This window comes from Chelonia mydas, chromosome 1, assembly GCF_015237465.2.
Source record: "Chelonia mydas isolate rCheMyd1 chromosome 1, rCheMyd1.pri.v2, whole genome shotgun sequence".
Classification (NCBI taxonomy): Eukaryota; Metazoa; Chordata; order Testudines; family Cheloniidae; genus Chelonia; species Chelonia mydas.
This window is the reverse complement of record NC_057849.1, coordinates 258,822,086-258,893,636: the sequence shown is the minus strand read 5'-3', so window position 1 is coordinate 258,893,636 and position 71,551 is coordinate 258,822,086. Positions and strand designations below refer to the sequence as shown.

The 71,551-nt window shown below is 46.8% G+C and overlaps 1 protein-coding gene, 1 non-coding gene and 1 pseudogene across 2 annotated transcripts; all 3 read left to right on the top strand.

Moving 5' to 3' along the window:
• Nucleotides 1-14,848: 14,848 nt before the first annotated feature.
• LOC119564142 lies at nt 14,849-17,663 on the top strand. The gene is made up of 3 exons (XR_006284700.1): nt 14,849-14,900; nt 16,028-16,119; nt 17,397-17,663. It is a non-coding gene; the product is annotated as an uncharacterized LOC119564142 (transcript).
• Nucleotides 17,664-27,307: 9,644 nt separating this feature from the next.
• LOC102934237 (cytochrome P450 2D14) lies at nt 27,308-46,308 on the top strand. The gene is made up of 9 exons (XM_037883003.2): nt 27,308-27,739; nt 31,900-32,071; nt 33,320-33,472; nt 34,933-35,093; nt 35,225-35,398; nt 38,235-38,376; nt 39,376-39,563; nt 40,596-40,737; nt 44,249-46,308. Exons 1-9 carry the CDS (start codon nt 27,527-27,529, stop codon nt 44,425-44,427), a joined length of 1,524 nt encoding a protein of 507 aa, XP_037738931.1. The 5' UTR covers nt 27,308-27,526; the 3' UTR covers nt 44,428-46,308.
• A 1,762-nt stretch (nt 46,309-48,070) lies between these two features.
• On the top strand, nt 48,071-66,744 carry LOC102934460 (annotated as a pseudogene).
• Nucleotides 66,745-71,551: the final 4,807 nt, after the last annotated feature.

The following is a 71,551-nucleotide window of genomic DNA, read 5'->3' as shown; positions in this document are numbered from 1 at the left end:
AGCTGAGCAGAGCTGTTCGTGAGACGGCGAGCTGTGCAGAGCAGAGCCGGTCGTGGTGGAGCAGAGCCGTTCGTGAGACAGCGTAGCAGAGCAGAGCCCTGTGGGGCAGTCAGCTTCAGGACACGTAAGGTGCCCCTTACCCCTTTCCCCCCACACAGGCACATTTTAGCCAGACTGGGGAGTAACACTATGCAGATGAACTTTTGAACTCTGGGCTGGACTTTTTGGACTTTGGGTGATTTGTGGATTGCTGGACTCAAGAGACGTTTGGGGTGCTGGGACTCAAGAACCCGAGGGAAAGGGGCATGCCCCAATTTGCTTGGGGTGGTTTTTTTTGCTCATGGGTTGTGTTATGAATCCTGTTGGTGGTGTTTCCCCAACATAATGCCACATTGTTTCTCTCTGTTATTAAAAGGCTTTTTGCTACACTCAGACTATGTGCTTGCGAGAGGGGAAGTATTGCCTCTTGGAGGCGCCCAGGGGGGTGGTATATATTTGTCCCAGGTCACTGGGTGGGGGCTCGAGCCGGTTTGCATTTTGTTATTGGAATGGATCCCCTAGATATTGAACCCGGCCCTTGTTGCTGCCAACTCTGATGGGCAGAAGGGTTACATTTTTGGGGGCTCGTCCGGGATCCTGGGTCAGTACCCCTCGCAAGCACCTGTTGAGTGATCCACTACATTGGAAAACAATTTATATTTTTTTTGTGTGCTTATATTTTGAGGAAATTACTGTTTGTATAATGGCTAATTTGTCAGGTTTGTTGGGCCCTGGCTCAGCAGCTTCTAGCTCAGAGGCTGCAGCCTCGGCTGATGATTGGAGAAAAGCTCTGGGGCAAACATTGGAAAAGGTTGTGCTGTCCCATGCTGCGTCAAACTCTTGTCGTAAGTTAAGATTATTTGCTGGGGAGGAGGAGTTTGAACCCTGGTTAGAGCATACCACTGAAATGCTGCAAGAGTGGGCCGTACCAGATGCAGAAAAGCGAAGATGCCTCATAGAGAGCCTTGGCGGCCCAGCATTAGATGTGATTCGCACCCTGAAGCTCACTGACCCTGGGGTCAGTGTGAAGGACTGCCTAGAGGCCCTTGAACACAACTTTGGGAGCGTAGAGGACCCTGAAGACAGCTACTGTAAGTTCCTTAATTCCCGACAACAAAAGGGCGAGAAGGCTTCAGCCTACATACAGAGACTGGAGAGACTGCTTCAGAGAGCTGTCTGAGGGGAGCAGTGACTGCTGAGCAGATGGATCAGACCAGACTGGCTCAAATTGTAAGAGGAACTCAGTATCAGAACCCGATTCTACTTCATCTCCAGCTAAGAGAACGACGGAACATCCCCCAAGTTACTCCCAGCTGATGAAAGAGGTCAGAGAGGAGGAAGAAAGGCAGGCTGCCAGTGAGTTTTGGGAAGCCCAAACATCGGATCCAGCCAGCACAACACCACTGCAAGCGGCCAGTGTACTGATGGTGAGCACCAGAGAGGAACTTGCCCAACAAATGCAGGTCCTGACGGAACGGATAGCTGAGCTGCAAAGTACCATTGACCAAGTTAAGACTTCCAGGAATAAGAAGCCTCAAACGGTGGCAATTGAGAAGCCCGCACTTAGAGCCACCATCCCACCCAGGCGAAGGGGGAAAGGTCAATTCTTCTGCTACCATGTGGTCAGGATGGACACAGTGCTGCCAAGTGCCGTAATGAAGAAAACCCCTCCTTGTGTATGGAAAGCTGAGGATCAGTTGGGAGAGATCCGGTAGCTGCCAGAGGGTCTGGGGACGGGGACCCCCCAGGTCTGCAGGATTTGAAGATTCCCCCAGAAAAGACTGTCCAGCTGGGATCCCCGCAGGACTGATAGGGCCTCGAGCAGAGGTCACGGTGAGGATTGAAGGGGTGGAGTGTAAAGCAGTGCTTGACACTGGATCTCAAGTGACTATTATATTTCAGTCATTCTACCAGCAGATGCTTAGGCACCTGCCTATACAGCCACTGACTGGCCTTGGCCTGTGTGGCCTCAGCATGGATGAATACCCCTACCAAGGGTATGTCATAGTGCACCTGGAATTCCCAGAGGAGGTTGCTGGGGTAAGAGAAGAGGTAGACACAGCTGCCTTAATATGCCCTGACCCTAAAGGGACCTCTGATATGTCTGTGCTGATAGGGACCAACTCCAGTCTCTTCAAGGTACTCGCGGATTACTGCAGAAGGCGGGCTGGGGACCAGTACCTGAATACCCTGATGATCCATACGCTTTGTGCTGAAGCCTATAGGAAAATTGAGAGCTCTAAAAGGGAGACATCTGAGCTACCGCTTGGGGCACTGAAGTACGCGGGCACGACCCCCTTAGTAGTGCCTGCAAGGACGGAGCAAGAAGTGCTTGTCATGAGTACCTGTCTGAAAGGCAGTAAAGGACGTTAGCAATGATAGAGCAGCCGATGGGAGGAGAGCTCCCTGAAGGAGTGCTGGTCCCCAGTGGAGTCATAACCCTACCTGCTGAAGCCCAGGAAAGGGTGACTATACTGATTGCTAATGAAACGAGTCGTGATGTTGTTGTGAAGCAAGGACAAAAGATAGCAGACCTCTTTGAGCCTGAGTCGATTGTAAAACCCCAGTGTGAAACTCAAGTTCCCACAATAGACCCAGCAAAGTTTGACTTTGGAGATTCACCAGTGTCCGAGGACTGGAAAGATCGCCTGAGGAAGAAACTTTGTGAAAGATCCAAGGTGTTCTCACTGCATGAGTGGGATGTGGGATGTGCAAAAGGAGTAGAGCACAATATCAGACTCCATGACTCTCGACCTTTCAGGGAGAGATCTAGGAAGATTGCTCTCTCTGAGATGGAAGATGTGCGACATCATCTTCAGGAGCTGGCTGCGAATGGCATCATTACAGAGTCCCGCAGCCCATACGCCTCACCCATTGTGGTAGTCCGTAAAAAGAATGGGAAAATTCGGATGTGTATTGACTACCGCACCCTAAACAGCCGTACTGTGGTCGACCAGTACACTATGCCTCGAGTGCAAGATGCCTTAGACTGTTTGCTGGGAAGCCAGTGGTTCTCTGTGTTGGATCTTCGAAGTGGATACTACCAGATCCCTCTGGGAGAAGAAGATAAGGAGAAGACAGCCTTCATCTGCCCATTAGGGTTTTATCAGTTCGAACGCATGCCCCAAGGGATTTCTGGAGCACCTGTCACCTTTCAACGTCTCATGGAGAAAGTTGTGGGAGACATGAATTTACTGCAAGTGTTAGTTTATTTGGATGACCTGATTGTGTTTGGAAGAACCTTAGAGGAGCATGAAGAAAGACTTCTTAAAGTGCTTGATAGGTTGGAGGATTATGGTCTGAAGCTTTCAATTGACAAATGCCAGTTCTGCAGAACCTCAGTGAAGTATGTGGGTCACATCGTGTCCCAAGAGGGTGTGAGTACTGATCCTGATAAAATAGAAGCACTCACTACATGGCCACGTCCAAGTAACTACAGAGAACTCAAGACCTTTCTCGGATTTAGTGGCTACTACCGCAGATTTGTGAAAAACTATGCTACGATTGTAAAGCCTCTGAACGATCTCACCAGGGGACATCAGTCCAGCAAGAACAAATCTAAGTCCAAGAATAAGGGGAGGTCTCCAAAGCCCCCTGTGCAGAGACACTATGGCCCATTTGAACCATTTGGGCCACGGTGGGATGAGAGATGTGAAAGGGCTTTTCGAGAAATCATTACTTGCCTAACTCATGCTCCAGTCCTAGTTTTTGCTGACCCAAGCAAACCCTTTATCCTGCATACTGATGCCAGTTTGGAGGGTCTGGGAGCAGTCCTGTACCAGGAAGTGGAAGGCAAACGTAAACCTGTAGCCTTTGCCAGCCGAGGATTGTCTGATAGTGAAACTCGCTATCCCACCCACAAGCTGGAATTTTTGGCCCTGAAATGGGCCATCACTGAGAAATTTCGAGACTACTTGTATGGTGCTCAGTTCCAGGTGTGGACAGACAACAATCCACTGACTTATGTGTTAACAAGTGCTAAGCTGGATGCTACAGGGCAGAGATGGGTAGCCGCCTTGGCTAGCTATGAGTTCAGCATTCAGTACCGATCAGGGAGAAGCAATGTAGATGCAGATGCATTGTCCAGGCGTCCACAGGCTCCAGAAGTTGCTGTGATACCCACAGATGGAGTGAGAGCTATTTGCAGTGTGAGTCGCCGAGAGCCAGAGGCCCGTGAGAGCCTTCAGGGATGTGTTGCAGAAGCTTTGGGCCTGCCCCCTGAATGCATGCCTTCTGCTTCAGTGAACTATATTGCATTGGACCAATCTCCTTTGCCCATGCTCAATGCGGCGGACTGGCAAGAAGCCCAGCGGCAAGATATTGACATTCGTGATACACTACTTGCCAAAAGGGAGGGGCGAAGCCCAGCTGCGGTTGTCCCACCTAACCCAGAGGGTAAACTACTATTGAGAGAATGGACCAAACTAAAACTGATTCAGGGAGTGCTACACCGAATGACCACTGACCCTTTACAAAAACAACGAGCACAACTAGTGCTGCCAAAAAAGTACAGAGCCCTGGCCATGAGGGCTCTGCATGATGACTTTGGGCATTTAGGGATGGAGAGGACCCTGGAACTTATTCGTAGTAGGTTCTATTGGCCCCGAATGGCTGAAGATGTTCGCAGGAAATGTGAGACTTGCGCTCGATGTGTTCAAAGGAAAACTCTGCCCACGAGGGCTGCATATCTCAAGAACATCACCAGCAACAAACCTTTGGAATTGGTATGCATTGATTTCTTGTCTGTAGAGGTAGACAAGAGGAATGTTGGGAACATTCTAGTAGTGACTGACCATTTTACGCGGTATGCACAGGCATATCCCACACGTGATCAGAGGGCCACCACCGTCGCTCGAGTATTGTGGGACAAATATTTCTCAGTCTATGGATTCCCGGCTCGGATACACTCTGATCAGGGGCGGGATTTTGAGAGTCACCTTCTGAAGGAGGTGCTGAAGATAGCAGGAATTAAAAAGTCTAGGACAACGCCTTATCACCCCCAAGGTGATCCTCAGCCAGAGAGGTTCAACCGAACCCTATTAGATATGTTGGGAACTTTGCGACCAGAGTAGAAGGCAACCTGGAGCCAGCATGTCGCATTTCTGGTGCATGCCTACAATGCCACAAAGAACGATGCTACGGGAGTCACCCCATATCTCTTGATGTTTGGGCGAGAACCAAGATTACCCATAGACTTGTGCTTTGGTGTATCAGAGGATGGAGATAGCTATGAAACTCACCAGCAATATGTATCCCGACTAAGAAAAAGCTGCGGGATGCTTATCGCTTAGCTACCGCTGCGGCTCGGAAGAACGCAGACCGCAACAAACATCGATATGATGCTAGAGTGCGTTCGCAGGAGCTCCAGCCGGGGGACAGAGTCCTGCTGCGAAATTTGGGTATTGCTGGCAAACACAAGATAGCTGACAGATGGAAGGCAATACCTTACCTGGTGATGGAAAAGCTGGGAGATCTGCCGGTCTACAAGATCAAACCTGAAGACGGCCCAGGGCAAATAAAGACGGTGCATAGAAACCTTTTGCTCCCTGTGGGGGAATTGGTAAGCATCCCTTATGAGACGGGCCACGACAGGGCAGCCGGGCAGAACAGAGGTGCTAGACCCAAGCCGCCATCCAACACAGACAGCGGGCCCCCTGCAGCTAACTTACCCCTATTCTGCACATCTGAGAGTGAGTCTGAGGAGGAAGACACAACCCTGGTGTATCCTGGGATGGAGACAAGATTTCAGTCTCGATCAGCTGAACCAAACGAGAGTTTTCCCTCTTCCGCCCTAAACCCCATGGCGGAATTATTTAGGCCCCTTTCTGACACCCCGGTGCCGCTGATGAGACCCCCCTGTGATGACACACACAGGTTATTGGACAGTGGAGACACACAGGTAGAGGATGCCCTGGGCACCTTGAACCCTCCAGCGTTAGAACTAGGAGTGCAGGGGCCTACGCCAGTAGCCGAGGGACCCTCCAGGGAAGCCTCTCCATCCGTCACTCAAGAGGATGTTCCCCCTACCTCGGCAACAGAGAGTCTCAATAGACGAGACAGGGTGATAAGACCAGTGAAATGGTTAACTTATGATGCACCTGGGGTGACTAGTGAGGAGCCAATACATTTAGCACACAGGCTTGTGGAAGCTAAAGTGGGCTTCCTGAGGCCCTTTGGAGGAAACCAATGAGTTGGTATAAAGGGCGTGTGATTTGTCGGGACGACAAATTCTCGGCTGGGGGGAGGATGTAAGCAGTGTCAGGATGAGCTCCACCCTGACATCTGGTGGTGAGGTGTGGCAAGTGTGGAAAAAAAACTTCAGGGGCCGATCTCATTTGCATAGGCACACCCACCCCGCCTAGACTGAGGCCATAGCTGCCCAAATGGTCACTTCGGCTGCTGTGGGATCCCCAGTGTCTCTGTTATTGGGGCGGAAGAATAAATTGTTATTACCCTGATTATGGGAACTGTGCTTGGAACTGTACTTGGCCTTTTGCTATGATGGAGGGACTCACCATCAACTAAGTAGCACTCGCTAGGCAAGGGTCATGGGTTCCAAAACTGTGTGAATGAGAGAGACTTGAGACAGGTATTAGTACCTGGTGGTGTGGGCCCCTTTGTGAGGGCCTGAAGCACCAATTGCACCTCTGTCTCTCTCTCCACTGTGGAATGTCAGAGCTAATTTTGGGTCTATTAAGAGTCTTGCTACAGGTACTGTGCTGCATTCACGTTGGCCTTATGGTGCACCAGCACTAAGGCCCCCACTACTATGAGCTGAAATCACTAAGAGCTGAAATCACTGAGCACTGTGTCAAGTAGTGGGGAGCCGGAATCTAGAGTGCAGTGGTGCTGTTCGTGAGACGGCGAGCTGTGCAGAGCGGAGCCGTTCGTGAGACAGCGAGCTGAGCAGAGCTGTTTGTGAGACAGCGAGCTGTGCCGAGCAGAGCCGGTCGTGGTGGAGCGGAGCCGTCCGTGAGACAGCGGTGTGTTCGTGAGACGGCGAGCTGAGCAGAGCTGTTCGTGAGACGGCAAGCTGTGCAGAGCGGAGCTGTTCGTGAGACAGCGAGCTGTGCAGAGCAGAGCCGGTCGTGGTGGAGCGGAGCCGTTCGTGAGACAGCGGCGTGTTCGTGAGATGGCGAGCTGAGCAGAGCTGTTCGTGAGACGGCGAGCTGTGCGGAGTGGAGCCGGTCGTGGTGGAGCGGAGCCGTCCGTGAGACAGCGGTGTGTCGTGAGACGGCAAGCTGAGCAGAGCTGTTCGTGAGACGGCGAGCTGTGCAGAGCGGAGCTGTTCGTGAGACGCGAGCTGTGCAGAGCTGTTCGTGAGACAGCGAGCTGTGCAGAGCAGAGCTGTTCGTGAGACAGCGAGCTGTGCAGAGCAGAGCCGGTCGTGGTGGAGCAGAGCCGTTCGTGAGACAGCGTAGCAGAGCAGAGCCCTGTGGGGCAGTCAGCTTCAGGACACGTAAGGTGCCCCTTACCCCTTTCCCCCCACACAGGCACATTTTAGCCAGACTGGGGAGTAACACTATGCAGATGAACTTTTGAACTCTGGGGCTGGACTTTTTGGACTTTGGGTGATTTGTGGATTGCTGGACTCAAGAGACGTTTGGGTGCTGGGACTCAAGAACCCGAGGGAAAGGGGCATGCCCCAATTTGCTTGGGGTGGTTTTTTTTGCTCATGGGTTGTGTTATGAATCCTGTTGGTGGTGTTTCCCCAACATAATGCCACATTGTTTCTCTCTGGTATTAAAAGGCTTTTTGCTACACTCAGACTATGTGCTTGCGAGAGGGGAAGTATTGCCTCTTGGAGGCACCCAGCGGGGGTGGTATATATTTGTCCCAGGTCACTGGGTGGGGCTCGAGCCGGTTTGCATTTTGTTATTGGAATGGATCCCCTAGATATTGAACCCGGCCCTTGTTGCTGCCAACTCTGATGGGCAGAAGGGTTACACAGAGTAAAACTATTTCCCTTTGTTTATTTGCCCTCCTACTGTTCTTGAAAACTGCTGGAAATGGCCCACCTTGATTATCACTACAAATGGTTTCCCCCTCCCCACCGCCCGCTCACCTGCTAGTGATAGCTGACCTTTCCTGGTCACTCTGGTTACCGTGTGTATGGTAACACCCATTGTTTCATGTTCTCTGTGTATATAAATCTCCCCACTGTATTTTCCACTGTATGCATCTGACGAAGTGAGCTGTAGCTCACGAAAGCTTATGCTCTAATAAATTTGTTAGTCTCTAAGGCGCCACAAGTCCTCCTTTTCTTTATACCTAGTGTAGAGGCTCCTTATTCCACAATTCCTCCTCCTGGGATCGCAGGCATATCGGCCAGAGAAAAGGGGACACCCTTACACCTAGTTAGAAATGTGACTGTATGCTGGTAAACGTTACTGCATTGGAGGCAATGTGTTCCATTCGTTGGGCAGGAAGTCCTCCGCATTAGTCAGCAGCACCCTAAGGAAGGACTAGTCTTAATGGAGTTCAAAGGGAATCCTGTCTCATCCATGACAGGCAAATGTCAGCTGCAACGGGGGAATACCCAAAAGAGTAGGGATGGACAGAGGGATCCTTAAGACTCCCAGATGGAAAGGGCGGAGGGGGGGTGGACGGACCTTTTGTAGTGATAATCAAGGTGGGCCATTTCCAGCAGTTTACAAGAACAGTAGGAGGGGAAATAAACAAGGGGAAATAGTTTTACTTTGTGTAATGACACATCCACTCCCAGTCTTTATTCAAGCCTAAGTTATTCACCTTGATTTTCACTTCAAAAGGTTCCCCCCCCCCCCCCTCCACTCTCCTGCTGGTAATAGCTCACCTTTCCTGATCACTCTTGTTACAGTCTATATGGTAACACCCATTGTTTCATGTTCTCTGTGTACATAAAATCTCCCCATCATATTTTCCACTAAATGCATCCGATGAAGTGAGCTGTAGCTCACAAAAACTTATGCTGTAATAAATTTGTGAGTCTCTAAGGTGCCACAAGTACTCCTGTTCCTTTTACGGATACAGACTAACACGGCTGCTACTCTGAAACCTGTCATTACACTAGGTATATAACTCTTTATTTAATATTGTAGGCAGGGCCAGCCCTAGACCAAATGGCGTCCCAGGCAAGGAGAGTCTTCGGTGCCCCCCGCCCCTCTCCCCCATTTGTTAAACTTTTGAATACCTTATCTTTTATTGCATTTCTAGCCCATTTCATGACTTGGATGCACGATTTACATGCATGATTTATCCCTGTCATATAAGATGATAACTTTGCATCTTAGGATCGCCTGGGTTGCCTGCCCTAAATCCGGCCCTGATGCAGGAAAGGCAGCGCTGAATGGACACATGGGTTCATTGTGGATGCCCAGTTGTAGCCTTCTATGATCTCAGCCACACTGGTCACATCCCTATGGGTGCACGCTGTATAGTTACGCCCACCTCCATTACACCAGCACCCACTGTGGACTTCCCAGTCCAGTAACTCTCCAGGTTAGTCAGCTCCCCCGGGCCAATGTCCATGCTTTTGGTGGTGATTAGATATTGGGGATAGCTCACTCTGGAGGTCTCATTCTGAAGTTCTGCAGCAAATTCTGGATATTCTGGGTCTCAAAACTCAGTCCTACCAGTCTTGGCTTGGGGCCATGGTCTGGACCCAAGAGTGGTGACGATCATCCTTAAGCTCCACATGGAGCCGGCGTTCCTGGAGATGGTAGGTGCACATCTAGTGCTGCTTATTGTTGTGTAAAGGCCCAATTAGCATTCCAGGAACACTGAGTAATAAACTAAACAAATAAATCTTTCCACCTTGAAGTGCCTTATGCATCTAAAGTCTGACTGCAATGCTTTTGCTGTGTGTCCAGCCCATTACATTCTCCTCAGCCTGTATTCAGTGATATTGCAAGAGAATTCGAGCAATCAAGGTCTCAAAAGGCAAACTCTTCTCCATAACCTTGAGTAGTTGTGTTTTTGGGCTTCTGTGCTAGCTCTGGTTATGGTGTCATGCCTCATAAGAACATAAGAACAGCCATACTGGGTCAGACCAAAGGTCCATCTAGCCCAGCATCCTGTCTGCCGACAGTGGCCAATCCCAGGTGCTCCAGAGGAGTGAACCTAACAGGTAATGATCTAGTGATCTCTCTCCTGCCATCCATCTCCACCCTCTGACAAACAGAGGCTAGGGACACCATTCCTTACCCATCCTGGCAAATAGCCATTAATGGACTTAACCTCCATGGATTTATCTAGTTCTCTTTTAAACCCTGTTATAGTGCTAGCCTTCACAACCTCCTCAAGCCAGGAGTTCCACAGGTTGGCACTGCACTGAGTGAAGAAGAACTTCCTTTTATTTGTTTTAAACCTGCTGCCGATTAATTTCATTTGGTGGCCCCTAGTTCTTATATTATGGGAACAAGTAAATAACTTTTCCTTATTCACTTTCTCCACACCACTCATGATTTTATATACGTCTATCCTATCCCCCCTTAGTCTCCTCTTTTCCAAGCTGAAAAGTCCTAGCCTCTTTAATCTCTCCTCATATGGGACCCGTTCCAAACCCCTAATCATTTTAGTTGCCCTTCTCTGAACCTATTCCAATGCCAGTATATCTTTTTTGAGATAAGGAGACCACATCTGTGTGCAGTATTCAAGATGTGGGTGTACCATGGATTTATATAAGGGCAATAAGATATTCTCCGTCTTAGTCTCTCTCCCTTTTTTAATGATTCCTAACATTCTGTTTGCTCTTTTGACTGCCGCTGCACACTGCGTGGACCTCTTCAGAGAACTATCCACGATGACTCCAAGATCTCTTTCCTGATTAGTTGTAGCTAAATTAGCCCCCATCATATTGTATGTATAGTTGGGGTTATCTTTTCCAATGTTTATACTTTACCTTTATCCACATTAAATTTCATTAAATTTCATTTGCCATTTTGTTGCCCGATCTTTTTGAAGTTCTTCACAGTCTGCTTTGGTCTTAACTATCTTGAGCAGTTTAGTGTCATCTGCAAACTTTGCCACCTCATTGTTTATCCCTTTCTCCAGATCATTTATGAATACGTTGAATAGGATTGGTCCTAAGGCTGACCCTTGGGGAACACCACTAGTTACCCCTCTCCATTCTGAAAATTTACCAATTATTCCTACCCTTTGTTCCCTGTCTTTTAAGCAGTTCTCAAGCCATGAAAGGATCTTCCCTCTTATCCCATGACAACTTAATTTACGTAAGAGCCTTTGGTGAAGGACCTTGTCAAAGGCTTTCTGGAAATCTAAGTACACAATGTCCACTGGATCCTCGATGTCCACATGTTTGTTGACACTTCGAAGAACTTTAATAGATTAGTAAGACATGATTTCCCTTTACAGAAACCATGTTGACTTTTGCCCAAGAATTTATGTTCTTCTATGTGTCTGACAATTTTATTCTTTACTATTATTTCAACTAATTTGCCCGGTACTGACGTTAGACTTACCAGTCCGTAATTGCCAGGATCACCTCTAGAGCCCTTTTTAAATATTGGTGTTACAGTAGTTATCTTCCAGTCATTGGGTACAGAAGCTGATTTAAAGGACCGTTTACAAACCATAGTTAATAGTTCTGCAATTTCACATTTGAGTTCTTTCAGAACTCTTGGGTGAATGCCACCTGGTCCCAGTGACTTGTTACTGTTCAGTTTATCAATTAATTCCAAATCCTCCTCTAATGACACTTCAATGTGTGACAATTCCTCAGATGTATCACCTACAAAGGACGGCTCAGGTTTGGTGCTCCATGAGTTCACAAAATGCAGGCTCACCGGAGCAGTCATGTGGAAGCTCTTATGTTTGTTATGGAGGCTTGCAGTAAAACCCTGACCTACGAAATCAGTTGGGGGTTGACCTTGACTTCAGTCGGTCCAAGATTCCCAGACTGTAACTTCATAGTTAAGAATGAATTGAGTTTTTTGCTTAAAGCAGAACTTTAAAGTTTAAAGCTAAACCTCTTTGCTATGTACGAGGAATACAATGTACCTTCGCCAAATTTAGGGCACTGAGTACTGTAACCTTTCGGCCAATGGCATCGGCAGCAGCAAGGGCCAGCGCCTTCTTTCTAGATGATTTGCTACAATTTGCTTAATTTTGGCTCGGGTCCCCACTCAGTAATCTGGGCCCCTATATCCAATCTAGGCGCCTTTGATAGGCAAATCCATACCTGCTTGCTCTACCACCTCCTGCTATAACAGTTTCAGTAGCTAGGACAGAGAGACCTCACCAAAGTCTTTAGGCCAGTGTAGACGGATGCTGTAGACTCCTCTGCTTCCACCATAGTCCCCACAGCAGCTCTCAGTCTGCCTGCAAGCTGTAGGTGAAACCAGTTGCCACTTTGCTCCACTCACTGCTGGCCAGGTGACCAGAACTGCAGAGGGGTTCTGTCCTCCACTTGCTCTATGACTAGAACCACTGCTGAGCTCTGCCCATATCAGGCAACTGTAGCTTTCCGCTCAGATTTTATTTTTTGTTATGGTACCAGGGGAATCAGTGATCTAAGAGCCCCCTTAGAGTTCTTACCCCTACGAAAGCAGTCCCAGCAATTAACCAAGAACGGACAATCTCTCTTTTTCTGGAACTTGGCCTCCTTCTGTCCAAGGGCTCTTACCTGACCGTGGCAAACATCAATCTTCTTCTGGTGACCCTGTACTCAGTCATTGTTCAGGCTTTGCCCAGATCGTTCCCACCAGAGTAATCTCCCAAATATGGGCCGCAAGTTCAAAACTCAGCCAAGTTATACCCCTATGTCCCCAAACTATCTGAAGTTCATATGTAAATGTGGTGCTGCTTTGCTCAGTCCACTCTCTTGCTCTCCAGCAGAGAGCTGACTCTGTTACCTTCCTTCTTTCCTAAGCTTCAGGCCACAGGGCTGACCGTACTGACTGACTTCTCTGAGGATTTACAAGTCAAATTGTTAATTAGTTAATGTTAAAATCAATCAAAAGTGAGCTTTTAAGGAATGCAGCACTTTGGTTCACCTTTACTTTGACTGAACGATCGTAATAACAGAGTAAGACACACATTTCTATGTAGTTAAACCTCCTAGAAAACATGTGCATAAATGATTTTGAAAAAGTTAGGTTGTAATTAAGTTATGTTATTAATGATTGATGTTCAATTGTTATAATTCCAGTCATGGATAACTCAGATCCTTCTTAAGTAGTGCCACTGTGATGGTTAGATACCACAGGGATGAGCAGTCATATATTAAAAACAACAACCCGAGATAGTGCTGTCAGAGGTAACAAAGCCAATCAAACCTCTTCCTTTTTAGCTAATTCTGTTGCTGAAGTGGAGCGGTGGAGAGAGTGGGAGGGAATCAAGAGTCCTCACCGGTACATTTTTTGACTCCAACTATCACAAGATCGGCCCCCAGCTGTGACTCCTCCTACAGATTTTGTGTAAAATTATGGCTTGCGTAAAGTGGGGACAGGCACACCTTCATCACCACTCCTACGAGGTCTGGGGAGGAGCTGAAGAGAAACAATAACTACACAGCCCAGCACTTTGCTGTTTGTAAAGTCCTGTGTAGGCTTATGGCCCTTCATTCTTAGAAGAGAGGGCGTGACTAGAATAGAATAGCCAGCGAAATAGATAAAAACGGAGGGAAAGGAAGAGAGGGATGGGGAGAGTGAGAGAGAGAAAGCAGGAGAAAGAAACAGAAAGACAGATTGGGAGAAGGTGAAACAGGAATAGGGAAAGTGTTGGAGGGGAAAGGGAAAAACGTATTGGGGGACAGAGTGAGGGAGGAGAGACACAATGGAACTGCTCTCCTGGCTCGGGTCCCAGCTCCCATCCTTCTGGAACAGCTTCACAACACTTAGCCTCTCTTGTGCTGTCTTTATCCTGCTTTTCGATCACATGAAGCGCAGAAAGAGATGGAACAACTACCCCCCGGGTCCTGTCTCCTTCCCTTTCATTGGGAACTTGCTGCAGATCAATTTCCAATGTCCTCGCCTTGCCTTAACAGAGGTAAGTGCCAGAGGGTCAGATGCCTTTCACTGACTGGCAGAGAGGGTTGGTGGATAGCAGCCATGCCAGATCGGTTTCCAGTTCTTGTGTGGCAGCTGAACTGCACTTATTATTTACTGCATTGCAGGAAGATTTCAATCTATAAAAGGAGAAAACCTAAACAGAATAAAAGCAAAGCAAAAACCATCCCTAATTTTCATCATGTGAACTTGTGACATGTCCGTCTCACTGTAGGTGGTTGGTTAATTGTTGATCAGTAATACATTATGGAACCATATGTATATGAAAACTGTAAACCAGTTTGCATCGTTCACTATACTTGTTAAAGTAAATGTTAACATAAAGAAAGCATTGACACTAGTTCACACTACTCTAATGGTTGAGAAAGCAGCAATGTAAGTGCCTTACTCCTCATTTGGGTCCTTAAACTAGGACTTGGACGCACCCTCCCAAGGGGTGTGTGTAAACTGGAGAATTACATCACTTTAACAATGGGTCCCTGTAGGGAGCCAGGGTGGCTCCCTTCCGAACCAGAGGGTAAAGAGCCACCCTCTGAGCCTGAGTGGGCGGGGCCAGGCCAAGCTTCCGCCAATCCCCGGAAGGGGAAGGGTGGGACAGGAAGTACAAAGGGCGGGGCCCTCTGCCCAGTGAGGAGAGCACCAGGGAGGGAGACAGACACGGGCTGCTGGCTGCTCCCTCGCGATCCTGCTGCCGACCCAGGCGAAGCCCTGGGCAAGGAGGAACCTGACCGGGGGAAGGCCTGTGGCAACCAGGGCTACCGGCCGCTGAATACCCGGAGGAACCGGAGCTGCCCGCAGTGGAATACCCGGAGGAGATGGAGGGACCGGAGCGACCCGCCTGAGAGAGACCGGGTAGGAAGTAGCCCAGCGGCCCAACTACACCGTGGGGTGGGTGTGTTTGGTCAGCGGGTGCGGATTGCCCCGCTGACCCAGCGGCGGGACCTTCGCCTCCCGCCACTGTCAGGGCCCTGGGCTCGAACGCAGTGGAGTTGGGTGGTCCTGCGTTCCCCTACCCCGGCGCCCCCCTGCCCGAGGGGCGCGCTACTGACTCGGGCCGGCGCACCTCCCGCTAATTCCCCAAAGCCCGGGAGGTGGGGCCGAGGCCTGCCACGGAGACCATTGCTCTCCATCGCCCCTAGGGGCTCGGAAGACCGACCGCCACCCGTCACAGTCCCATACACAGCTGTACAGTAGAGCTGGTGGGACTGTCTTCTTTGAACCGTTTTTTAGACCAGAAATGCTGGTTTGATGACTATTCCCTGGGGGTGGCCTTTTGAAGGGAAAATGTGTTGACTTTGGAAAATGTTTGTTTCCGAGTTCTTCATTTCTAATTATTTTTATATTATTTCGTAACACATCAGTAGCAGTACTATTCCGAGCGCTATTACCACTGACATGTTACGGATAAAATGTAATCCTATACAAATAAAAAAGCCCCATGTAACAAAACAGCATTAGAATCCAAACGTCCAGATTTCAAAATGACATTTTGAAACAAAAACTTTCCAAAACAGAACTTTGTTGGAAATGTCAATGTCTGGGAAATTCATTTTCATGCTGGAAACAAATTTCAAAACATCAACATTTCCCGCTAACTGGAAATTGAGTTTTGACCAACGCTAATGGACAGCTGAGTATTGGTGCAGCGAGACAGGACTTTGAAAGCCAGCAATGTTCTTTATGGACAAAGAGCAATTGGGAAATTAAGATGGCCAGGGAGAGGGACACTGATTGGCTTCCCACCCAAATCTGCACGGCATGATCTGAAAACGTGGATCCCTCCTAGCAGGTTTGGGCATATTCCCTCTTGGGTCGACAGCCTTACAGGGATTAAGCACTCTGCAGTCAAAGCCCCTGTGCCCTCTGCCTGCCACAGACTACGCTACAGTGTCTCTCATGTTAAGGTACAGCCTGTGTAGCTGGTTTTTCTCTTTAATCCTGTTTTTCTTTTTTTATCTCTTTGCCCTCTTACTTGACAGCCCCGTGAGAAGTCTGGGAAGATCTTCTCTCTTCAGGTTGGATGGAAAAATGTGGCCATGCTGAATGGGTTAGAAGCTGTAAAGGAAGAAAGGTGAGTGGTTTTTTACAAGCACTCTCATTAAATAAAAGGTTCTTCTGAGCCCAAAGGACCAGCCACCCTCCCAGGTCACTATATAACTCAGATTTCACCCCAAAATCATGCCGATGCCGATCCTTTAGTATCTAAAATCGAAGGGTTTATTTATAAAAAGAAAGAAAGAAAGAAAGGTGAGAGATAAACGATGCAGAAGAAATCTGCAGATCTGGGACTTTATGAATTCAAAATGTTACCGCTTGGGTTAATTAATGCAGGAGCCACTTCTCAGAGGCTTGCCAATCAAAGGACTTTGGATGAGCTTATATCAACCCTCTTGCGATATTGAGCAGTTCTTGGTCAGAGCACAAGAATCACTTGGGAAATGTATTGCCCAAACACAGGGCTGTGGTAGTATTGTAAATATGAAATTGGAGCAGCCAAGGTTCCTTATTTGGGACACTGGGTTGAGAGCAGGGAAATCTTTCCTGACCCCTTGAAAGTGCAAGCCGTTTTTAACTGGCTTATATCCCAGACCAAAACGGAGTTCCAGCCTTCCATAGGCTTGGTTATTTGTTACTGCCATTTGTGCAGGGGTTCAGTGACATTGTGTCTGCTATCACAGGCTTGTGCAAGAAGAGAAAACCAAACACAGCCGTGTGGGCAAAGGTTTGCCCACAGGGTTTTGACAAGGTAAACGAAAATTCTGTCGAAAAGCCTGTTCTGGCCAGTCTTGATTTTCATGAAATGTTTGAACTGGTGTGTCCGACATTGGTTTAGGTGCAGTAGCAGTGCAATCAGGGGAAAGTTACAAAAGCATCCCCTTGCTTTCTTGAGCAAAACCCTGACTACCACTGAACAGAATTACTCTGTCATAGGAAAAGGATGCTATGCTGTTGAGTAGGCAATCGGACAATTAAGGTCATCTCTCTTTAACAGAGTTCAGGGCTTTAACTGGCCACTCTCCATTAATTTGGGTATATAGACCCAAAGACACTAATTCCAAACTGCTGCGGTGGAACATGAGTCTTCAAGAATATGACTTGGAAATTGTGCCGATGGCTGACCCTCCTGCAGCCCTGTAAGAGGGGAGATAAGACCCGCTGTGTGCTAACTGGCAAAGGGCACACTCAACTCAGTGATGTCCAAATATTTAGCCAAACAGTGTTTTGTAAGGTATCCTATAAAAACTGGTGACCTGCTGGTCATGGATAGCATTGTGTGAGGTGTGTATGGGTTGTGTATAGAGAGTTATCTATGTATGTGTTGTAATAGAGTCTTAAAATATGTTGCAGAGGCAGCTGATAAACAAGTTTGTCCTAGAGAAAGAAGCCGGGCGGATGAGGGGGCTCTGATGTCAGGGTGTCCGTCCCCTCTGTACCTCATCTCTGCAGGGCTCAGGAGTGGACAGAGCTTGCTGGCGGCGGCTGCTGCTGTGTCCGAACAAGCGGCTTCAGACTTGTCCGTGCCATCTACTTAAAGGGGCAGCGCGTGTGTCTCTTTCACACAGTTACACACACACACACCCTATGTGTTTCTCTCTCTTACACTCACCTCCCAACACATACTTACATTGTTGTTGTTGTTGTTGTTACTTCTTGATATTTCCTGCAATGCACACATGTTCTCTGTAATTTTAGTCTTTCAAAGTGCTGTTGTTTGAGTTTTTTGACTGGTCTGTGCCTTTCATAATTTTTATTTCTCTCTTAGGCTTAAATTTAATTCTTTCAGTCGTGAGTTCTAAAATGCCTAAGATGTCCTGGCTGGAGTAATTAGCCCTATGGTAACTTTTAAAAAATATATATTATGTCTAGGTTTTTTGTTCCTACTGGTGGCGCACATCCACACATTACCTCGATACTGGTGCACAGAACAAAATTCATTCCACACCTGGATGGAAAAAATTAGAGGGAACATTGCACAGGACTATAAAAAGAAGTATGCAGTGTAGTTGTAGCCATGTCAGTCCCAGGATATGAGAGAGACAGGCTGGGTGCTGGCTCTATAAAAAGAAAAGGAGAGGACCCCTTAGCTATCCACCCCTTAAGGGGCAAAAGAGGCCAGTGTTCTTGAAAGCTGTGGAAAGTGGGTCCATCAGCCATGTGGGTTGAAGAGGCTGAGAACTGACTGGAGGTGAGAAATTGCCTCAGACCAGGATTATAATCTGTTAAACTGTAGAAACTAGAAAGTGTGTTTTCTTTTGTTTTATTTGTAACCATCTTCTGCTCCTATTATCTCTGCTTAAGATCACTTAAATCTCTGTTCTTTATTAATAAACTTATTCATGTTTTATTATAAATGCATCTTAGTGCTGTTATATTAAAGTGAGGTGTGGATCCTCAGTTGAGCCAACAAGCTGCTGTGTCTCTCGGGAGGCAGCGGACTTCTGTGATTGTCCAGTGAGAGGGACCGGGCACTACCAAGACATGTCACTGGGGAACTCAGGAATTGGGGTTCCCTGAATGTTCTCTGCAAAGCCAGGTTTAGACTGGCAGATTCTCAAGGAGTTGGCTAGTAAGGCAGACAGACAGGTGAGGCAGGACACAAGTTTAAGCTCCAGCAAAGCTCTCTCTGGCTATGGCAGAGAGGTGACAGAGTGGCTTACAGTTCTGGGTTCGCTAAGGAGAACGTCACACATCACGTCTATTAGAGTTTGCTTTCTGTGTAGACTAACGTTTCTAGAGGTTTGAGAAACACGATCCCTAATTTAAAGGTACTGGTGGGGCCAGGTTGTGCCTATCCCGCTCTCTTGCTCACAGTCAACAAGGTGCTTCTCCTCATGCTGGTGTTCTTGCTTCCATTGTCCCAATCTCTGTTGCTCGGTTGCTTTGCCGTTCCTGGCCAATGGGAGCTGCGGAAAGTGGCGCGGGCTGCAGGGACGTGCTGGCCGCTGCTTCCCGCAGCTCCCATTGGCCGGGAACAGCGAACTGCAGCCACTGGGAGCTGCAGGGGGCTGTACCTGCGGACGGTCAACAAACAAACAAAATGTCTCACGGCCCGCCAGTGGATTACCCTGATGGGCGGTGTGCCGAAGGTCGCCGACCCCTGCTTTACAGGATGTTGTTGTGATGGGTTTGGTCACAGAGATCCCCTTGGGATTGTCACCTGATGTGCTGAAAGTACCTCTGAGCCCCCTCTCCTTTTCTGCACCTTGCAGCCTAAGAAGCTCCAACTTCGCAATCGCTTCTCTGCTTTCACTCATTTTCCTGTTTTTCTGTTCGTACTTCCCATTCCCAAAATAAGCAAACAGAAAATAACAAACCACTATCCACTTTGTCTGCTGTCCAGCCAGCACACTTAAAACTCACTTAAAATCACTACCAGTGTCTCAAAGCAATGAGCTGTGCACAGATCCTACTCGACTATGCCACTGTGATGGGTTCAATCACAGAGACCCCCTTGGAACTGTCACTTGATGTGCTGAAATTACCTCTGAGCCCGTTTTCCCTGCCAGCTTGGGACTTCCAGGACCCTGCCTTGTTGAGCCAGACATGTTAGCCTGCTGCAGCACACAGCCAGGGTCTGGACCACACCCCCAAACTGGCAGGCTTTCAGTGAAAACTGCTCAGCAGGTAACCTATCTCCAGCACCCAGACAGCCAGCTCCGTTTTACTCTGTATAAAGCTTATACAGGGTAAACTCATAAATTGTCCACTCTCTATAACACTGATCGAGAGCTATGCAGAGCTGTTTGCTCCCCCAGGTATTAATCACTTACTCTGGGTTAATTCATAAACAAAAGTGATTTTATTAAGTATACAAAGTAGGATTTAAGTGGTTCCAAGTACTAACAGACAGAACAAAGTAAGTTACCAAGGAAAATAAAGCAAAAACATGCACGTCTAAGTCTAATGCATTAAGAAACTGATTACAGGTAATATGTCAACCTCAGAGATGTTCCAATAAGCTTCTTTCACCGACTAGACTCCTTCCTAGTCTGGGCCCAGTCCTTTCCCCGGTACCGTCCTTGTTAGTTCCAGCAGACATCTTAGGTGGAAAACAGAGGCTTTCTCATGACTGGAACCCGCTTTGTTCTGTTCCACCCCCTTTTTATAACTTTGGCACAAGGCGGGAATCTTTTGTCTCTCTGGGTCCCCACCCCTCCTTCTAAACGGAAAAGCACCAGGTTTAAGATAGATCCCAGTATCAGGAGACATGTTCACATGTCCTGTGGGAGCCCAGCCTCCATTCTTCCAGGGCTGGCCCACAGATACCCAAGAAGGTTTGCAAGTAAACAGAGCCATTTACAGGTCCTTGATTCGGAAGCACCCTTAATGGCTTCCACTTAATACATTTACATCAGTAATACAAGTTTATAACTTATTCTCCTAACTCCAGACATTGAAATAATACATGCAAACAAATAGGATGAAACACACTTAGCAGACTATAAGCTTTGTAATGATACCTTACAAGAGCCCTTTTGCGTTAAAGCATATTCCAGTTACAACATATTCTGGAAACTGAGGGGTCTGCTATTCTCCACAGAGCAGGGCTTCACAAGAGGCATCGATGGAAACTCATCACTGTCCTTTCCCTGTCAATACTGGGTGTCTCAGCCTGGATCTGAACCTGCTGTTTGCGCAAGAGGGTAATTAAGTCTCCATGGGCCTTGCTCAGTCCTTGTCCTCTCTACTGACAATGCCAACAAAGTTCCTGCTGGTTGTGAAGCTGTTTAGGTGATGTGGATAACTAGCCTATTAGCACTTTGACTGAGGCCACTTACTCATCTCCCCATAGCCACTGAGCAATGGTCTGAGAAGCAGGATTGGAAGCACTGACCTAGGATGACAGGCTCTGTATCCCATCCCCATTTCCCTGATTGCTACAGTCCCTAGCCTAGCATGAATTCTGAGAGTTTATTTTCCATACTGATCACTTAGAAATACTGTGGGGTTTGAAATGGTCTCCATGGCCCGGGTCCTCAGCTATGACTGAGGAGAGCACAGCACAGTTCAAAATGGGGGACAGAAAGCTAGTCTTTGTACTCTCCCAAACCTGGGCTGACTGAGGCGTTCTTGTCTCCTCACGTCATTTAGAGCAGACTAATACACCAACTAACCACGGGCCAGTATGACAACTGGAGATCAGTAGGGCCTCAATACACCCCAGCCATGCCCCTTTACAGTGGCAGCAAGGAAGGAGGGATGGTATAGAAGACACGACGTAGGCTGTACCCCTAGGAAGATGGTCCTATGGCACCTTCGCCTGCTGCACTCTTACACATCACCATGGTGAGCCATAAAATGAGGGTGCCATATCCTGAGAGCTGGGCCTTGTATATTTGTTTTAATTAGCATTAAAATCTGAACATTAAGGGCCAATTTAGAGAAAAAATTTCAAAAATGCAGTAATTAAAATCATGGAAAAATGAATGTGTAGAGCACACTGAGGGCTAGATTCAACACTTATACCAGCTTTACCACTATCGAATAGCTCATCCGTGGGCTTATTCTGTTACGAATTACACCTTGTAGGACACGCACACAACTGCTGCGAATTATACCTGGTAGGACACGCACACAAGTGCTACGAATTACACCTGATAGGACACGCACACAAATGCTACGAATTACACCTGGTAGGACACGCACGCAAGTGCTACGAATTACACCTGGTAGGACACGCACGCAAGTGCTACGAATTACACCTTGTAGGACACGCACACAAGTGCAGCGAATTATACCTGATAGGACACGCACACCAATGCTGCAAATTATACCTGATAGGTCACGCACAGTTCGAATCTAGGCTGAGGCACAGAAATAAAGTCCACAACTGCAGAGTTCCCAAAAGACACTAAGTTTATTACGCTCGAGCGTGGTGCCCTCCTGCTAGCCAGGAGGGGACCCTGAATGCAAATTATACAAAGGTTATATACCTTTTAGCAAAGCATGTTGCCCTCGTGCATCGGAAACCTTAGCCAATAAACAAACCCTTGTCTTATCTACCACCTATCCCTGCTTGGTGCATTCCTCGTGCTATACCAGTATGTTAATTACACAGCATGGTCCTAAAGCCATGCATCAGTAACTTTTATTATCAGGATGGGAGGCCTCACATCAAGGCCAAGAGACAGGGAGTTAGAGACTGACAAAAACCAGATACTGGGAATCAAGGCAGGCTGGAGATAAGGAGGAGGATTTTCACAGGGATTCAGTATCTAAGGATTACTCCTCCTGGTGTATGATGTGCTGGCATTTAAACAATGGTGGGCCCCAAACCAAAATGGAGTCACAGGTGCTAACTTTTCCTTAACAATTCCTGATGTACACTGCCGTGCGTAAGAGGAGAATATGGCCCATAATGTGCTAAGTGAGGCCCTGGTCCAGCAAAGGATTTAGCACATGCCTAATGTGAAGACCATGAGTAGTCCCATAGTCACACATGCTTAAATGCTTGACTGGATCAGGTCCTCAGTCTCCAGTGTAAACAGTTCTATGCTGTACATCATGTTGGCACCTAATTGTTTAATTCACGAATGTAATGAACTGATAACAGTTGGACACTCTGGTGTGTGTGTTAGAATATAGCTATACAGGCCTGCCTGTAAAGGCCTATACTTTAAGAACTTTGGTGTATTTTTATCACTTAGTTAGTTATAGAGGTATGAAAACAAAGAATCAAAATCACAGTCCGCCTGTGTATGGGCCTTCTCTCACTAAGAAAGTCTGAGGCCTTGTTCTTAGGCTAAGGCCTTTGACTAAGCAGCAGGGGCAGCCAGCCATAAGCTGGGAAGCATATGGCCACATCCTCACATTCCAAACCAGTCACATTGAAATAAGGTGGTATTGGGCTGTTAGGAAGACGATCCTGTCCTTTTTGTGCCCATCACCACCAGATAAAGAAACAGATCTTAAGATGGTTAAAGAAAACATAGTTTGATAGCATCCTGTCTGGCAAGAAATCTCTTATCAGTTGTTGTGGTTGTGAAACCCTCATTTCTGTATTGTTTTTTCTTTATGGTCCCCACTTTTCTATTGTTAATCTGTCTGGTTCTCTAATTGTTTCTGTCTGCTGTATAATTAATTTTGCTAGGTGTAAATGAATTAGGGTAGTGGGGTACAATTGGTTAGAGAATTATGTTACAATATGTTAGGATTGATTAGTTAAATTTCAGTAAAATGATTGGTTAAGGTATAGCTGAGAATATTACTATATAAACTGGGGTCAAGCAGGAAGTAGAAGGGAAATAGGAATCATGCTCGCTAAAGCAGGGGGAACAGGGACACAGGCAAGGCTCTGCGGCGTCAGAGCTGGAAAAGAGGGAAGCGGGGTAAAGGCTCCGCAGCGTCAGAGTTGGGAAGGGAACACGGGAACAGACTCTTACGGCATATAGAGATAAGCCCAACTGTTATGAAGGGCTTCGGAATATGCTTGCTTGGAAACTAACCCCAATAAACATCACACTGTCTGCATTTCGGACTTATGGTCTTTTTCTGCTTGCTGTCTGCGTGACAAGAACTAGGGAAGTGGGAAGGTGAAGGGAAAGCCTTCTAACAGTGCGTCTATGGCTTGTTTTGTTGCTGTCCATATGGGCATCTCCTTGAACACTCCCCCTCCCCCGCAACAGGCAGGAGGAAATAAGAAAGTTTGCAGAAAGCTATGGAAGAGTCAAAAACATGGCATTCTTTGAGAAGAAGTCCCTGAGCAGAAACAGCAGATGGAGGAGCCCATCAAAATGATCTACCAGAAGGCAGATGGTATTGATGGGACCCATCAGAACTGTACCATTATGAGTCTCATGTCTAAGCGTATTAGTGCTGTTGCGAGTACATTGGGTATCATTGGAATAAATGAGGAATCTACCCCTAATTTATTCCTTACAACTCTACAAATCAGGATCAGATTGCTCCACCTATCCCACTGGAGGATCTGGAGTGGCATCGATTCTGATTGGCATAAGAATGGCCATGGGGGGTCAGACCAATCGTCCGTGTAGCCCAGTATCCTGTCTTCCGACAGTGACCAATGCCAGATGCTTCAGAAGGAGTGAAAAGGACAGGGCAATTATCAGGTGTTCCATCCCCTCCCATCCAGTCCCAGCATGTGGCAGTCAGAGGCTTAGGGACACCCAGAACATGGGGTTGCAGCCCTGACCATCTTGACTAAGAGCCATTGAGGGACCTAACCTCCATGAAACGAGCGTGGAACTCTCCCAGGACATAACCAATCTCACTCTCAGATTTAGGGCTCAACCAAGTTGCCATTGAAATCAGTGAGTATTTTGCCATTGATTTCAGAGGGAACAGGGGCATTGCCTGGATTTTAATAAAGCCGGGGTGGGGGTGGGGGTGGGGAAGCTGTCTGCTCTGTGTTGTAATATCCAGAGATAGATTAAAGTCAAACATGGCCCAGCCTGATGAGAAACGTGATTCCAGAAGCACTCTCTAGGGATCTATGAGGTGCTGCTGGGAAGACAAATTGTGTGACCCCCGTTCTGAGCATCACAGCACATGTCTATATGGCCAAAAAAATGCTGCGGCAGCAAGTCTTGGAGCTGGGGGCTACAGAGTCAGGCTTGTGGGGCTTGGGCTATAGCACTAAAAATAGCTGGGTAGATGTTTGGGCTCAGGCTCTGACACCCAACCCCTTCTCCAGGCCTCAGAGCCTGAGCCTGGCATGAGGGCACCTCCCTACCGCCTGCTCTTAGTGTGAGGGAGCCTTATCTGCAACTCCACCAGCCCCAGGCAACATAAGCACTCCCCTCTAGCTCTGTGCAAGCTCTGCTGTCTCTCTGCAGGCCAGGGATAGGCACACATACACCAAGCCCTGAGCCCCCTGGGCATCTCCCTGCAGTGTCCAGCCCCTGTTCCACTGGACTTTCACAATGTTCACAGCGATCCGATCCAGGGGGTTTCCTGTCAAACTCTGTGCACCCCTGTGCCCTCTGCCAGTTGGCATCAGGAGTTGCCTAGCTCACACCCTACCATTGCATTAACAGAAACGTTGCCTTCTATAGCATAAAAAATAACCTCCCCTGGCTGTAACAAGTGTATTTTTAAAGGCGGTGCAAGGGGCTCTTCTCTCCACACAGAAGATCCTCAGACAGCGGTCTGTGCAGGAAGTGGATTTCAGCTCCTGGCCAGGGGCTGGCAGATAATTTTTCTGTCTCACTGCGTGAATCATTTTCCTTCAAAATTTAGCGAAAGCGGGAGCTGTCTTCATAATGGTCTGGGTAGGGTTTTCAGAAGTGACTAGTGACTTTGCCCCAATTGTTGGGGGGCTCAGCTTGATCGAGACACCTTGAAGAGATTTGATTTGCACAGTGCTGAGCACCCACCTGCTGAAAACTAGCCCACTTTAAGGTGGCACAAGCTGGGCAGCCAAAAAGGTGGTACTCAAAGCCACAGGTTCTTCCGGAAACTCTTGACCTGCCAGTGTTCAGTAGCTGGGTCTCCCTTAAATCCTTTGTAAACATCATCCAATAAGAAAGAGAGCGGCTCAGATCTAGTTAAACCCATTTTAAGCAACCTCTTGACGGCTCAGGAAAAACCGGTTACTAACCAACCAAGTGAGGAGAAACCCTGACGGTAGGGTGACCAGATAGCAAGTGTGAATGAAATATCCGGCTGGGGAGAGGGGACGGTAATAAGCGCCTATATAATAAGAAAACGTCCTGAATAGTGGGACTGTCCCTAGAAAATGGTAGGTTTCAGAGCCGTGCTAGTCTCTATCCACAAAAAGAACAGGAGTACTTGTGGCACCTTAGAGACTAACCAATCTATTTGAGCATAAGCTTTCGTGAACTACAGCCCACTTCATCGGATGCATAGAATGGAACATATAGTAAGACACATATATATACATACACACGTGCTGAAGTGAAAAAACAGATTGACAGAGCCAGAAGAGTACCCAGAAGTCACCTACGACTGGACAGGCCCAACAAAGAAAACAACAGAACGCCACTAGCTGTCACCTTCAGCTCCCAACTAAAACGTCTCCAATGCATCATCAAAGATCTACAACCTATCCTGAAAAATGATCCCGCACTCTCACAGATCTTGGGAGACAGACCAGTCCTCGCTTACAGACAGCCCCCCCAACTGAAGCAAATACTCACCAGTAACCACACAACAAAAACACTAACCCAGGAACCTATCCTTGCAACAAAGCCCGATGCCAACTCTGTCCACATAGGTTTCAGAGTAGCAGCCGTGTTAGTCTGTATCTGCAAAAAGAAAAGGAGGACTTGTGGCACATTAGAGACTAACACATTTATTTGAGCATAAGCTTTTGTGAGCTACAGCTCACTTTATCGGATGCATTCAGTGGAAAATATATATGTCCACATATTTATTCAAGTGACAGCGTCATAGGACCTAATCACATTAGCCATGCCATCAGGGGCTCGTTCACCTGCACATCTACCAATGTGATATACGCCATCATGTGCCAGCAATGCCCCTCTGCCTTGTACATTGGCCAAACCGGACAGTCTCTACGCAAAAGAATAAATGGACACAAATCTGACATCAGGAATCATAACATTCAAAAACCGGTAGGAGCACACTTCAACCTCTGTGGCCATTCAGTAAAAGATTTAAGGTAATTTTGCAACAGAAAAGCTTCAAAAACAGACTCCAATGAGAAACTGCTGAGCTTGAATTAATATGCAAACTAGGTACCATTAACTTGGGTTTGAATAGAGACTGGGAGTGCCTGGCTCATTACACATGTTGAATCTATTTCCCTATGTTAAGAATCCTCACACCTTCTTGTCAACTGTCTAAATGGGCCATCTTGATTATCACTCCACAAGTTCATCTTAACTAATTAGCCTCTCACAGTTTGTAAGGTAACTTCCAACTTATCTGTATGTATATATATCTATATCTCTATCTTACTATATGTTCCATTCTCTGCATCCGATGAAGTGGGCCGTAGCTCATGAAAGCTTATGCTCTAATAAATTTGTTAGTCTCTAACGTGCCACAAGTACTCCTCCTTCTTCTTCCTGTAAAATGGGGTCATCTGGTCACGCTAGGTAAGGATTGCTACTTCTGAATACAAGGGGCAATTCGAGCCCTGGGGGAGACTCATCCTTGCATGTGGACCCAACCTGACAGCTCCCACGGGCTCCAGGGGCTCCTCTCTCCCTCATGTTACATACTGCAGATGCTGGAAATGGAGCTATGCCCTTTCCCTTTTACAGAGGTTGGGCCACCCTTCACGACCACTCCCCTGCAGTTTGTGTTGTCTGGGCAGAGGAGGGGCTACAGAGCAATTCTGCCAGGCAGCTCCAAGCTGTGACGTTAGCAAGGGAGGGGCGGGTGTCTGAGAAATAAACCGAGAGAGCGAGAGAAGGGGAACGGGTGGAGGAAACTGGGGAGGCAGAAACAGCAAAGAGTGAGAGAACAGGGGCAGGAAAAAGAGGCCGGGGGGAGAGGTAAAGGCACGGGGAGGAGAGCAAAGAGAGACCATGGAGCTGCTCCTGTGGCTCTGGTCCCAGCTTCGATCCTGCGGGAACAACCTCCCAGCCCTGGGCATAGCCCTCACAGTCTTCGCTCTGCTATTTGATTTCCTGAAGCGCAGGAAGCGCTGGAGTCGCTACCCACCAGGGCCGAGCTCTCTGCCCTTCCTTGGGACCATGCTGCAGATCGACTTCCACAACCCGCACGTCTCCTTTGCCCAGGTCAGTGCCAGAGGGGCTGGAGAGCCCAGCGTGCTGGGGAGCGGGGCTGGTGGTTCGTTAATGCAGCTGGTGCGGGCTGGACGGGTTATTTGACCGGCCCGGGGCTTTTCCAAGGCAGGAGCCGTCAGTGCCCCTCGGGGCGGGGGGGCCCTAAGGCTCTCTGCTTCTCTGCTTCGGCCTTGCTCTGGCTCCGGACCCCAGAGGGCAACATTCCACTCCGGAGTCCAGTCCAATTCTCTGCAAAGGTTGTGACAGCGCTGGAGGAGTGTGACCCCCACTGCGCAACCCCCCCTCCCCCGCCAGACAACCCCCCCCCCCCGACTCTTTACCTTCCCCCTGTAATGTCAGTTGGAGACATTGTAGCGTGCTGGGCTGTTGCGCAATATTAGCACTGTTAAACAGCTGCTGCATTCCCCCTCAGAGGTGGGTGCACTCAGTGGTGGGTGAAGTGGTCCCTTTATGTACCATCCGTATCCTCTGGGATGAAAAGGGCTAGTGAAAGATTTGTCATATATGAAAATGCTTCTGTCTCTGCTCAGCTCCCTCCATTCATTCCAAAGTTTCTCTGCTTTGGGGACGTGGAGGCAGGGACGACAGCTTCCTCGTAAGTCACCAGAAATGATTGAGCGTCTCAGCAAAAGCCAACAAAACTGTAATCTCCAGCTAGCCAACTTTAGGATGTGCTTGCTGGCTGTGGCTGCGCTAACAAGAGTTCACACAACTTCTGTGGGGTTATTTCTTGCAAGTGAATGCTTTGTCCTGTTTCCAAAGAAACTGTTGATGTAGCTTGTGGCAACTAAATCATATTATGGTTTGTGACTGTAGTTGCCAAACTCCAGAGGCCCCATTTCTAGGCTGGTACCATGGAAACCGGGTCTGGGTCTTGTTTTCACCATGCGGTAGAAAGAGCGTTTGAGTTTCCAGATCAAATGGGATTATGACAATGCTAGCAACAACACTTTTGACCTGCCGCTGTTTTAACTCCACATTTTTAGTACCAACGTATTATTCCCTTTTCTGTCCTTTTACTTACAGAATCTTAGAAATTAAAGGTAGAAATGGCCTATTCTTATCCACCCCTCTCCCTTCTCGTGGTATGCCCCTGAGGGCTTTATCCATTTTTAATAACCAGCAATGAGGCTTTCATCACTTCCCCAGTCTGATACACCTCTCGCTGAGGTTGTGTTTCTTGCTGTCCAGAGTCAATTTTCCATTATTTAGTCTCATTCCATGACTCCTTCAACCAACCTTAAACAATTTCCCTCTGTCCTTTCCATTTGCACCTTTCAGATACTTGCAGGCATCAATCATAGTCCCCTTCTTTAGATATTTGGCCAGTCTATATATTTACCTCATTTTATCTTTCCTCATGAATCAGCCCGTCCAGCTCCCTAATCTCGTTGGCTGATGCCCATGTGGCTTTGAGGAAAAGTTACTGTAGAAAAGTAGGAACACAATATGATGTGCTTTGTGTTTTTCACATACACATAAAACAAGTACTTGTGGTTTTTCTCTCCCTAAATTCTTGGCCCAGAAAGGCATTTTCTCTTGTATGAGTGGACAATCCTCAAGAAATCCCACAAAAAGCTGAAAATAGGTTAAATTTTGAGCCTAAACTATTTGATGATTGTTTTAAACTCTTCAGCTTTGTGCTCTGCAATGCCTGTCTGTCACCAGGGTACAGTGGCCCTGGTCCTCGCTCACATCAGGCACACTCTGTGCTGGCAGAGTGGTGCAAAGTGGCCTCAAAGCTAGTCTAGCCAGCCACAGCGCATTCAGCCAGGACAGGGGGATAATCCAAAAGCAATTCCTACGGGATGCTTTCCTGTAGCCCAGGGGCACAGGCCACAGTTTTCAGTGCCCTGCAGAATCCCAGCTGCTGAAATTGCCTCTCATGGTTCTTGAAAACTGCCACAATTTAGAAAGGCCTTCAGGCTAATCTAAATTAGTGCAGGGGAACGGGACTGGCCTGGCACACATGATCAGGAGAGTCCAGAGGTATCTTAAAGAACTTTGTACTACCCTCTCCTGCGTTGCACCACACAATTGTTGGCTGCGGGAAAGGATCAAGGTTCGTAATTACAAAACTCAGATTTGCAGCCAAGAACTTAGAAGCATGACATTCTCAATGAAGTTTAGCTGGTTTGCTTTGGTCGAAGACCTGAAAGTTGCTGGGCATGAGCTGAACACCTGCAATTCCACAGGTGCCCCCTCCTCAGGTTTCCCTTGAGTGTGGAAAAAGGGCAGGACTTTTATGCGTCCCCTTTCTAGGCATTTCCCTTTATCTGAGTGTCATTGCCATCTGCTGTAATGCTCAGAACACCATTGGCTAGGATACCCTCATGGTTACATTACATTTCATAGCGGCAATAAGCCATCTCCTGGCGAATGTATTTGGGGTTATGCACCACCCACATAGGTTAAGAGATGGGGCAAAGAAACGGTCAGGCTTTCGGGAGTGGCTCATGAGTGGGAGAGCTCCCACTGCCCCGCTGCCAGAGCTCCGGTGGCGCTTAAAAGGGTCCAGGGCTCCCCGCCGTGGCCAGAGGACCGGGCCCTTTAAAGCACTGCCGGGGAAGCCGGTCCGGCACGGCGTACTGGCTCTTGCCGGTATGCCAGACCGGACCGGCTTACTTCCACCTCTGCCTCCTGGACAGGAGTGCTGGAACCTCGGTAGAAGTGTGTGGGAGGGCATGGGGCTCTGCCCCCTCTGTGACCCTATCTCTCCTCTCTTCTTCCCCCCAGGTCCTGCCCTCTCTGTGGTCCCACCCCCTGCTCCTTCTCTTTCCCCCGAGGCCCTACCCTCCAGCCAGCCTGGAAGCCCAAGCCTGGCTGTGGTAAGAGCCACCCAGGGAGCATGGCCACAGTTGGGAGCCCCCTGGCCCCCTCTGTTCCGGCACCCCTGCTCCTGGATCATTGTAACAGTCTTACCATGGAGTCACAGAAGGTCCCCTTAGACTCTCCAGTCTATCTTGCCACCCAGACAAACTGAACTTACTGATAAATGGTCACCAAAAAAAATCACCCCACGTTCAGCTTATTCCCATTCCCAAGAGACCAGTCACTTACCCCAGGTCAGTTGGTTCCCTAGATCTTACACCAAAGACAACACCTGTAGCCAATCCTGTAATAAATAATCTAAAGGTTTGTTAACTCGGAAAAAGAAATTACAAAGTTATTTGCAGGTTCAAGCAAGCAAACATATACTCACAGATGAGTTACCATCTAAATCCTAAGAGTGACCAAGTTGCAGTGATATGTCTATTCAAAGTGTCTTTCGGGGCAGACCCAGGAGGCTGCCCTGGGGACCTCTAGCCCTGTCAGAGTTCAGACAGCCAAACAGATGGAAAATTTTCCTGTGACTTTGTTTTATTTCCTTCATTCAGCTTCCAAGTCCACAGAACAAGCTTCCTTGCACACAGGATTTCCAAGGGGGGATAGGGCCATTAAGCAGTCCTTTGTATTGCAATGTTCCTTGACCCAGCTGATTTTGATAGCCCTTCTGGATGGGGTGTGGCAGGAGTCCTGTGCCTGGTTCACAAGCGCAGAGCGGACATTTTGCAAAGTTATAACGCAAAACGTACAGATTTTCTTGTGGCGTGGAACACTGACATTGCAAGTGAGATTAACGCCTGCAGCAACTCACAAGCATTTCATAGTCTAAACACGAACTACATTCTTGTAAGACTAATACCTACTTTGAGCAAACTAACATACAGGTGAGCTGGTCTGGTCTCCAGCTATGAGTTTGTTAGTTCTTAGCTAATGCCTGCAGCCTGGGCAAGCGCTGGCACCTTGTTTGCCAGCATCACAGGAAACGCCCTTCCTCACCCCCAATCCCTTATGTCAGTAATTTTTATTTTGTGTGTATCTGTAGGCAGCACTGCTGTACCCTCTGTGATAATATCAGATTTCATAAACGAAGCAAGGTTGGGCCCGGTCAGTACTTGAATGGGATATCTCCTATGCAAAGCCATGTGCTGCAGGAAGCGTTGTAGAAGGCTGTCTGTGCCAGTGGTTAAACCAGTGCCACACCAGGAACAATGTACGCCTGGGTCTGTTATCCTTGAAGACACCAAAAGAGGTCCTGACCTCTGGTAGTTGTTAAAGACCCCATCTGGCTTCCAACGATATATTTTCCCCTTTTCTTTTCTTGGCAGCTGAATAAAAAATATGGAAATGTCTTTAGTCTTCAGAACTGCTGGAGTAATCTGATAGTAGTGAATGGATTCAAAGCAGTAAAGGAAGCATTGGTCCAGAAATCAGAGGACTTTGCTGACCGACCATACTTTCCTATATATGAACACTTGGGTTATGGAGAGAACTCTGAAGGCAAGTACCTTGGAAACTAACATGGTTAGTCTGGCAGTGTTGCAGGGGGACTGGCTTTATCATCTGAGCTCCTGGAGAGGTTGAAGGGGACTTAGCGAGTGAGCTGGAGTCTGCCCCTGACACTACCTCTCGCGAGGAGGAAGTCAGGCTAGATGAAAATGGGGACTCTTCTTCCCAACTGCAGCGCTGCAACAACTATAAGACAGGGCCATTCTGAAATGCTCCGTGGGATGTACATGCCAATCAACACCGATTGGCTGCCACTGTCAGAACTGGCTGATTCCTACCCCTCACCATATGTAGGCACCTTCCTCGGCTTGTAAAAAAAAAAATAACCTCCTTCCAAGGAACCTCCAGGACCCAAGAGTGAAAGTGGGGGAGAGTAGAAAGAAAAGCAACCTAAAAGGGAGGCTTGTTGGGCTGGAATTATCTCAGGTTATCCCAAAGCACTTTCATTAGAAAGCTTAGAGCTGGACAAATACCTATAGAGTCACATCTTCTCAACCGTGGGCAGTATGTGAACCCCCCATTTGGGGAGGCTAGTCCCCTGCCCTGAGCTCCCTACTGCAGCTGGAGAAGCCCTGCCCAAGCCACCGCCTGCCTGAGCCACCCCGAGTCCTGGCTGGCTGGAGGAGCTCTGAGTCCTCGCGCTGGCCTGGGGCCATGGTGGGGATTATTTGCAGAAGTTTGGGGAGGCTTAGCCTCCTCCAGCCTCCGTTACACACCGCCTATGTTCTCAGTCTCACCCTGGCCCATACTCTGGCCAGTGCAAGAATGCGCCCTATAGTATGTTCTCCAGGGCTTTCTCCAATCCAATTTTAAATGACTTGTGGTGGGGCATCCATGAATTCCTTTGAGAGACTATTGAGTAGTTTAGTCGATCTAATCATTGGGAAATGTTTTCTGACATCCAGCGTGAGCCTCACACCCTGAGGGTATAGCATGGCTTAGCTCCATTGATTGCATCCGGTTATACGAGCTGTGGATCTGGTCCTGAACTTCATCCCCTTACTCCTAGCTATACCTTGGACCTCCCTGAATAATCCCTCTCCTTCTGCACTAACCACCTACACTTATTAAGGCTGCAATAATAGCTCCCATTAGTTGCCATTTGGCCAAGCTATACTTGGTTCCTTTTATCCTTCCTCAGAAGCCAGTCCCTTCAGCCCTATTTTGTTGCTGTCCAGTGAATTTTGTATGGTGCTTCCCAGAGGTGGTTATGTCTCTTGTTTTGTTAATATTTTCCAGGGGTGCTGGTTGCAAGATATGGTCATGCGTGGAAGGAGCAAAGGAGATTTGCACTCTCTACCTTGAGGAACTTTGGGATGGGAAAGAAATCCTTGGAGCACCGTGTGACCGAGGAAGCTGGATTTCTATGCTCTGCGATCAGTTCTGAAAAAGGTTTGTGGCATCCAGGGAGATGGGGCAGGGGAGCAGTGTAACTTCCATAGATAAGGAAATGAAAGGGTAATATGGCTGATTATGAAGGAAGGAATAATAACACAGTATCTCACATTTCTACATAATCGCTGATAGCCAGAAGGATACTAAAGTGCTTTGGAGACCAGACACATAGTGATCATTCATCCAGCACTATCATGAAGCCATCTGTGGGGTCCAACCGGACAGCTGTTTTAACATGACAGTTTGTGATGGGAAGTAAAACAAAAACAAAACCCCGACACCTCCAATTGAATGTGCAAGGGGAATTTTAGGTTGGTAGAAAGTAATTACCTCAACTGGAATCTGGTGAAGGCGTCAACACTAAGACGCTTCCAAAACATGCCATGACGTCTTTAAGGACGTCACTTTTATGCCTCAACTTAAAAATGTCTGTAGCAGCACAGTAACATCTGTCTGTACACAGGCGGCCCGGGTTCAGTCCCGAGGCAAGGAGATGAGTACTGTTACCTGCACACAATTCTCTGTTACTTGCACGCTCTAGGGGCACCCACTTGACCCAGTTCTTAGGGCTGAAGGCGTAACCCTCTTAATTTAGACACCCACCCTTACCCCAGTCCTAGGGATCAGGGCATACCGTTTGGGGGTTTGCAAGACCTTTTACCAGTGAAAGAGCCTTACACAGTAATTACCTCTATTTATTAACAATTACCAAGCAGAATACACATGGTAAGCGTACAATGCTGTGCTCGCCAATCCTGGTCAGGCAGGCGGACTTTCCCTGTTGGCCATGCAAGGGCAGTCTCGTCTGGATTCCGCCACCTTAACTAATTTAGACCTAGCAAAATTAATTATGTAACAGACAAAAACAAAGAACCAGACAAACAGTCGAGAAGTGGGGACCATAAAGATTAAACAATAAAGAAATGAGGATTTCACAACCAGAACTATTGATAAGTGATTTCATGCCAGAGAGAATGCTATCAAACTAAGTTTTCTTTAACCCTCTTAAGATCTGTTTCTTTATCTGGTGATAGTGGGTGCCATTAGGACAGGATCGCCTTCTTAGCAGCCCGATATTACATTGTTTTAATGTATTTTAGATGGACTGTGAGGATGTGACTTCCTACTTCTCAGCTAATGGCTGCGGCTCTCCTAATATGGTTGCAGACAAAGGCCTTATCCTGACAGTACCACTGACTGAATCCGCAGCCCAAACCTGCAATTCTTAAGTTTTCCATGGTGGTCTCTCTTCCAAGTATTGAGCAGGCCCAACCCTGTTAGTCTGTGAGACATCTTTAACGTCCCCAACTTACATGAGCATGGACTTTCAACTGGTTGCTCCATAAGAAGTCTTGAAATGTTAGCGGTTCTTGCTCAGTATGTTCCATGCAGTGAGGGGCAGGCTACAATGCTGTTGTTCCTCCTAATGTCTTTGGTTGGTCCTGTATGTTTTTCAGGTCGTCCTTTTGATCCACGTTTTCTTATAAACAACGCAGTTAGCAATGTGATCTGCTCCCTCATCTATGGTGAGCGCTTTGACTATGACAATAAGAAATTTCAGAGGTTGTTGCATTTGATTAATCAGGCCTTGAATGAAGAAGCTGGATTCCTGCCCCAGGTAAGTCAGCATGTATGATTTGGTCAGTAAGAAGCTGCCATTTGATTGATCAGTAAGATTGTATTTTAGTGATTCTTTTCTGGGAACCATAGGGTGTGGTTGTCTCTCTCTCTCTCACTCTGTTATCTTAGCTCCTTGTCGTAGTACCTTGGCTGCTGCGCATCCCTGGAGTGCCACAGAGCATGTTCCGATCCCAAAAGGAGATCCTGGACTTCACAAATGAGCTTCTGAAGGAGCACAGGATGACCTGGAATCCTACCCAAAAGAGAGACTTCACTGATGCTTTTCTACAAGAGATAGAGAAGGTAGGAGGAGAGGGGCAGGTGTAGATCTCTTTGGCTCTCTGAATGTATTAGTGATGGGAACACTCCCTGTTAGCTTCCCTTGTTGTCAAGTTTACAAGCAAAATCCTATTGCTAATAGAACTGCTATGAACAGCTCGCTATTCTATTTCTTCTGGTTTTCACTTATCTAGTGAGTTTAATGAGTTCACGCTCAGAAATCAGCTGAAGAATAGGCTGAAACATGAAACAAGGAAACGTGTCACTTTTGACAAAATTTCCTTTAGAGAAAAATGAAAATGAAACATTTAGATAGGCTTGAAACATTCCGTTTTGAGGTTGTCAGAACAGCACTGTGACAGGGTCGGGTCAAATGGCTACAGGAGAGTAATAGAAGGCAGATATATTATCCCCAGGTTAAGTAGGTCCCTTTTCCCTGGGTAAGGTAACAGGGAAGGTTCCAGAACAATCAGGAACCGTCTGGAGACAATTAAGACAGACAGGCTGGTTAGAACACCTGCAGCCAATCAAGAAGCCGCTAGAATCAATTAAGGCAAGCTAATCAGGGCACCTGGGTTTAAAAAGGAGCTCACTTCAGTTTGTGGTGCCCGTGTGAGGAGCTGGGAGCAAGAGACACTAGGAGCTGAGCGTGAGAACGCATACTGTTGGAGGACTGAGGCGTAGAAGCATTATCAGACACCAGGAGGAAGGTCCTATGGTGGGAATAAAGAAAGGGTTGGGAGGAGGCCATGGGGAAGTAGCCCAGGTAGTTGTAGCTGTCGCACAGCTGTTCCAGGAGGCACTCTAGACAGCTGCATTCCACAGGGCCTTGGGCTGGAACCTGGAGTCGAGGGAGGGCCCGGGTTCCCCCCAAACCTCCCAAGTCCTGGTCAGACACAGGAGGAATTGACCTGGACTGTGGGTTCACGAAAATGGCCAAGCTGAGGGCTGCCGTAAAGCTCCAAGGCGAGCAAATCCGCCAATAAGCGCAAGACCCACCAAGGTAGAGGAGGAACTTTGTCACAGCACATTTCAATTTTTCATTTAGAAATTACTTCATTTCACTTTTATTTTATTTTATTGTTTGTTTTATTTTTATATTAATTTTATTTTTATAGTATTTTTTAAATTTTGATTAACCTGAAACCGTTTTTAAAAAACTTTCATTTTGTGTGAAATTTCTAAATGTCAACTTCTTGTTCTGAGACGTAAACAAAGCAAATTACATCGTAATTGGCTCTTAAATAGCATATTAGTGATTGCCCATGTGAAGTCTAAGTCCAAATTTACAGAATTGGTCTGAGAAAAATCGAGATAAGAAACCCTTAGAAAACAGACACATAAAATCTACAGCATTACAAAAGATAGCCGGACTACTTCGTGCTGCGATCCTGTCATATCTTGTGCGCTAAGCACGGTGGCCCTGAAGAGTACTTGGTGGGGAGACCTGACTTGTAGAAAATGAGATTGTTGGTTCAGTAGGTAGCACTGAGGTCCTGTTCTCATAGAAGCTACCAGGGCAGGAATAGGGCCTGTCAGATTGTTATTCCCAGGTAGGTATATGAACTCTTGGAATCCTGATGTTAATTTGTTGGCTAGCATGTTGGCTGCACCCTGCTCGCTACTACATGGAATTTCTGACCTGATCAAGTGTGAGTGATCACACTAACCTCTTGAGGTTGCAGAGGCACAAATCTCTAAGACTGACTGGAGACCCTCCTTTAACTCTGGTGGCAAGAGACTGGGCAGAGTTTCCAGCATGTATGCTGAGTGTACTGAGTTGCATCAGCCAGTGGGAGTCTGCCGTGCCTGGGTACTCCTCCTCCATCTTCATAAACTCTTTCAGGTGCCTTTGGCAGTGGTGCTGGAACTGGGGATGCTGCCGCGCCCCCTGGCTTGAAGCAGTAATAACACACACCAAATACATGGTTTCCAGCATCAGCACCCCCACTATAAAAATTTTTCCAGCACCCCTGGACTTTGGTGGGTCAGAAAATGCTGCTGAAATGTCCACCAGCGCCTCAAGGAAACTCTGCCCAATTCCTGACCCAGGCGTGACAGCGCAAGCAAGAAAAGTTCTTGAAAAGGGGCCTCTTCCATGTTGCTCGGCAGGCAGTGTTGGCAGGCTGGTCACGCTTCCTGTAACGTGCAGGGTGGGCATGAAGCTTCCCCACAGTCAAAGGCTAGAGCAGCCATACTCTGGGAGGGTGCTAGGGAGTCTGGGATATGGTTGGTTTGACTCAGGTCTGCCTGCTACTGTGTGGATGCCAGAACCCCAGGTTCACGCCTGGGCTCGAAAATTCTTAACGTAGGGTTGATAATCAGCATAGACTTCTGCAGGGGTAGTCAATAAATTTTTGTCAAGGTCCACATTTCTTGGTCAAGGTATAGGCAAGATCCAAACTGCAGAGAGAAAAAAAACAATAATAATAAGCAAATAAAAAATTTCAGGGTCTGTTCAAAAGCATCTAGCAGTCCAGATTTGGCTTGCGAACTACCTATTGACTACCCCGGTGTAGAATCTCAAGCGCATGGTTCTCTAACGCAGGATCAGCTGAGTCAAGTGTCCCGAACCCTGGGCTTATATTGCCTGTGTAGACATACCCTGTGTTTTAGGAGGAGAAGGTCCCGAGCTTTATTCCTGATGAAGTCTATGATGTGTGGGACAAATTATTACCTTGAAATGCATGTGACCAAGGAGCCATTACAGCATGTGTTGTCATATGTACGTGTTTTGCTGCACTCTGCAAACAATTCAACCTTTCAGTCTGAGAATATGAATTACCACTATCTACAATTCTGCTCCTCTCTCCCCAACAAAAATCTAAGGTCAAATCATGCTCTCCTTTGTTCTCTTCAGGCTAAAGAGCATGCGGGGAGCAGTTTCAATGACAACAACCTTCCTATGGTAACAGTTGACTTGTTTACCGCTGGCACTGAGACCACTTCCACCACCCTGCGCTGGGCATTGCTGTTCATGCTTCTCCACCCTGACATCCAGTGTAAGCAAGGGGACTGGTGGAGATGTGACCGGTTCTTCCACAGAGAACTTCTTAGCATCTGCTGTCACCTTTGTGTTCTGGGGGTATGAAGCTGCCGTAGGAGCAGTGACAGCAGTGATTGGGGAATAATTCCAGTGGAGCACTTTCTGAGGGGGAGAGCAAAGACCTGTGGGAAGGGAGAAAGGAGAGAGCAAGCCCCTGTTAAAGATTTCAGCATCAGAGGGAGCACTCACCACTTTTCTTCATGACAAGTGCACTTTGAGACCCTTGTAGCTACTTGGTAACTCTTCCTTCTCTTAGGGTCTCTGCAGGGATAAATGCTAACCTGCTTGAATGTGCTAATGCTGGAGGCAGAAGTGGGTCAAATGCAGTATGGGTAAGGTGGGGTGTCTCGAACAATGCGCTTATTGGCCTATAGAACAGAGGATGACTATGTAAGTTGGGCTGAGGAACCGAAGATGAGTGTGCTCTCCTTCAGCTCCTAATTCCGCATTTCTCTCTTTCCTACTGTCTACGGGGCTTGCTTTGCCCCCTTGCCCCCAGCCAGGTAAACCCTGCCTCCCTTGCATTCTTGCTTTCAGGTGCTTTCAACAAACATATAAGACCTGATTGTGAGGTCAGGAATTAGTAGTTGGGAAGCAGAGCAGTTCATGTCTGGGGTATCAAAGAGGCTTTCTGGTTGTGTGAAGGTGAGAGAAATCAGAAGTTTGTCCACCCCCTCTCCTCACTGCTGGTTATCTTTCCTGACCCCTGAAGAAGTGCCCCAGACACTTAAAGCACCCACTTCCTAGAGATGACTCGCTTGTAAACTGCTCAGTGATTGGTAGGAAGGTGGCTAACAAACTCACCGAATATAAACCCAGCGCTGTACAAATAGACAGACCATTCCTGCCCCATAGGGTTTAAAGCCTAAGGGTAAATGCGTAGGTTCCCCATTTTTATGGTGTTGATGTACATCATTATGTTGCATTGAGGAGGATGTAAAGTGTCTTTTTCCAGGTAAAGTCCATGAGGAAATTGATAAGGTGATTGGCAGGGACAGGTCACCCCAGATGGAGGACCAAGCGAACATGCCTTATACCAGTGCTGTGGTCCATGAAACTCAACGTTATGGGGATATCGTTCCTGTTGGATTGCCTCACATGACGTACCGGGACACTGAGCTCCAAGGCTTCTTCATTCCAAAGGTATCTATGGCCAGGCAGGGGATGCAGACCTCCTCTCCCCTTGCAGACTTATGTCCTGCAACTGCAGACATTTCATATGTGAATCTCCCCAAGGTTTCATGAAGAGGGGGGTGGCGCACCAGGCCCTGAATCACACAACCATTGGCGAGTTATCAAATGTGCAGTTTTAAAAGGCCTTGTGCTTCAGAGACAGCCTTGTTTATGTGGTTAGCTCCATCTTGAACAGGTCTTTGGATATCTGCAAAAACAACGAATTGAGCTAAGACACTACTAAGGATTTCAATCCTTACAGGGGAGACTGTAATTTTGTCTTGGGCACCTTCTAACATTCAGTACATCTGCTTGAAGGTGGTGAAAGGTAATGCTGACTGACTGTATAGAAACTACCGGCTAGGTCAGCAGTTCAAATCCAACACAGTAGCAACTAACACTCTATTATCTGAAGGTTGTTCAGAGGCCACTGTGCATCTCTATCCAGTTCCAAATGGACAAGAGACAATGACTCTTTGGTGAGAGTCTCATTGGAGAGACCAAAGCCACACAATACTCAATTCCACTTTTGCCCTTAGAGGAAGCTCCTCTAGCTCAGGCCTGAGGCATGTGAGAGGGGAAAGATCTCGCTTTTTCTGTGAAGACAATGAGAATTGTGGTTTGGAGTCTCTCAGTCAGCACACTCTTACCAGAGCTAAAATTAACTTGGGACAATATTTGAAGCAACTGGGGAGTAGAAGGAATTTTCATCTCCTGAACCTCATTAGACCATGAAAACACCCCTTGCATACTCTTAGTCTAGTTAGCATGCAATGGACAAGGGCTTCAGAGCATATGCTGTGCACTGGCTGGGGCCTTGAAAGCGTCCCACTCCACTGTGCTATAAGATTATACAATGAGGTACCTGAGCTGGGTTCTGTGCCTTCCTCTGAAGCGTCCTACAATGGCCACTGTTTGAGATGGGATATTGAATGCAGAGGGACTGGCCTGTTGTGCTGTGACAACTCTTATGTACCTTGTTCCTTCTCTGGGGTGGATCAGGGAACGACAGTCATCACGAACTTGACCTCGGTGCTGAAGGATGAAACGGTTTGGGAGAAGCCGCACCAGTTCTACCCGGAGCACTTCCTGGATGCAGATGGGCAGTTTGTGAAGCGAGAGGCCTTCCTGCCTTTCTCTGCAGGTAAATCCAAGGGGAGGAGCAGCTGGCAGAGGCCGTCCCTGTGGAAATGAGGCACAGTGCATGAGATGTGACCCACTATAGTTATGGGAAAATGAGTCTCCTCTAAAGCAAGATGTCCCTCTCATCATGAGAGCAGCTTCCTCAAGGGGAAGATCAGTGCAGTCTGTGCTGAGCTGGGCCTGTTCTTCATGAGCATGCTGCATCTCCCCAGAGAAACTACTTCATGCTCCAATAGACACAGGGACATACTGAATGCAACACATTAATCCCTTCTGCACTCTAAGGGAAAACCTTAACTACAAGCCCAGGAATCTGTTTAGAAACAATGTGCACGCAGGTGAGGTGTGTGTTATTGGGAAAAGGATGAGGTCGGAGTTAAGGCTTTCTGTTAAAGCATGATCAAAATTGCTGTGTCCCACATGCTTCTTTATCTGTTGCAAGGCACCCTGATCAAAGGAAGGTGTTTGTTACTGGAGGCTCTGGGACCACTGCAATGAGGAACATAGGGAACATGGATCCGTCGGGGATAAAGGGGAGATGGATGTTCCCAGTTTCCCGTATGTTCACCCAAGAGATGGGAAGAGGGAAATACTGATTCTCTGATACACACCAAAGGAGGCCAGCTGTGGCTGGTGGAGGGTCTGTTGGGTCTGTCCTAACCCCTCTGGTCACCACATCAACAGCAGTGGGAAGCCTGAACCAGTGGGCCACTGCCTCTGCCAGGCTTGTACGAGTGCAGCCCAGGAGTCCCAGCAGTGTGAACCATGAGGGCTTCGAGGGGAGGGTCTATGCACTGAGCAGGATTATAGCTTTTCCACAGAACCTTTCCCAGTGACTGGTTGGTGCTCTCTAGGTTTGTTTCAATGCAGCCAACCGTTTCAGTGGCAGAGAGGGGTTGAGGTCCCATCAAAAAAAAAAAAAATGTGACACAACCTTAGTTAGGCAGCTTCTAATGCATTTCCAGGATACTCTGGTATTGGCTCAGCGGGTACATCTACACTTCAGACTGGGGGTGTATGTTCCAGGTTGGGGACACATACCCACGCTAACTCGGTGATAGCATGTAGGAGCGTAGCCACTGCAGCGTGAGCAATGGGAGGGGCTGGCCGCCCTGAGGATAATCCCGTCGAAGATGGTAGGTACCTACTCAGGTGGCTAGCCCCTCCCACTGCTTGCACCCCCATGACTACACTTCTCTTTTTAGCACACTAGCTAGCTCAGAGTTAATGGAGGAACGTCTCCTCGAGCTGGAGATTACACCTACCGAAGTGTGGATGTATCCTTGGTTAAAAGCCACTTTTGTTTTTCATTTTATGATTTTATTTTAGTCTGTAAACAGGCAATTGAGCCGCCACCTTCCATTTGTGCCAAACTGCAGTGCAATCAGAGTTTCCCTTGCACCCTTTGTCAGTGCCTGCCTTTCACTCTCTCTGGAGCAGCGGTTCCCAAAGCATAGCTCACAACCCCAAATGGGGCCGTGCCATCAGCACATGGGATTGTGGCAATCCTTTGTGTGCAGAGGATGCCATTTTGCTCTGTACAGCATGACCTCGCATGCACCATATGTAGGCGGTCACACTGGGTGGGGGACACCATTTTATAGAGCAAAATGGCATTCTCCACAAGGGGTGAGCTCACACTTACGGTGTGTCTGAGATCGTGCTGTGCAGAGGACACCATTTGGCTCCTCCATGTAGTCTGGGATTCCGGACAGAAATACTTCATTAAAACGGGGTCATTCCGGAAAAAAAATTGGGACCTGCTGGTCTAGAGCCTCACAGAATTCAAGAATGGACTTTTGTTAGCTAGCTCAGTATTTGTACCTTAGCAGCACAAAGCACAACACCTCTGCCTTTCCTATTTGCTCAACAGCCACACTAGATAATAGTGTTGCCCCTTTCCAACGGCTGAATGGCTACTTGAAACTACAGTAAAGAATAAAATTGTCAGACGCATAAACGAACATAATTTGTTGGGGAAGAGTCAACATGGTTTTTGTAAAGGGAAATCACACCTCCCCAAGCTACTAGAAGTCTTTGAGGGGGTCAACAAGCACGTGGACAAGGTCCCTCACCAAAGGCTGTCATGGGATAAGAGGGAAGGTGCTCTCATGGATTAGTATCTGGTTAAAAGATAGGAAACTAAGGGTAGGAATAAATGGTCAGTTTTCAGAATGGAGAGAGGTAAATAGTGGTGCCCCTCAGAGGTCTGTACGGGGACGAGTCCTATTCACCATATTCATAAATGGTCTGGAAAAAGGGGTAAACAGTGAGGTGGCAAAATTTGCAGATGATACGGAAGTACCCAAGAGAGTTAAGTTCCAGGCAGACTGTGAAGAGCTACAAAAGGATCTGTCAGAACTGGGTGACTGGGCAACAAAATGGCAGATGAAATTCAGTGTTGATAAATGCAAAGTAATGCACATTGGAAAACATAATCGCAACTATACATGTAAAATGATGGGGTCTAAATTAGTTGTTACCACTCAAGAAAGACCTTGGAGTCATTGTGGATAGTTCTCTGAAAACATCCACGCAGTGTGCAGTGGCAGTCAGAAAAAGCAAACAATGTTGGGAATCCTTAAGAAAGAGAGAGATAAGAAGACAGAAAATATCATATTGCCTCTATATAAATCCATGGTATGCCCATATCTTGACCACTGTGTGCAGATGTGGTCGGCCCATCTCAAAAAAGCGATATTGGAATTGGAAAAGGTCAACAAAAATGATGAGGGATATGGAACGGCTTCCATATGAGGAGAGATTAATAAGGCTGGGACTTTTCAGCTTGGAAAAGAGAAGAGTAAGGGGTGATATGATTGAGGTCTATTAAATCATGACTGGTGTGGAGAAATGTGGGTCATTGGTGAAAATGCACCACTTGTATTTGCCTCGAGTCCAGGAAACCAATGTCCCCAGATCGCACTTGAACCAGAATCTCCTGCCTGGTAGCATGGGCATGCTGTTCCACCTCAGATTTCTCTATCCAAAAGGCAGTTATTTGCCCATTTAGATTCTAGAAGGCAAGAATTCCACGAACAGCATATGGGACAGATCGTCAACTGGTGTCAATTACCACAGCTCCTTTTACATTGATGGAGTTGTGCCAATTTAACCAGCTGCAGATTTAGCCCTGTGTATTAGAGTGTCTCTGACCCTTTTGAGTCAGGCTAACTAGGCAGTAATTCCCCTCTCCAAATCAACTGACAGAGTCCTTTGTTTTATGGTTTCCACTGAAGCTTTTCGTCCTGGCCACCATCAGAGACAGCGAATCGGATTAAATAGAACATTGGTCTGTCTGGAGAAGTATTTCCTAGTTGTTCCTGTTCACACAGGGTCTGGGAATAGGGAGACTCAGCATCTGCTGCATATGGAGGTGATTCTCTGTTCACTCCAACCTGTGGGTGCGCAGTACGGGTCTTACTCCTTCAGTGGCTAGTCATTTACATGTGGTGTTGTATCCTCCTCCTTCTCTCTAACTCCTCCCTCTTTTCTCACTCCCACGCTTGCAGGTCGTCGTGTTTGCCTGGGGGAACAACTGGCCAGGACGGAGCTTTTCCTCTTCTTCACCAGCCTCCTGCAGCACTTCACCATCCGTCTCCCTGAGGGCCAGGCCAGGCCTCGAGAGGATGGACGCTTTGCCACGACACTCACTCCCCACCCCTACCAGATCCAGGCTGTCCCAAGATAAGTGCAGTTTTCTGCCAAGTTCCCCTCATATATTTTAGGACCGCTGTAGTGCTTAGCTGAAAGATGCTCCTACTCCAACGGGGCAGCTTCTCCCGTCGGCATCGTTAAGCCACCTCCCTGAGAGGCGTTAGCTGTGTCGATGGGAGAAGCTTTGATGACACAGCGCTGTCTACCCAGAGGTTAGGCTGGTATAACTATGTCGCTCAGGGGTGTGAAGTTTTCACACCCCTGAGCGATGTAATTATACCGATATAAGCCTGTCGTGTAGACCTGGCCTTAGTGTTGTGTCTGCTTCATTCTTTAACAGAGTCTCCTTGAGATCACCTGAAGAGATGGTATCAGCATTATTGGCTGTTTACCCATCAGCACTGTGTAGATCCCTGTCACGTATCAGTACACAACGCAAATGTGTAACAGAATGCTAAAGATAGCATCATTACACATGGATATCAAGAGCCTGGCAGACTTGTCACTGCAACACACAATGAGCTTAGTGCAGCTGTTCAAATGGGAAGCTCAGTGCTCTGAGCCAGCAGGGTGTGGTTTGGTTTTCTAGCACTTTTCCTGGGTATCCCTTCAGGGCCAGGCCAATGCCTCTTCTGAGAAGAGATTCTGAAGTATACTTTGCATTTGCTTGTACAAGCTGCAGACAGTGCTATTGACAGAGATTTACCTGCATTACTTCAGGAGATTTGGTAAACAAAAATGGATCACTTCTTCCACTGATGTAAAGTGACTTCAATGGAGCTATGCCTATTTGTGCCAGTTGAGGATCTGGCCCAATATGTACTTTATAGTTTAGTGTAATTCAGGGGTGGGCAAAGTACAGCCCACTGGCCGAATCCGACCCATGAGCCATTTTCAGCTGACTCTGCTCCGGCGCTCCAGCCGGGGCGCTGGGTCTGGGGCTGCAGCACAGGCCCACTCTGTCCGGGGCGCTGGGTCGGGGGCCACACCATGCGGCTCCAGGAAGCCATGCCAGGGCCCCTCTCTGGCTCCTACACACTCCAATGGGAGCTGCAGGGGCGGTGCCTGCGGATGGGGCAGCGTGCAGAGCCATCTGGCCATATCTTGGCATAGGAGCCGGAGAAAGGACATGCCGCTGCTTCCGAGAACCGCTTGAGGTAAGCGCCGCTCAGAGCCTGCGCCCCCTGAACCTCTCCCCACACCCCAACCCCCTGCCCCAGTCCTGATCCTCCTCCCTCTCTCAAAACCCCTCGATCCTAGCCTTGAGCACCCTCCTGCACCCCAAACTCCTCATCCCCAGCCCTACCCCAGAGCCTGCACCCCCTCCTGCACACCAACCCCAATTTTGTAAGCAATCATGGCTCACCATACAATGTCTATTCCCAGATGTGGCCCTTGGGCCAAAAAGTGTGCCTGGTATAATTCCAGTTTTGATCTTATCTTTTTCGTTTTGCACAAACGTAATATGAAGGAACCACAGTTGTACAGTGGGGTCCAAACACGTGTTTATTGGAAATACGCAACATGCCAGGCATTCCTCCACCTACACACTGCTGCTCTGGTTGGGTTCTGGCAACTTCTAAAAAACCAGCACATGGGGAATGGAACAATAAGGCTCACAAACTATTTAAAGGGATATTACGCTATGCCCGTACACGACACCTTCCTTCTTCCATTGTACACGTTCCTTTCACTTTCAGCCCGGAAAAGGGTTAATACAGTTTCTTTGGAATAGAAACCTCTTCTGTTAGAGTAAAGCGACTATGGGAGGAATTGCCATTAATTTGCCTCAAAATATTGTGTTTTTTCCATGATAAGCCTGTAATTTGCCCTTGCAAAGGATTGTTATAATTTGAGTGTTGTATACAAAATAGTAAAATTACGTTAATAAAAAGAGGACTATTTTATTCTTTAATGTTTATTACTTCCTGTCTCTTTTGTTCTTGAAAATTGCTTGCCTCTGGTGCTTCATATCAAGTCCATGCTCTATGTTACTGTGCGAAGGAGATTTGGGCTGTGTGACTAGAAGTCAAGGGATGAGATTGCGGTTATGTTGCTTGGGGAATTGCAGAGTGAATTGAGATGGAGCGTAGGGAGTAGATCACATTCGCTGCTTGGCTGGATTATGAGTCGTTCAGACCCAACAATTATTTTTAACCTAAAAGCCTCTTGTTCCCAAAGGAAAGCAGCTAACTTACACTTAGTTTCCCGTAGCCCTGTCTAGGCTGTCGGAAGCAGAGACTAGTCAGCGCACATCAGCACTTCAGCCAAGCCACCTGTCCACCCACAGACTGCCCAGCCACACAGCCCAGCGAAATGGGACAGACCATTGTCAAACTGTAACATGGAGATGATGATAATATTTCCTTTGTCCCACTGTGTCTGCCTTGTCTGTTCAGAATCTGAGCTCTTCAGGGCCAGGACTGTCTCTTACTGTGTATCTGTACAATGCCTAGCACAAAGAGATCTCCAGGTACTATCCTAATACAAACAATAAACCACAAGAATAATTACCACATTTAAAGTAAAACTTAGACGCAAAGAAAATGATTGTTTTTTGTGGCTGCACAAAAACTTACCAAGGATGGTTGGTGCTTTCAGCTGGAAAGAGAATTTAGGTTTTACCCTGCAAAAAAAATAAAGACAATGTAAAAACCCCCAACTTTTTTGGCCAGGAGGAGTGGTTTCCCTCACCCCTTTAAATTGTGTGTTTCCATCTGGGAGTCTTAAGGATCCCTCTGTCCATCCCTACTCTTTTGGGTATTCCCCCGTTGCAGCTGACATTTGCCTGTCATGGATGAGACAGGATTCCCTTTGAACTCCATTTAGACTAGTCCTTCCTTAGGGTGCTACTGACTAATGCAGAGGACTTCCTGCCCAACGAATGGAACACATTGCCTCCAATGCAGTAACGTTTACCAGCATACAGTCACATTCCTAACTAGGTGTAACGGGGTCAGCACCCACCTCTCATGAGTGTCCCCTTTTCTCTGGCCGATATGCCTGCGATCCCAGGAGGAGGAATTGTGGGATAAGGAGCCTCTACACTATTTATGTAACTCTTTATTTAATATTGTAGGCAGGGCCAGACCTAGACCAAATGGCATCCCAGGCAAGGAGTGTCTTCGGTGCCCCCCGCGTCCCTCCCCCCATTTGTTAAACTTTTGAATACCTTATCTTTTATTGCATTTCTAGCCCATTTCATGACTTGGATGCATGATTTACATGCATGATTTATCCTTGTCATATAAGATGTTAAATTTGCATCTTAGGATCGCCTGGGATGCCTGCCCCTAAATCCAGCCCTGATGCAGGAAAGGCAGCGCTGAATGGACACATGGGTTCATTGTGGATGCCCAGTTGTAGCCTTCTATGATCTCAGCCACACTGGTCACATCCCTATGGGTGCACGCTGTATAGTTACGCCCACCTCCATTACACCAGCACCCACTGTGGACTTCCCAGTCCAGTAACTCTCCAGGTTAGTCAGCTCCCCCGGGCCAATGTCCATGCTTTTGGTGGTGATTAGATATTGGGGATAGCTCACTCTGGAGGTCTTATTCCGAAGTTCTGCAGCAAATTCTGCATATTCTGGGTCTCAAAACTCAGTCCCACCAGTCTTGGCTTGGGGCCATGGTCTGGACCCAAGAGTGGTGACGATCATCCTTAAGCTCCACATGGAGCCGGCGTTCCTGGAAATGGTAGGTGCACATCTAGTGCTGCTTATTGTTGTGTAAAGGCCCAATTAGCATTCCAGGAACACTGAGTAATAAAATAAAGAAATAAATCTTTCCACCTTGAAGTGCCTTATGCATCTAAAGTCTGACTGCAATGCTTTTGCTGTGTGTCCAGCCCATTACATTCTCCTCAGCCTGTATTCAGTGATATTGCAAGAGAATTCGAGCAATCAAGGTCCCAAAAAGCAAACTCTTCTCCATAACCTTGAGTAGTTGTGTGTTTTGGCTTCTGTGCTAGCTCTGGTTTTGGTGTCATGCCTCATGGGTGCTCCATGAGTTCACAAAATGCAGGCTCACCAGAGCAGTCATGTGGAAGCTCTTATGTTTATTATGGAGGCTTGCAGTAAAACCCTGACCTACGAAATCAGTGGGGGGTTGACCTTCAGTAGGTCCAGGATTCCCAGACTGTAACTCCATAGTTAAGAATGAATTGAGTTTTATGCTTAAAGCAGAACTTTAAAGCTTAAAGCTAAACCTCTTTGCTATGTACGAGGAGTACAATGTACCTTTGCCAAATTTATGGCACTGAGTACTGTAACCCTTCAGCCAGTTGTGTTGGTAGCAGCAAGGGCCAGTGCCTTCTTTCTAGATGATTTGCTACAATTTGGTACCATTTGCTTAATTTTGGTTCAAGTCCCTGTTGGATCATATTAAAGAAGTTCTGTATTAAAATCACAAATGAGTTTGATTCCCCATAGTTTAAATTCCAGGGTATTACTAATTAAGAGGTCTCTTGGTTTTTGGTACTGTTTCTCTCCCTCTCTGTGTGAAACTTGCAAGCTGCTAATTGTGTTAGTACATTCTAAGACAGAGTCTGTTCTCAAAGCAATTCTTTGTAACAACAACTACTCACAGAGAGAGAGACTCAAAGCAATACTCTGTAACAACAGAAACAGCACCCAGAGACTCCCCGCCCTTTTGTTGTATTCATCTTGCTTTGTTAACAATTGTGATTAAAATAGAGATAGAGGATGTATGTGGATGGATGCTTGGTGTGGATAATAACTGAATGATCAGGGAGGTGCCAGCCTAAGAATCCAGTGCCCGTCGGCTGAAGAAGGCATCAAGTGGAAATAACCAGAGGACCCCCGGAGGGCAGACTGGAATCCACCCAACAGCCTCAAGGATAGGAGAACCAAAGAACAAGATAACATCTGGCAGCATGGAGCTGTCAGGAATGTGCCATCTGCTGATTGATTCAGCAACAGCATGATGAAGCAATTCCCATAAACTGGCACAGGAATAAATTCCTATAAAAATGTGCTCTAGAAAGTGAGAACTTTGGGGTCTGATTCTGCAAACCAACTTCCAGGAGCATCAGATGTGCATCTGACTAGGTCCTGTTCCCTCCTCATGTCCAGGCCACCTGGCCAGTGGCTTGGCATGAGCAACTCTAAGGCTGGTAACTATGATAACAACCTTGCAGAACCTGTGTGTATGAATGCGTGTGTGAATAAATATGAAATTGAATGGAATGTTATAGCTATAACTAACTGCTTACTATGATTCTTTCTGTATTCACAATAAATGTGGCATTTTGCCTTTTCCCCTTTAATAAGATCCTGCTGGTTTTTATTTTATTGGTATAACATGCCCACCCAGTAAAAAGGAGAAAAACCTAAACGGAATAAAAGCAAGGCAAAAAACCATCCCAAAGTTACTTCATGTGAGCTTGTGAAATCCCCCCTCACTGTAATCAGTGTAGGTGGTTGGTTAATTGTTGATCAGTAATACATTATGGAACCATATGTACATCAAAACTGTAAATCAGTTTGTATCATTCACTATACTTGTTAAAGTAAATCTTAATATAAAGAAAGCATTGACACTAGTTTACACTAATCTAATGGTTGAGAAAGCAGCAATGTAAGTGCCTTATTCCTCATTTGGGCCCTTAAACTAGGACTTGGACGCACCCTCCCAAGGGGTGTGTGTAAATTGGAGAATTACATCACTTTAGCAATGGTTCCCATACACAGCTGTACAGTAGAGCTGGTGGGAATCTTTTCATTGAAAGATTTTTTACACAACAAATGCTGGTTTTGATGACTATTCCCTGGGGGTGGCCTTTTGAAGGGAAAATGTGTTGACTTTGGAAAATGTTTGTTTCCGAGTTCTTCATTTCTAATTATTTTTATATTATTTCGTAACAGATCAGTAGCAGTACTATTCAGAGCACTATTACCACTGACATGTTATGGATAAAATGTAATCCTATACAAATAAAAAAGCCCCATATAACAAAACAGCATTAGAATCCAAACTTCCAGATTTCAAAATGACATTTTGAAACAAAAACTTTCCAAAACAGAACTCTTTTGGAATTTTCAGTGTCTGGGAAATTTGTTTTCATTCTGATTCTAACTGGAAACAAATTTCAAAACATCAAAATTTCCCGCTAACTGGAAATTGAGTTTTGACCAACGCTAATGGACAGCTGAGTATTGGTACAGTGAGACAGTACTTTGAAACCCGACAATGTTCTTTATGGCCAAATAGCGATTGGGAAATTAAGGCTGCCAGGGAGAGGGACACTGATTGGCTTCCCACCCAAATCCACACGGCATGATATGAAAATGTGTTGCTGAGCTAGATCCCTCCTACCAACTTTGGGCATATTCCCTCTTGGGTCGACAGTCTTGCAGGGATTAAGCACTCTGCAGTCAAAGCCCCTGTGCTCTCTGCCTGACACAGACTATGCTACAGTGTCTCTCATTTGAAGCTACAGCTTTTGTACCTGTTTTTTATTTTTAATCCTGTTTTTCTTTTTTTCTCTTTTCCCTCTTACTTGACAGCCCAGAAAGAAGTTTGGAAAGATCGTCTCTCTTCAGGTTGGATGGAAAAATGTGGTTGTGCTGAATGGGTTAGAAGCTGTAAAGGAAGCATTGCTCCAGAGATCAGAGGACTTTGCTGATCGACCACCCTTTTCTTTATTTGACCATTTGGGCTATAGAAAAAACTGTGAAGGCACGTGTCCCTCAAGCAATTAAAGCTTCTCATAGTGCAGGGCAAATTTCCCATCTCCTCCATGCACATCAGTTCTTGGGGAGCACAAACAACATGGCTCTGCCTTCAGGGTACATTATGGGTCCTGTACATTATGATGGACTGTGGGTGTATATGCATACACACACAGAGTGTGCACACACAGACACCATTGCCCTCTGCAGGATGGACTGATTGCTAATCTGGTTGTTACAGGTGAGTAGAAACTGGTTTACAGCCTGACACCGGGCTTCTGTCCAGTTGCCCCAGGCTGCTGGTGTCACAACATTGCTTTTCAGCAAAATGGATGCCACCAGCAAGAGACTCAAAGGCCAGCTGGCATTATAAACTTTATTTGAAAACCTGTTTCACAGACAGCCCCTAGAGTCACAAAAACCGGAAGTACCAGGTCTGGCCCATGGAGCGGTGTTAGGAACGATCTAGCTCAAACAGATTCCCAAGGGACCCAAGCCCACTTCTCCCCACAAGTGTCACCTTTTTGAGCCTTGTGTACAGTGGCACAGTTAACAGGGGGAAATAAATTAACTAAAAAGTGTAAATCAATACAACCCTTTGCCATTTATTACAGCAGGGGGAGGGGTGAGGAGAACAGGTGGCTATTTGACTAATATTTCTTCAAAACCCTGCAGGGATAATTATGGCAAGGTATGGCTGTGGCTGGAAGGAGCTGAGGAGTTTCGCACTTACAGGCCCTTGGCCATCATACTCAATAGGTAGATCAGGGGGAAAAAAGGTATATAAGCCCAGCCCATAAGTGTCAGTGACATTTATCCTGAGTAAGGACTGCAGCATCAGGGCCAGTATTTGTAACATTTAATATCTCCCCAGAGCTCTGAAACAATAAGAAAAGTCTCAACAGTAATCTTTCCCCGTCCCTGCCCCCCTTCACTGTTCTCCTGTTGCCACTGTCATAGAATCATAGAATCATAGAATATCAGGGTTGGAAGGGACCCCAGAAGGTCATCTAGTCCAACCCCCTGCTCGAAGCAGGACCAAGTCCCAGTTAAATCATCCCAGCCAGGGCTTTGTCAAGCCTGACCTTAAAAACCTGTAAGGAAGGAGATTCTACCACCTCCCTAGGTAACGCATTCCAGTGTTTCACCACCCTCTTAGTGAAAAAGTTTTTCCTAATATCCAATCTAAACCTCCCCCATTGCAACTTGAGACCATTACTCCTCGTTCTGTCATCTGCTACCATTGAGAACAGTCTAGAGCCATCCTCTTTGGAACCCCCTTTCAGGTAGTTGAAAGCAGCTATCAAATCCCCCCTCATTCTTCTCTTCTGCAGACTAAACAATCCCAGCTCCCTCAGCCTCTCCTCATAAGTCATGTGCTCTAGACCCCTAATCATTTTTGTTGCCCTTCGCTGGACTCTCTCCAATTTATCCACATCCTTCTTGTAGTGTGGGGCCCAAAACTGGACACAGTACTCCAGATGAGGCCTCACCAGTGTCGAATAGAGGGGAACGATCACGTCCCTCGATCTGCTCGCTATGCCCCTACTTATACATCCCAAAATGCCATTGGCCTTCTTGGCAACAAGGGCACACTGCTGACTCATATCCAGCTTCTCGTCCACTGTCACCCCTAGGTCCTTTTCCGCAGAACTGCTGCCTAGCCATTCGGTCCCTAGTCTGTAGCAGTGCATTGGATTCTTCCATCCTAAGTGCAGGACCCTGCACTTATCCTTATTGAACCTCATCAGATTTCTTTTGGCCCAAACCTCCAACTTGTCTAGGTTCTTCTGTATCCTATCCCTCCCCTCCAGCGTATCTACCACTCCTCCCAGTTTAGTATCATCCGCAAATTTGCTGAGAGTGCAATCCACACCATCCTCCAGATCATTTATGAAGATATTGAACAAAACCGGCCCCAGGACCGACCCCTGGGGCACTCCACTTGACACCGGCTGCCAACTAGACATGGAGCCATTGATCACTACCCGTTGAGCCCGACAATCTAGCCAGCTTTCTACCCACCTTATAGTGCATTCATCCAGCCCATACTTCCTTAACTTGCTGACAAGAATACTGTGGGAGACCGTGTCAAAAGCTTTGCTAAAGTCAAGAAACAATACATCCACTGCTTTCCCTTCATCCACAGAACCAGTAATCTCATCATAAAAGGCGATTAGATTAGTCAGGCATGACCTTCCCTTGGTGAATCCATGCTGACTGTTCCTGATCACTTTCCTCTCATGTAAGTGCTTCAGGATTGATTCTTTGAGGACCTGCTCCATGATTTTTCCAGGGACTGAGGTGAGGCTGACTGGCCTGTAGTTCCCAGGATCCTCCTTCTTCCCTTTTTTAAAGATTGGCACTACATTAGCCTTTTTCCAGTCATCCGGGACTTCCCCCGTTCGCCACGAGTTTTCAAAGATAATGGCCAAGGGCTCTGCAATCACAGCAGCCAATTCCTTCAGCACTCTCGGATGCAACTCGTCCGGCCCCATGGACTTGTGCACGTCCAGCTTTTCTAAATAGTCCCTAACCACCTCTATCTCCACAGAGGGCTGGCCATCTCTTCCCCATTTTGTGATGCCCAGCGCAGCAGTCTGGGAGCTGACCTTGTTAGTGAAAACAGAGGCAAAAAAAGCATTGAGTACATTAGCTTTTTCCACATCCTCTGTCACTAGGTTGCCTCCCTCATTCAGTAAGGGGCCCACACTTTCCTTGGCTTTCTTCTTGTTGCCAACATACCTGAAGAAACCCTTCTTGTTACTCTTGACATCTCTTGCTAGCTGCAGCTCCAGGTGCGATTTGGCCCTCCTGATATCTTTCCTACATGCCCGAGCAATATTTTTATACTCTTCCCTGGTCATATGTCCAACCTTCCACTTCTTGTAAGCTTCTTTTTTATGTTTAAGATCCGCTAGGATTTCACCATTAAGCCAAGCTGGTCGCCTGCCATATTTACTATTCTTTCGACTAATCGGGATGGTTTGTCCCTGTAACCTCAACAGGGATTCCTTGAAATACAGCCAGCTCTCCTGGACTCCCTTCCCCTTCATGTTAGTCCCCCAGGGGATCCTGGCCATCTGTTCCCTGAGGGAGTCGAAGTCTGCTTTCCTGAAGTCCAGGGTCCGTATCCTGCTGCTTACCTTTCTTCCCTGCGTCAGGATCCTGAACTCAACCAACTCATGGTCACTGCCTCCCAGATTCCCATCCACTTTTGCTTCCCCCACTAATTCTACCCGGTTTGTGAGCAGCAGGTCAAGAAAAGCGCCCCCCCTAGTTGGCTCCCCTAGTACTTGCACCAGGAAATTGTCCCCTACGCTTTCCAAAAACTTCCTGGATTGTCTATGCACCGCTGTATTGCTCTCCCAGCAGATATCAGGGAAATTAAAGTCACCCATGAGAATCAGGGCATGCGATCTAGTAGCTTCCGTGAGTTGCCGGAAGAAAGCCTCATCCACCTCATCCCCCTGGTCCGGTGGTCTATAGCAGACTCCCACCACTACATCACTCTTGTTGCACACACTTCTAAACTTAATCCAGAGTCACTCAGGTTTTTCCACAGTTTCGTACCGGAGCTCTGAGCAGTCATACTGCTCCCTTACATACAGTGCTACTCCCCCACCTTTTCTGCCCTGCCTGTCCTTCCTGAACAGTTTATAACCATCCATGACTGTACTCCAGTCATGTGAGTTATCCCACCAAGTCTCTGTTATTCCAATCACGTCATAGTTCCTTGACATCACCAGGACCTCCAGTTCTCCCTGCTTGTTTCCAAGGCTTTGTGCATTTGTATATAAGCACTTGAGATAACCTGTTGATCGCCCCTCATTCCCTGTATGAGGCAGGAGCCCTCCCCTCACAGACATTCCTGCCTGTGCTTCCTCCCGGTATCCCGCTTTCCCACTTACCTCAGGGCTTTGGTCTCCTTCCCCCGGTGAACCTAGTTTAAAGCCCTCCTCACTAGGATGTGGATGGGAGGCTAGGTAACAGAATTGAGGAGGGTATTTACTCCCAGGGGTGGTTAGTCAGATGGTTAACTTGTATGCAGACAATGCTGGTCATAACACATTGTGTTGTATGGTGGAGGGAGCAAGGTAGGGAGCCCCAAAACATTTACCCAGTGTGAAGTCGGGGAGCTGGCCTGTTGGGAACATTCCATCCCAGTTCCATTTCTTCCCCTGCCGAGTATCTGAGAACTGCCTTCCTTATCTAATGCTTTTCCTCTCCTGTCTCTTCCATCATAGATTCTGAACATGATGCCTTGGTTGTTGTATATTCCTGGGCCTCATCATAACATCTTCCAACCCTATACTGATAGCTTTGACATCCTAAGAGGATTGTGAAGGAGCACAAGGAGACCCGGTATCCAGGCTTTACCAGAGACTTCATTGATGCTTTTCTGGAGGAGATAGAAAAGGTAGGAGGAGACAGACATGGACCCTTGTGGGGTCATATTTTGCTGTTTGGATATGTGTGCTTGTGATGGAACAACCCATCAGTTATGCTGAGACCTGGATCCTGCAGGCCCTTTCACCTGAGTGCATGCAGCAGAGAGCAAGTAGGGGCAACATGCAGAAGCACTAGGTGAGTGGAATTAGATAGAGATCCTCATACACTTGCCCCCTTACACTCAAGGGCACATTGAAAACAAAAGTTCAGGGTGTCTAAGGAGGTGTGGGTTTAAGTGCAACCTCAGCTTACAAATGCGGTGCTTGGTTATTTAACAATTCACCTTGTCTTCCCTGCCTGTGATTTATCTCTGCTCCAACAGCACTTCACTCCCAGTGGAGTGGTATATGGCATGTATGAGAAAATGCCAATCAAAATGCAGTTCGAGGTCATTATTCACAGTGAGGTAGCCCCCTAAGCTCCAAGGCAGGATCAAGGCCCCACTGTGCTGAGTGCTGTACGAATATGTGAGTAGACACAGTCCTGGCCCCGCAGACGTTAGAGTATAATTTGCTCTATTCTGTGCGATCCCTTTCACATTATTTTCTGGCCAATGTGTGGCACAGCAGCCTTACCAACACTAGTGAAGTTTTAAAATCTCATCCATCCTTGGAGGGTTTTCCTATCAGCATGCATTCTTTACCCGACTGCAGAGAGAGACGTGGCGGGAAGGTGAGAGTGAAGTTGTGATGCCCAGTGATATGACCAAGTCCAACAGTGGCACTGTTGCCAAGTAAACATCAATGACACTACGAAAAGTGACAAAAATCCCACATCATTAATTATAGGACACGTACTGATATTGAAGGGTTGCCAGTAGCCAGGTTTCATGGCTTATAAACTCATTCTTATTTTCTTTGACTTCTCTGCTGCTTTCAGTACCACTGAATGCACATTTCTGTCTGTAACTGTGCCTCAGTGGGCCACAATTGAGAATGCCAAACTCAGGACTAACTGCTGAAAAACAGGACAAACACAACCCAAAACTGGTGGTTATTCTCCAGTGAGAGATACCCAACCAGCAACAAAAGTAAACTCCTGTTTCACCACCCTACCTAAAAAGAAGTAATAAAAGCAGTTTCCTTGGGCATTCCAGTCCTTATGTCACCACAAAAACCACTGGATTTAAAGGTGAGTGGTTCTTTACAACCAGTGTCATTAAATAAAAGGTTCTTCTGATCCCAAAGGAACAGCCACACACCCAGGTTAATATATAACTCAGACTGTACCCAAAAATCATGGTGATGCCGATCCTTTAGTATGTAAAATCTGAAGGTTTATTTATAAAAAGAAAGAAAGAAAGGTGAGAGTTAAAATTGGTTAAAGGAATCAAATACATACAGTAATTGCAAAGTTCTTGGTTCAGGCTTGTAGCAATTATGGAACAAATGGATGGCTTAAGTCAAGTCTTTGGCTGCTTCCAAATTATTGGAAGGTCCTCAGTTCATTGGTTAGAACGCTCCCATTACTATAGTCCATATTCCAGAGGTTTGGGCAGGAAAGAGGCTGGAGCAGGATAGAGGCAAAATGGAGGAGTTTCCAGGCCCTTTTATCTCTTCCGCCATGTGGAGGGAATTTCATTGTTCTTACTGTGGAGAATTACAGCAACAAGTTGGAGTTTGGAGTCACATGGGCAAGTCACATGTCCATGCATTTTGCCTAGTTACAGTAGGAAATTCTATTAAGTGTAGAATGTTCCATTGTCAGTTAAATGTTCTTTCAATGGGCCACTCCATTTGAATAGTCCCTCTGAGATGTGCTGGCTAGTTACCTTATGGGCGGTACCCCAAGAGCAAACATTTGAAATCATTTGGTGTAGAGCCAATACTTATAAGTTCAAATATAAAAATGATACATGCATACAGTAGCATAACCATAACCAGCAAATCATAACCTCTTTGTAGACACCTCACTTGACACCTTTGTACATGAGTTACTGCAAATATATAACAGTGGTTGCAACAATGATCTATATGGTCATATTTTAATCAGATAATGTCACCCTGTCCTCCCTTGGTTTCTGTGGTACTGTTCTTTCTTGGTTCTCCTCCTATTGGTTTCTCCCCAACTATTCCTTCAGCATTTCCTGTGGTGGATCCTCCTCTGATTGTCTACTGCCTGTGGAAGTCCTAAAACCTCTGCCCTTGCCCACTCCCTCTACATTGTAACTCAGAGGAACTTTATCTGCTTTCAGAGTTGGAACTTTCATCTCGAGACTGATAACTAGCAAACTTACCTCAGATCTCCTGACCCATCTCTCGCGAAGGACTCCTGTACTTCAGTCCTTCTGACATTTCTTCCTAGGTGATTTGTCCACAATGTAAGTTTAACATAGCTAAAAATGAGATTCTTACTTTTTTCCAAAACTGCTCTCCTATCTTCCTACTCATCCAGGATCATAAAGCTAGGGTTATCTATGAACCCTTCCTCTCCTTCTCCTCATGCACACATCCAATTTCAAATCTTGCTGCTTCTTCCTCCACTCTACCGGTTCCTTCTTGTTTACCGCATCACATTTAAATCTCTTGTCCTTGCCTTGAAAGTCTTACACAACCTACATTATATCTTGGACACAGTCTCTTAATGCATCACCCCCAAACCTGTGATCTTCCAATGATGGTTGTCTCAATGCCTTGCTCATTTAATTCTCCCACAGTTTTCTCTGTGTCTTCTTTCGTGCCACCTCGTACCACTAAAACACCCTCCAAATTCTGGTCCACTAAGCCATTGCCTTCTCTCCATCCAAATCCCTTCTAAAGATCCACTATTTTCTTCTTGCCTACAAGAAGTAAGTCAATGATTTTAAGCTATTTAAAATATTCTTATTATAATTTTCTTTGGACTTCCCATTGCATCCTGTCTATTCTGTATCTCTTGCTTAGATTGTAAAACTTTAAAAGGACTGGATCTGTCTTTATTTCATCTTGTCCAGTGCCAAGCAATTCGTCAGCACTTACCTTCAAATAATACCTGGAAATTGAATTAACCTAGAACAACTGAGCCTTAAATAGGAATTGTTACTGCATCTAAAACCATGTATCTGGTATACTTACTTCACTGAAATGGCCCCATAATACAGTTTTTTTAAACCTTATTTTGTGCTTCTATGAAATCTAGTATTATGAGCCTTGAAAGTAATGCAAAAATATTTCAGATTTCATTCCCATACTTCATGAAGCCTTAATGACTCTACCTTTGATCAATGCATGAATTTCTGGTTTATTTAGCTCTTCTCAGTCAAGGAAGGATCTTGAAACGCATTCATATTTTGAATTCTAATCCCTACTAAGAAGATTTTCAGATTGTGGGCCTGTCTCCCCACTGCCCTATACCTTGTATAAACATGTGCACCAGTTCAAAGGGAGTGTAAAATGCTATCATTCTGATCAGGCATCCTCCTCCACTCTGCACGGGTGTCAGTGATCACACTAGGTGTGGGGCAACAGGGCCTCAGACTCCTACGTCTGGAAAATGTGTTATACACCCAAATGTGTGCTCCTAGCTAGTAGGATGAATTAAATAAAAAACAACAAACCCAAGTTGTATGACAAGCCTATTGTTATTTCCTTCAGGCTAAAATGGACCCAGAGAGCACTTTCAGTGAGGACAACCTGATCTTTACAGTTTTTGACCTGTTTGGTGCTGCCACTGAAACAACCACTGTAACCCTGTGCTGGGCACTGCTGTTCATGCTTCGCTATCCTGATGTCCAAAGTAAGTGATGCAGTTTGGGAGGGCCAGAGCTTCCCCACACCCTGTACCTCCCATTGACAAGTTTCCAGTATTTTTCTACTTAAAGATGTGTGATGGGTTGGATCACAGAAACCCCCTTGGGGCTGCCAACTGATGTGCCAAGACTACTTCTGCCCCTGCTTTCCCTGCCAGCTTGGGACTCCAGCACCCTGTCTTGTTGAGCCAGACACGCCAGTCTGTTCCAACACAGATCCAGGGTCTGAACCACATGTCCCAAAACTGCAGACTTAACTGAAAGCAACTTAAGAAGTGTTCCTATCTTTAACACTCAGATGCCCAACTCCCAATGGGGTCCAAACCCCAAATAAATCCGTTTAACCCTGTATAAAGCTTATACAGGGTAAACTCATAAATTGTTCGCCCTCTGCAACACTGATAGAGAGATATGCACAGCTGTTTGCCCCCCCAGGTATTAATACATACTCTGGGTTAATTAATAAGTAAAAAGTGATTTTATTAAATACAGAAAGTAGGGTTTAAGTGGTTCCAAGTAATAACAGACAGAACAAAGTGAATTATCAAGCAAAATAAAATAAAACATGCAAGCCTAAGTCTAGTACAGTAATAAAACTGAATACAGATAAAATCTCACCCTCAGAGATGTTTCAATAAGTTTCTTTCACAGACTGGACGCCTTCCTAGTCTGGGCACAATCCTTTCCCCTGGTACAGACCTTTGTTCCAGCTCAGGTGGTAGCTAGGGGATTCCTCAAGATGGCTGCCTCCTTTGTTCTGTTCCACCCCCTTATATGGCTTTGGCAGAATGTGGGAATCCTTTGTCTCTCTGGGTCCCCCCCATCCTCCCCCCCGTCCCCGCTTCTAAATGGAAAAGCACCAGGTTTAAGATGGATTTCAGTACCAGGTGACATGGTCACATTTCCTGTGAAAAGAAAAGGAGTACTTGTGGCACCTTAGAGACTAACCAATTTATTTGAGCATAAGCTTTTGTGAGCTACAGCTCACTTCATCGGATGCATAAAGTGGAAAATACAGTGAGGAGATTTATATACACACAGACCATGACAAGTGGGTGTTTATCATACACATTGTAAGGAGAGTGATCACTTAAGATGAGCTATTACCAGCAGGAGAGTGGGGTTTGGGGAGAGAAAACCTTTTGAAGTGATAATCAAGGTGGGCCATTTCCAGCACATTTCCAGGAGTTAACAAGAACGTTTGAGGAACAGTGGGGGGTGGGGGCAGGAATAAACAAGGGGAAATAGTTTTACTTTTTATAATGACTCAACCACTCTCAGTCTCTATTCAAGCCTAAGTTAATTGTATCCAATTTGCAAATTAATTCCAATTCAGCAGTCTCTCGTTGGAGTCTGTTTTTGAAGTTTTTTTGTTGAAGAATAGTCACTTTCAGGTCAGAAATCAAGTGACCAGAGAGATTGAAGTGTTCTCCGACTGGTTTTTGAATGTTATAATTCTTGATGTCTGATTTGTGTCCATTTATTCTTTTACATAGAGACTGTCCAGTTTGACCAGTGTACATGGCAGAGGGGCATTGCTGGCACATGATGGCATATGTCACATTGGTAGATGTGCAGGTGAACAAGCCTCTGATAGTGTGGCTGATGTGATTAGGCCCTATGATGGTGTCCCCTGAATAGGTATGTGGGCACAGTTGGCAACAGGCTTTGTTGCAAGGATAGGTTCCTGGGTTAGTGGTTCTGTTGTGTGGTGTGTGGTTGCTGGTGATTATTGGCTTCAGGTTGGGGGGCTGTCTGTAGGCAAGGACTGACCTGTCTCCCAAGATTTGTGAGAGTGATGGGTCGTCCTTCAGGATAGGTTATAGATCCTTGATAATGCGTTTGAGAGGTTTTAGTTGGGGGCTGAATGTGATGGCTAGTGGCGTTCTGTTATTTTCTTTATTGGGCCTGTCCTGTAGTAGGTGACTTCTGGGTACGCTTCTGGCTCTGTCAATCTGTCAATTTCCTGTGAGACTCCAAGCCTTCATTCCTCCCAGCCTGACTCACAGGAAGGCCTGCCTGCAAACAGAGCCATCCACAGTCAATTGTCCTAGCTAATGGGAGCCATCAAGATTCGCAACCACCATTAATGGCCCACACTTTGCATAATTACAGTAGGCCCTAAGAGTTATATTTCATATTTCTAGTTTCAGATACAAGAGTGATACATTTATATAAATAGGATGACCACAGATTATAAGCTTTGTAATGATACCTTACAAGAGACCTTTTGCATGAAGCATATTCCAGTTATATTATATTCATACTCATGAGCATATTTTCATAAAATCATATAGAGTGCAATGTCACAAGATGCTTTGTCTTTCAGATGCGACCTCCTGGAGTACAGTCAGTAGCATTTACTATTGGACAGAACTACAGTAATGAGGAGGGATAATTCCACACAATCATCATGGAGCATTATGTGCTGAGGGGGAAAGCAAAACTCATGAGGAGAAGGAAAGCCCTTGTTAAAGATCTCAGTATGTGCATAAAAACCCACTGCTACTGTTAAGTGCACCTTGTGTCTCCAGCAGCTCCTTGCTAAGTTTTCTCTCTCTAGCCACAAATGCTCTAGCCAAGATTTCGGTAAATGACTAGCAATTTTGGGCAGCTCAGCTTTTGGGTGTTCAACTTGAGATACCTTAAAAGGGCGTGATTTTCAGAGGGTGGCTACTCAGCACTTTCTGAAAATCAGGCCTCTTGTCAAAACAGACACCTACACATTGTGTCGCCCACAAGCACTAGTCGCTTTGGAAAATCTTGGCCCCTTTCACTTCCACCCCCGATCAATTTCAGGGATATATAAGAAGAAACCTTTTCTCAACTCTTTTACACAATTTCTTCTTGAAACAATTATTTTTCCAACACATGAAAAGAAAGTCTGCACTCAGCTTAGTCCTAATATCACATAGGACTTAATTCAAGAAGTAAGTATAGTTCAGACACTAAGTGTCACCACCATATAAATAAGTTTAACTGCTGAAGGGAAAGAATCAAACCAAAAACTTGCACTTTCCAAGGGGGATTTTAAAAATGAACAAGGCAGTCAAAAAGGCGCTAGAGTCAGAAGTGAGGATAGGGTAGGGTTGCTTAAGTAGCATCCTGGTTGTCCAGGCCAAAGAGGTATCTGTAAAAAATACAATGGAATCCAGCCCAAGTGATATCAGTAGAAAGGATGGTAAAGAGGTAAACTATAACATGTAAATTAGGAGAGGCGAAAGGAAATGTAAAGAACTTATATCCAAAGACATGAAAACAATCACATTATTTCTGTATATCAGAAGCAGGATGTCTGGGAGAATTGGTTGGCCCACAGAACTACCAGGGAAGAAAGGGAACGATCAAGGAGGATAAGGACATTAACAAGAAGCTAAATGGTTTCTTTGTATCAGTCCTCACTACAACAGCGAACCTTTGGGGAGATATCTACCTCTGCTATATATTTTCAGGTAGTGATCACAAGGCATAGTCAGAGATAGAATTAACAAAGAAAAGGTTCTGGAATAAATGGATACATTTAAGTGCCACCAAGACCAGCTGGCTTATCTCCAAGAGATTTCAAGGACTTTAAGAATGAAGTGGCTGAGCTGCTAACAAAATCGTACTGTCTCTGAAATGATCAAATACCATACTGGAGGAGCAAATACTGTCACGGTGGTTTAAAAAGCCTCTCGGACTGGGCTGGGGAAATGCAGACCAGTGAACCTTCCTTCAATACAGACAAATTGGTTGAAACAATAAATAGAGGGAATCACGAAAAGCCTCGATTAACTGACACATCTGTACAACTTCTCGTAGGTGCAACAACAGGAAAACAAAATGGATGGGGACCAGGTGGGAGAATTTTGTCGAACATAAAGAAGTCACAATGATGGGAGAGGGGCTAGTTGGGAGCTAGGGCTGGCCCAAGGCATATTTTTTGTCCCCTCCTGCACAGCACATTTTATCACATTTCTTAACAACAAAACCTTTACACAGTATCCTTGGTCTCCTTCGCATTTGTTCTTTCCCCTTTTCCATTTCCTTCACACCATCATCTCCTCACTGCAGACGTTTTGCTCTGTATTTTCAGTCTATTATCCCCTTAGTAGTATTTTTCGACGTTATGTCCTAATTGTTCACTCTCTTTCCTTCTCTTCTCCATCCCATCTACCTTCCTCTTCTTTCCTACATTGTGCTCCCTCCCTCCTTCCCCCCTCTTTCCCCCCCTTCCCGTGAGAGATTGTCCGTCTCACGTTCTCCTGCAGCCCCAACCAAACCCTTCACCTCGTCCTTCCTCACCCACAGGCACTTTACGCTCCCTCCCGTCCCCCAGACCTCTCTCACACGCACCCTCTGGCCTCCCACACAAAGATCACTCTCTGGCTCAGCTGCCGTTCTCCTCTAACCCCCCTGCACCCCCAATCAATCAGACCAAACCGAGCCCCACACACGTCCTCAGAGCCCACTCACGAGGGCAGGCCCTTGCCCTCACGACTCCATTCACACACATACCTCCATGCAGGCTGCCCTACCTCACTCCGCAGACACCTGCCTGCGACCCAGGGAGTCCTGTCTGCACGGCGGGTGAGGTCGGTATAACTAGTCGCTCAGCGATGTTGTTATATGGATATAGGTCTGTAGTCTAGACCTGGCCTTGGTGTTCCAGAGCCTTCTGCCAAAACAAGACGCCATCCCTCCACACACAGTCCTCAGCCACCCCTCTGCTGGGGAGAGCTCTTTCTGACCCCCTTTGTGCAGCCTCCGCTCTCCTCTCATGTTCCTCTCCCCGCTTCACTGCCCCCCACAGAAAGGTCAGCCTCCCTCCGCAAGCTAACTCACACCCTCCCATTCCCTACTCTCTGCTCGCGTGCGTCTCCTTCCCCCGACCCCCGCCACCCTGGCTCTTTCCCCTGCTTCCTTCCCCAATCACGCCCCCCCTCCCCTCGCCGCCCCGCCCCCCACCTCCTCCTGGGGCTTCTGAAATTCCGAGGTTTCCCAGTGCGGATTTTTCACATCTCTGAGCGACGTAGTTAGGCCGACTTGATTTCCCAAGGTACAGGCCTAAGTGGTGCTGCAGCCTCTGCGCTTCTGCCTTCCCCTGTAGGCTTGGCTGGCTGCAGCACAGCAGTTTGTCATATTTACACTGGTACAGCCCCGAGCACAGTGCAGAGCGGGGGGAGAGGTGAAAATGGTGATGTGCAGGGGGGCGTTAAGAGGAGGTGGGCAGCAGCAGGAGGGCACATCTTAAGGGAAAGATGAAAAGCGTTTGCATTTTTAACTCCATGACCAGAGTGGTGGGGAGGACAACATCCTGGAGGGAAGGTATCCCCCCGCACTCCCCACAGTGGTTGTCCCTGTGTCTGTTATGGAAATTGTGCCTCTGCAGTCTGCTAGAATTCTTCACGTGTCAACAAAGTAGTAGCCAGTGTAAGCGTCTAAGCGTAGACATAATGCACGGAAACTTATTTACACTGAATACATGTTACCCGTTTCTTGGAAGGGAATACCTATTCATGCCAAATATAAAGGGTTGATAGAGGGTCTCTTTAGAAGAGAAGTTAATGGGAATGTTTCAACTGATTTCAGTGGTAACTGGATCAGACCCTTAATAGTCTATTACATCTACTCTGTTATACTCCCTGCTATTGTTGGATCATATTAAAGAAGTTCTCTATTAAAATCACAAATGAGTTTGATTCCCCAAAGTTTAAATTCCAGCGTATTACTAATTAAGAGGTCTCTTGGTTTTTGGTACTGTTTCTCTCCCTCTCTGTGTGAAACTTGCAAGCTGCTAATTGTGTTAGTACATTCTAAGACAGAGTCTGTTCTCAAAGCAATTCTTTATAACAACAACTACTCACACAGAGAGAGACTCAAAGCAATGCTCTGTAACAACAGAAACAGCACCCAGAGACTCCCCGCCCTTTTGTTGTACTTATCTTGCTTTGTTAACAATTGTGATTAAAATAGAGATAGAGGATGTATGTGGATGGATGCTTGGTGTGGATAATAACTGAATGATCAGGGAGGTGCCAGCCTAAGAATCCAGTGTCCATCGGCTGAAGAAGGCGTCAAGTGGAAATAACCAGAGGACCCCCGGAGGGCAGACTGGAATCCACCCAACAGCCTCAAGGATAGGAGAACCAAAGAACAAGATAACATCTGGCAGCACGGAGCCGTCAGGAATGTGCCATCTGCTGATTGATTCAGCAACAGCATGATGAAGCAATTCCCCTAGACTGGCATAGGAATAAATTCCTATAAAAATGTGCTCTAGAAAGTGAGAACTTTGGGGTCTGATTCTGCAACCCAACTTTCAGGAGCATCAGATGTGCATCTGACTAGGCCCTGCTTCCTCCTCATGTCCAGGCCACCTGGCCAGTGGCTTGGCGTGAGCAACTCTAAGGCTGGTAACTATGATAACAACCTTGCAGAACCTGTGTGTATGAATGAATGTGTGAATAAATATGAAATTGAATGGAATGTTATAGCTATAACTAACTGCTTACTATGATGCTTTCTGTATTCACAATAAATGTGGCATTTTGCCTTTTCCCCTTTAATAAGATCCTGCTGGTTTTTATTTTATTGGTATAACACTATATAAAGTGTTCCTATATTTCCAGGAAGAGTCCATGAGGAAATTGATAAGGTGATTGGCAGGGACAGGTCACCTGAGATAGAGGACCAAGTGAACTTGCCTTACATCAATGCTGTGAGCTATGAAACTCAGCGTTATTGTGATGTTGTTTTTGCTGGAGTGCCTCGCACGACGTACCGGGACACTGAAGTTCAAGGCTTTTTCATCCCTAAGGTACAGCAATTGTGACCCCTGGAATATTAATGCAGCCCAGATGCAGATTGCTAAGGGATATTGCTAGGATACTTACTTAGTAGCGTGCTATTCTAAAGGACTTGGACCTCACAGTGAGCTGTTTTTCTACCTGTAGATCCAACAGTATAAATTCAACTGAATCTCATTATACAGAATTCATTTGCTTGAAAATTTAGGGAGATCTGGAGTGGGAGGAAATTTTGTCCTGCTAATATCATTGAAGGAAGTGGAAATCTCATTTACATACACAAATGTTATATTGATAGGCCTTTTCCAATGGAAAGTTGTGCCATTACCTGATTAATAGGGCAAAAGAGAACTGCCTGGCTTTTCTTTCACTATAGATGATAGTAAAAGGAAGCATAAGGTAAAGTTGACAATGGTTTATATTCTCCTGAAATAACCTGTTTGTTTTTGTTTTGGGGACGTTAATGGGAATGTTTAGGGCACCACCATCGTCGCGGTTTGTGCTTCTGCCGGAATGTCAGAAGCCCCAGGAGGAGGTGGGGCGGGGGGGGGGGGCAGCCAGCCAAGCTTGGAGAAGCCTCACCAGTTCTACCCGGAACACTTCCTGGATGCAGATGGGCAGTTTGTGAAGCGGGAGGCCTTCCTGCCTTTCTCTGCAGGTAAATCCAAGGGCAGAGCAGTTGGGTGAGGCTGTCGCTGTGGAAAGGAGTCACAGATGTCTTTATCTTTAAAATGAATAAAGTTCTCATGCTGCAGGGCACAAGCCAAATGTTAACTGCTCATTACGGGGCTTCTTGGAACTTCCTTAGAATTCTCTGGTACTGGTCACGGTCAGGGAGAGGATGCTGGACTAGATGGAGCACAGGTCTGTTCCAGTGAGGCAGTATGTGCATTCCTGTCTTTCTGGAATTAGGTGTTTGCAGTCGTCAGTGATATATGGCAGAGTGGCAAAGTGGGTCAGATCCTTTGATTCAGTTCATTGTTCATGGGGTGGGAGTGCTGCTCCCAGTGACTTAGAGTCACAAAAATGCAGGGCTGGAATGGACCTCAAGAAACCAAGTACCCTGACAGGAGTTTGTCCAACTTGTTTTTAAACACTTCCAATGATGGGGACCTGGGGCGCAGGAGTGGGGATGGGGGCAATGGCCCTGTTTCCCTCCCATTTTTTACCAGACGTAAGGGCAAGCGATGGGGGAGGGGGTGGAGAGGAACAAGAGGGGGCAGGGCCTCAGGCGAATGGGTGGTGCAAGGGCAGGAGCTTGGGGAGAAGGGGCGGCGCAGGGGTGTCGGGCTCCATGGGGAAGGAGCAGCGTGGGCACGGAGAACCGGTTTTATTTGACCTAAAACAAAATGCTTTGTTTTAATTGTGTGGTTTTTGTTTTTTTTACTTTTTTTATTAATAAGGTAGAAGTAAAATTCTAAATGAAATTTTGAATTGAAAAAATAAAAACATTTTGACTTTTTCTGATTTTTTTCCTCTTTTCTTTTTCAGCTGAAACAATTTGGCAAATTTGACACAAATTTGCTAGGTGTTGCAATTGACCCAATTATGAATTTTTTTGTCAAAAAAACCACCTTCATCCAAAAAATTTAACGCATCTCTACTGCTATAGTGAAACCAGTATAGTTATACTGGTAAAAACCTCCATGTGGCTACTGTTTAACAGTGATGTTGTAGCTGGTTTTGACAGCGTCTGCTGTAATGGTGCAAATAGGGAATATCTGTCAGGTAAGAGCAGTTTTTCAGAGGTTCATCGATTCCAAGGCTAGATGGGACCATTGTGATCATCTAATCTGATCTCCTGTCTAACACGGGCCATGGAACTTCCCTGCTTGGTAACCTAGTGAGGAGGGCTTTAAACTAGGTTCGCCGGGGGATGGTGACCTAAGCCCAGAGGTAAGTGGGGAAGTGGGATACTGGGAGGAAACACATAGAGGAGGGTGCAACAGGAGAGGCCTCCTGATTCATACTGAGACAGTAGGGCAAGGGTGGGCAAACTATGGCCCGCAGGCCATATCCAGCCAGCCAGCTGTTTTAATTCTGCCCTTGAGCGCCCGCTGGGGAGCAGGGTCTGGGGCTTGCCCCTCTCTGGCGCTCCAGCAGGGGAGCAGGATTGGGGGCCACTCCACATGGCTCCCGGAAGCAGCAGCATGGCCCCCTCCGGCTCCTACGCATAGAGGCAGCCAGGGCGCTCTGCTCTGCATGCTGCCCCTGCCCCCAGCGCCACCTCCACAGCTCCCATTGGCTGGGAACTGCAGTCAATGGGAGCTGCTGGGGCAGTGCCTGCAGACGGGGCAGCATGCAGAGCCTCTATATAGGAGCCAGAGAAGGGACATGCCGCTACTTCCAGGAGCTTGAGGTAAGCTCCTTCTGGATCCCGCATCCCTGAGCCTCTCCCCTCATTCCAAACCCTGCCCCATCCCTGATCCTCCTTCCTCCCTCCAAACCCAGTATGATTGCTCAGAGCTCCAGTATGAAACTGGAGAAAAGCCTGTTGAGAATCTTTGGGTTAAGTTTAGAGGCGCAAGAACAATCGTGATGTCGTGGTGGGCGTCTGCTATAGACCACCAGGCCAGGAGGAGGAGGTAGACGAGGCTTTCTTTGGACAACTAACAGAAATTTCCAGATCACAGGCCCTGGTTCTCATGGGGGACTTCAATCACCCTGACATCTGCTGGGAGAGCAATACAGCAGTGCACAGACAATCCAGGAAGTTGTTGGAGAGTGCTGGGGCCAACTTCCTAGTGCAAGTGCAGGAGAGACCAACTAGGGGCCATGCTCCTCTTGACCTGCTGCTCACAAACAGGGAAGAATTAGTTGGAGTAAAAGTGGGTGGCAACCCGGGCAGCAGTGACCATGAGATGGTCGAGTTCACGATCCTGGCAAAAGGAAGAAAGGAGAGAAGCAGAATATGGACTCTGGACTTCAGAAAAGCAGACTTTGACTCCCTCAGGGAACTGGGAGGCTAATATGAGGGGGAAAGGAGTCCAGGACAGCTGGCTGTATTTTAAAGAAGCCTTATTGAGGGCGCAGGAACAAACCTTCCCGATGTGCAGAAAGAATAGCAAATATGGCAGGTGACCACAGTGGCTTAACAGAGAAATCTTCAGTGAGCTTAAACACAAAAAGGAAGCTTACAGGAAGTGGAAACTTGGACAGGTGACTAGGGAGGAGTATAAAAATATTGCTCGAGCATGCAGGGGTGTAATCAGGAAGGCCAAAGCACGGTTGGAGTTGCAGCTAGCAAGGGATGTGAAGGGTAACAAGAAGGGTTTCTACAGGTATGTTAGCAACAAGAAGAAGGTTAGGGAACATGCAGGACCCTTACTGAATGGCAGAGGCAATGTAGTGACAGATGATGTGGAAAAAGCTGAAGTACTCAATGCTTTTTTTGCCTCGGTCTTCACAGACAAGGTCAGCTCCCAGACTGCTGCACTGGGCAGCACAGTATGGGGAGGAGGTGAACAGCCCTCAGTGGTGAAAGAACAGGTTAAGGACTATTTAGAAAGCTGGACAGGCACAAATCCGTGGGTCTGGATCTAATGCATCCGAGGGTGCTGAGGGAGTTGGCTGATGTGATTGCAGAGCCATTGGTCGTTATCTTTGAAAACTTGTGGCAATCAGGGGAGGTCCCAGACGATTGGAAAAGGGCAAATATGGTGGCCATCTTTAAAAAAGGGAAGAAGAAGAATCCGGGGAACTACAGACAGGTCAGCCTCACCTCAGTCCCTAGAAAAATCATGGAGAAGCCCCTCAAGGAATCCATTTTGAAGAACTTGGAGGAGAGGAAGGTGATCAGGAACAGTCAACATGGATTCACCAAGGGGAAGTCATGATTGACCAACCTGATTGCCTTCTATGATGAGATAACTGGCTCTGTGGATATGCAGAAAGCGGTGGACGTGATATATCTTGACTTTAGCAAAGCTTTTGATAAGGTCTCCTATAGTATTCTTCCCAGCAAGTTAAAAAAGTATAGATTGGATGAATGGACTATAAAGTGGATAGAAAGCTGGCTAGATTGTCAGGCTCAACGGGTAGTGATCAATGGCTCCATGTCTAGTTGGCAGCCGGTATCAAGTGGAGTGCCCCAGGGGTTGGTCCTGGTGGTGGTTTTGTTCAACATCTTCATTAATGGTCTGGATGATGGGATGGATTGCACCCTCAGCAAGTTTGTACATGACACTAAGATGCGGGGGAGAGGTAGATATACTGTAGGGTAGGGATAGGGTTCAGAGTGACCTTGACCAGTTGGAGGATTGGGCCAAAAGAAATCTGATTAGGTTCAACAAGGACTAGTGCAGAGTCCTGCACTTAGGATGGAATAATCCCAGACACTGCTACAGGCTGGGGACCGACTGGTTAAGCAGTAGTTCTGCAGAAAAGGACCTAGGGGTTACAGTGGATGAGAAGCTGGATATGAGTCAACAGTGTGCCCTTGTTGACAAGAAGGCTAATGGCATATTGGGCTCCATTAGTAGGAGCATTGCCAGCAGATCGAGGGAAGTGATTATTCCCCTCTATTCAGCACTGGTGAGGCCACATCTGGAGTATTGCATCCAGTTTTGGAGCCCCCACTACAGAAGGATGTGGACAAATTGGGGATAGTCCAGCAGAGGGCAATGAAAATGATTAGGGGCCTGGGGCACATGGTTTATCAGGAGAGGCTAAGGGAACTGGGATTATTTAGTTTGCAGAAGAGAAGAGTGAGGGGGGATTTGATAGCAGCCTTCAACTACCTGAAAGGGGTTCCAAAGAGGATGGAGCTTGGCTGTTCTCAGTGGTGGCAGATGACAGAACAAGGAGCAATGGTTTCAAGTTGCAGTGGGGGAGGTCTAGGTTGGATATTAGGAAAAACTATTTCACTAGGAGAGTGGTGAAACACTGGAATGGGTTACCTTGGGAGGTGGAATCTCCATCCTTAGAGGTTTTTAAGGCCCAGCTTGACAAAGCCCTGGCTGGGATGATTTAGTTGGGGTTGGTCCTGCTTTGAGCAGGGGGTTGGACTAGAAGACCTCTTGAGGTCTCTTCCAACCCTAATCTTCTATGATTCTATGAAATAATTTGTCCATGATGGTCCCCAAAAAAGATATATTTCCAGCAAAAATCCCTAGTGCCTATCACAATCATGCTTTGCTATTTGCACATCCAAGGGACTGCTCTGTGGTGTGCCAGGAACAGCACTGATGCCGCATACAGGAAGTAATGTTCGTTTGGGGACAGAGTTTTCCACCATGACTCTCACTGAGTAACACTTTACTCTGTGCATATTCTCATTGCAATTAATGGTACTGCTGGCTGAGTCCTGGGCTACTCAGTGTGGGTGCTCCTGGCAAAAACTGACTCTCACCTATTTAAGAGCTTATGAAGGGGACTCTAGTCTGAGAAATGCACAAAGCCTGAGGGCTCTGGAGAGTCTGGGCAGGGCACTGAGAAGGTCTTATTGTTATGCACAGCTGGTTGGAACTGAACACGGAATAAAGCAGAGCTTCGG

What these genes read in the sequence shown, in the direction of transcription:
- LOC102934237 (XM_037883003.2), top strand. Translation starts at nt 27,527, where the DNA reads ATGGAGCTGCTCCTGTGGCTCTGGTCCCAGCTTCGATCCTGCGGGAAC. An exon ending in CGCACGTCTCCTTTGCCCAG is followed by an intron (nt 27,740 to 31,899) that starts GTCAGTGCCAGA and finishes TTTTCTTGGCAG; the next exon opens with CTGAATAAAAAATATGGAAA. An exon ending in CTTCCTGCCTTTCTCTGCAG is followed by an intron (nt 40,738 to 44,248) that starts GTAAATCCAAGG and finishes CCACGCTTGCAG; the next exon opens with GTCGTCGTGTTTGCCTGGGG.